General features: G+C 41.7%; 1 protein-coding gene across 6 annotated transcripts; it reads left to right on the forward strand.

The window, feature by feature from the left end:
* The first annotated feature begins 5539 nt into the window (after positions 1–5539).
* On the forward strand, positions 5540–26346 carry gata6 (GATA binding protein 6). Of its 6 annotated transcripts, none has more exons than XM_068032147.1 (7): positions 5540–5621; positions 8062–8971; positions 16590–16801; positions 21512–21637; positions 22166–22253; positions 22349–22470; positions 25277–26346. In XM_068032147.1, exons 2-7 carry the CDS (start codon positions 8098–8100, stop codon positions 25337–25339), a joined length of 1485 nt encoding a protein of 494 aa, XP_067888248.1. In that variant the 5' UTR covers positions 5540–5621; positions 8062–8097; the 3' UTR covers positions 25340–26346. The 6 variants fall into 6 exon arrangements, with proteins under 6 accessions (XP_067888248.1, XP_067888246.1, XP_067888249.1 ...); XM_068032145.1 differs by lacking the exon at positions 5540–5621 and adding an exon at positions 6202–6321; XM_068032148.1 differs by lacking the exon at positions 5540–5621 and adding an exon at positions 6373–6422.
* The last annotated feature ends 45743 nt before the right edge of the window (positions 26347–72089 follow it).

The following is a 72089-nucleotide window of genomic DNA, read 5'->3' on the forward strand; positions in this document are numbered from 1 at the left end:
TGATAAGTGGTTTTGTGACTGGAAGGCTGTTTCCAGTGGAGTTCTGCAGGGCTCAATAGTAGGTTCCTTGCTTTTTGTGGTCAATATCATTGATTTGGACTTGAATGTAGGACTATGATTAAGAAGTTTGCAAATCATACAAAAATTGACGGCATGGTTAATGATGAAGAACTAAACCATAGACTTCAGGAAGATGTCAGTGGACTAGTCAGGTGGGTGGAACAGTGGCATATGGAATTCAATCCAGAAAAGTGCGAGGAAATGCATTTGGGGAAGGCTAACAAGGCAAGGGAATACACAATAAAGGTAGGTTACTGAGACTTGTAGAGGAACAGAGGGACCTTGGAGTGCATGTCCACAGATCCCCGAAGCTGGCTGGACAGGTAGATGAGGTGGTCAAGAAGGCATATGGGATACCTGCCCTTACTAGCTGATGCATAGACTATAAGATCTGGGAGGTTATGCAGGAACTGTATAAAACACTAGTTAGGCCACAGCTGGAGTACTGCGTGCAGTTCTGGTCACCACACTGTAGGACAGATGTAATTGCACTACAGAGGGTACAGAGGAGATTCACCAGGATGTTGCCTGGACTGGAAAATTTTAGAAATGAGGAGAGATTGGATAGGCTAGGGTTGTTTTCTTTGGAACAGAGAAGGCTGAGGGGTGACCTAACTGAAGAGTATAAAATTATGAGGGGTCAAAATAAAATGGATAGAAAGGCCCCATTCCCCTTGGTTGAGCGGTCCATAACCAGGAGGCATAGTTTTAGGGCAAGCGATGAAAGGTTTAGAGGGGATTCAAGGGGAAATCTTTTCATCCAGAGGTGATGCAGATCTGGAACTCACTGCCTGAAAGGGTGGTAGAGACAGAAACACTCATGACATTTAGTACTTAGATATGCACTGAAGTGCCGTAACCTACAAGGCTACAGACCAAGAGCTGGAAAGTGGAATTGGACTGGATGGTTACTTTTCAGCCGGCATGGACTCAATGGACTGAATGGCCTCCTTCCATGCTGTAAATTTTTATGGTTCTATGATTCTACATATAACAGTCCTATGCTATAAGGATTAAAATGAAGAACCCACAAATGTGAATTGCATAAGACACTTACAAGGAAACCGTGTCAATAATTACATCTAACATGCAGTTTCATTAAATGCACTGCATGGAAAATAATTGTCCATTAATTGCTATTTGTTTAATTTGCCATTAATGACTCATTAAAGTTTCTTTCTTAAGCAACATCTGAATGATGGCAACAGACATATTATTTTACAGTAGAACTGTACAAAGTCAAATCTTCAACTGTTTAAGTTGAAATGTGGGTATTTTAAAAGTTGGGAAGGGCATTCACTACTCGGTGGACTAAGGAAAAATTATCTTCTGGAGATTTAGAACCTTTTCCATGATGAATTTTAAAAAGTATGAAGTATCACCAATCTGATCAACGCACCACTATTGTCTTCTGATATATTTAAAATAATATAGGAGCTGCTGATTCCAAATTCGTCAAGTTTCAGCCTGTAAAATTGGGGCATAATGCCCTAACTAATACGTTGAACAGCAAGAAATAAATAATTTTCACATTAAGGGCGTTAAATTTATGATAGGAGTGATACTTCAGACTGAGAGTCTAGTCCCAAATTAAATTACATAGATGCAACATCCTCCTTTCTTTGAATCATTTATGCTTCCAATTTTATTTGTTGATGCATAAATGACGAGCACTAAGCAATGTAAAGGCTCCTTAGAACAAATTCATATTGGAATTTCAAAAAATGGCCGTGGATTTGCTTTTTTAGTGTTCATACACCATATGATGTTCAACACCTAAAAGCTCTATTGCTAATTTTGCTTTATTACTTTGCATTCCTGATTAAGGAAAGTGATGCTTTCGTGAATTACAACAAACCGTGTACCTGAGCCAAAAAATCATTAAAAAGATAGTAACCTGCAGTTTATGCGTGTTTTTTTCTATTCAGTGCCAAATACATCATCACGCAGATTAATATTCACTGAAATTATAGCAGGATTGTTTACGCTTTCAGTACTTTTGGAAACCCCTACGATTTCAAGAGGAACTCGCCATTGCTTTATCTAAAAGTATATCAACTTTTTTTCACTTCTCTACTAGAGGGCATTGGTAGAATTGTTTTTTTTTAAGCAATACTTCTTGGATCCAGAAAAATCTCCGACATTTCTAAACAGATTGTGATACCTGTTGAAGTGCGGGGCAGTTTTTTTTTCCTATTTGCGAGCTTATATACTGTGATTGAGGTTTAAAGTCATATTCCGTTCACTTGGAGACCACTGCAACTTATCTATCACCAATTATGACTATAGACCACGCTGCCTACTGTTTATTTTAAATCAACCGGGGCTTTGATTTCATTTTCGGGGACCATTTTGAAAATAAATATATGCGTTCACTTGAACGCGATATCAACATCTTGTCACTGCATGTTCTATTAAACGTAGCAAACTCGAACGAGAAAAGAGAAACGCTCTGGAAATTCACTATTAGATTGTTTCAATATCACCCGCTCATCTACATACTGCATAAATGAAATTATGAGCAAGCCCGTTTCAACTTGGTCATACACACAAATTACTGATCTGGAATTCGCAAAAAATGTATTTTTCACCAGTTTTCATTACAACAACAGTTTCCCCCCCAAATTTAAGCTATCATTTTAATTTACTGTAACAATGTACGCAGTGTGCCTCAACTATTCAGCAATCTCCAGCTGAACCAATGTAGTGATTGAAGACAGAAAAAATTGTTGGTTTTCTGCTTCTTAAACGAAATTTTCATTTTTCAGTGTCGACTGCATTACAGAAAGCTGGGAAATTTAAGTAAGAAAAATGAATTATAGAAACACTGGATTTAAATCATATTTTACAGTAACCTGAAAACAGATTTACTAATTATGTTGCGAAATCCTAATGTACATTGTAAACGTTGTCAACTGGGAACAGTTCTAACTGTACGTGCCTCCAAATGAAGAAATAATACATAAAGAAACACAACGTACCATTATTGTTAGTCGTTTAATCATACTGGAACTAGAGCATAGTTCATTGGAAAACACATCAACACGTTTAATCTAATTTGTTACAGTACGAAACGTGGTTTAATGGGATATCTGAACACAAAATGAAACATCAAATAATATGTTGTGTATACATAAACAGCGCACTGACATACTAGATGGATTACATTGTGCTAAGATTCAACTGTAAATAATTGGCGAATGTGAATGTTTTAATGTTATTTTCCTTCCTTCTGTGCAGCCTGTTAAAATGTGAGAAGCTCTTGGATGGGGAGACAGTTCGGCGTCCAACGTTCATTCCTGTGTGCCATTCTTTAACACTGCTATCAGAGGAGAACACACACAGCTTGTTCTGTTTAGTCCAGTCACCTCATCACTCTTCTGCTGACCGCGGCAGCACAACAATCTCTACAGCTCCGTGGAATCAGCCGTCCTCCGCTGCAGGAAAGAGCCAGACACTAAACCCAATATGAAATTGTCAGCCTTCCTCTTCTGCGCAAAAAATAACCAGCCACCCTCCCCAGCTGGGCGACTCGTTTCAAGCCTCGGCAACACGAAACAGTCAGAATTAAATTGAGCAAGACTATATACACTGTCCGGCAAAAAAAAACTCAGTCACAGTCTCATTTTCCAAGGTAATACTCAATTCCTCTTTGTATATGATAGTTTATCACCCTTTACAATATCAAGCAGACTTCTTCAGCACTAAATATTCCGATTCCTCTTTAAAAAAAAAACACTCGGGCATATCTTAGAAACCATGAGGGCCACGAAAAAATCATTATCCTTTTTCTGCATGAACATTAGAAGTTACAAAGATATTTCATATAGCTGCTTATACTAAGGTGCACTCATACATTAACATTATTTTGCCATGCGTTACAGGGGCAATCACTGGGAACACAAACTGCGAAGTCACTTGCCATTTCACCAAATGAATACACAAAATACAGTTCTATACTTCAGTCAAGTACACTGTAAAGTCATTTAGCATTATCTGTCTGGCCGCAGTACAAGCTCCACACTGGTGTGCCAGTGTTATATGCACACATATAGACATATGTATGATGAGCTTTAAATGAACTAGATTCATGCAAATATTTCTATCTGGCACCTAAATATAGTATATTTATTTTAAAACTCCCGACAACGAAATCCTAGACCTTCTTCTGATCACCTTTACCGTTGAGCTTGTTTTTGATGCTGAAAAAAGTGGTCTAAATATTACTTCTTAAAAAACTCAAAAAAAAACAATCTAGTCACTGCTGATGACTGGTCCATTTATAAAACAACCAGACTGCTAATACACAAGATCTGACTTATTTTCACCAAGGAGACGCAAGTCAGCCATATATATATATACATATATATACGTCCCACAATTTCAATCAAAGCGGCTTAGCTACTGACGTAATTATTTGACGAGCTGTTTATTTCAATTTGCACTTTTTTCAATGTGCAGTTTGTGTAATGTATCCCGGCAGTAAATTATCACTTACTTTTAAGGTTCAAAGAAGGATCCCTGGTAAGGCAATGGAAGGTGTCAGGCCCCTGACGCCGAGATGGTTTAACTAAACCGACAGACCTTTACAAATGGTACGAGTGCAGTCGTAGACAAATTAACAGGACAGACTATTAATTAATAAGAGCTTCTTATGCAACAAACGCGATACAGAAAGATTTGTGACTCCCTCGCAGGACTGGACGTAAGGATTTTTCAAAACTGATAACGAAATCAAAGTAGGTCTCGAAAAACGACTATTGCAGGATGGCAGCCGCATTGCAAACCACTTAAGTGTCGGAATTAAATGCCCACATTACCCGTGATATAGTGGCGCTTGAATATCGATATGTCTGAAAGTGTAACGGCAGTATCGATCGAGCATTGTGTGAGATATAGCAGCGGGAAATTGAGATAGCTGCACTGTTGCTTTTTAATAAGTCAGGGTTACTCCGAGTAGGAAGTACAGAGACTGAAAACTCTTGCAGAAAGGATTTTGAAAGATCGAAATCAAACTGCAAACGGTTTGCGGATACGTATACTTTGCAAAGATGCATGCGTTGTTACAGTGTTATAATCCTGCTGGTTTATAGTGAGCGATCAAGCGATTGTCATTGACTGGAACAGGCGAGACTTCCCAAGTTAGTTCCCTTTTTTGATTTGAAAAATGTTTATTCACTATTCACAGCCACTGCTGACACTGGATCTACACAATTGTTTACAAAAGTAAAATAAATGGATAATCCAACCGAAACCTTGTCTTGTTCTCGTCTCTTGGGGCGTTTGCCTTTAAGTGAAGTTGTGCTTTTGTATAGGTCTTTTTATTTAACTCCGAATTTGCAGACTTTTTTGTACACAGTACAGCTCGTGGTCTCTCCGAAATGCGAGCAATTCTAGCGGCTTGGCGAAGATTGATGAAAGAAATCTGAATGTTGAACTACACACCTGACCTCAGGGCAACCAAGTTATTTTAACGTGCAACATTTTTTCGTCCCTGCGGTGGGGCCGCTTCATCTTTACAAGATAATGGAGACAAAGCTGTAGAGCAAGCTAGCGGCAAGGTTAGTGCCTAGGTAACGTTGCATAATATACCTGCAAATGCATCCATCCCAAGTTGTTCGCACTTAAAAGCTACTGAAATGGATCGAACCGGGCAGGTGCAGTATTTACCAGCTCTCTTGAGTTTCTTCAACCAAAACTCTATAAATGTATTTTTTTTATTGAACACACGTTTATAAAATGTGTACACGGGTTTTAGGTCGGTGTCACATTCTTCACCCGGAGTGTAGTCGAAAATGTGTTACTTTTAGTTAGCGTGTAAATGATCGGAGTTCAAAGAGTCTGCTGGCTCTTTCTTCACTCAATCATTTTCACATTCTCTCCCTATTTATCTCTTTCTATCTGGCACTCTGTCTCTGATTCCTTCAGTCTTCCCGTCTCTACCTATCTATGGGACTGAAGATATAAACGAGACGCGTCGAGAACTTCAGAGTCTCACTGTGGGCCAGTTTTGCTGGGGTCATGGTGTATGTTAGGGCTGGCACCGCTGTGGAGGCGCTGCAGAGTCTGTGTTTAGTCAGCACTGTGTGAATCCAATCAGGATCTCCAGTTTTCCAGTGAATTGTGTTCAAGGCGCTGCCTCCTCTCAAATAGCCCAGCAGAGAGCAGAGAGACGCACTCTACCACCCAGCACCTAGACACACTGGTCTTAAGACACACTGGACTTCTACAAACACCTAACTGATGGCAAACCACTATTAGGTCGGCACGTTCTTTCCACACTCTTTTCAGATGTTGAACTGCCAGGTTCAAGTGTAGAATGACGGTTGTGACAGTACTTGGATGTTTTGTGGTTATTTATCGTGCGTTTAGTTCTTATCTATTATAGTTCTTATCTCGGAGTTATCTTACTCTAGTCTGGCGTAACCTAAGACATATTACTTACTGTTCGTTTTGGGCCTATCTCTATCGATGTGTGGTTTCTGTAATTTCTGACGAACTTATCTTTAGAAGCCTCAGTGCTTTCGCTACTATGGAAATCTAATTACTTTCGAGTTTGCGAGTTGCAGATTTGTCTCGATCAGTTCCGTCGAGGTATCTAGTCATTAACAGGGGCTTCGAAGGACAGGTCAAGCCGTATTTAATGTAGTGCCTACGTTAATATCATTTTATAAATTTATATAGTCAAATGACGTTGTGTTGGGGCAACGGCGTTAAACGCCAGAGACAAGGTCGCAGCATGTTTCGTCACACGCTTGTTTTGTGGACTCGGTTAGGAAGGAAAGCGTATGATTTTTTAAACCTAAAACTTAAACGCAGAGTTTGCGATGGTTCAGATTGGTGTCGTGTAAAAATCAATGTCTGTGAACCAGGTGGGTAAAGCGTACAACGATGAATGGAAAAGTTTGTGTTGCATTATGTTGCTATATCGTACATTCTCTCGGTCTCCCTTAGTCTTATGGGGATTTCCACTTTCCACTGCTTCATGTTCAAGCCGTCTAACCTCCGATTAAAAATATGGGGGGGCGGGGGTGGGGGTGATTTTTCGGCCTATAACGAATCGACGGTCGCCGGCTGTTTTACGATCACTGTACAGTTTGTTAAAGAACAACAAAAGGATTATATTAGCTATCTAATGTAAAGTTAATAAATGTAGAGTCCCACGCTGTATCAGAGAGTCAATACAGTCAGAGCCAAATTTTACACGTAAAATGGCACTGTCTGGTTGACTTGATGTTTGTGGAGAAGTACGACTGGCTTCTGGCTGACTTCGTGCCCAGCTGTTATATGCCACCAACTTCTGCATTTCTTAAGGACACTTTAAAGTAGTCGATTTAAACCAGGTGTGATAGCCAAGATAATTTGTTATTTCTGACATTAAACTGGGCATTTTCACTTTCCAGTAACCATGTATCTTGTTTTAGTTTTTATTTTATTCCTATTTTGAACACCAGTAATCTCTTCATACCGGGACTAATTTAAAAGGCCATGACTAACTAGTTCATGGTCACAATCCATTCTGCAATTTTGAGAGAAAATTAATCCCATTGAAAAGTGGTTGAAAGTGAAGCACTTTTGGGACTGTAGATTTCATCATTCGGCGCAACTGCATAAAGTAACTGCCCAAAGGAGGTACGCTGTAAGTTACCTAGAATGCATTTTAGAAATCAGTAGGTCAATGATTCTTCGACTCTAACCGTTTTATCAAATGACATTGTGTTGAAAAAGAACAGACACGCCAAATTGCCCGACCGTTTGTTTTTAAAAGATTTTTAAGTGTCTGATACTATTGTTCCTTTTGTCTGGCGGGCGACAGCACGATAATAGGAGACTTGAGTTAATTTAATTAACAACTAACTCGAGAATGGCTGTCTTGCTCTGTGTGTTTTTCTTTCCCCCCCCCCCCCCCTCTCTGTATTGATGCCCCCCACCCCCTCCCTCTCTCTCTCTCTGTATTGATTCTTTACACTGACTGTGTATTTCTTTTGGGCTGATCTCCAGGACCGCATTTTGGCGTTTGGATTTCTCAGAACCTGGATGGACGTGAATGAATCCGACTGGTCAAACGTGGCAAAACACCTAACGTCAAACGGGTTAAGCTCGCCGGCTGGCCAGCCTTACCTAAAGTTTGCTGGTCGCCACCACAGTGGAGAGGGAAGCTTGGGATCAGAAGAAAGCTTGAGATTAGCGGGATCCTCGGTTACCAATCTGGACACTGAAAGGAGCCACCTTCTGCAGGGGAGGTCAGTAGACGCCTACGTCCCCTTTGGCCACAGCTCGGAAGAGCTCGCAACATTTATTACGGATCTGGATCAAACAGGCAAACTGTTTCTGTCCAGAGGAATAAAGAGGGAATTTGTGACACATCCATCTATTGAAATGTACCAAAGTTTGCCTGTGGCAGCTGCCCAGGGTCCGAGTACCTACCCTCACGATGTTGCTAACAACTTCATGCACTCCAGTACAAGTTCTCCGGTCTATGTTCCTACCACCAGGGTTAGCTCCATGATCCAGAGCATCCCCTATCTCCAGGGCAGCGGATCGAGCCAACAGAGTCACCCCGTTACTAACCACTCGGCCTGGACTCAGCCTGCAACAGAAAGCTCAACCTATAGCTCTAGCAGCCCGCACCATATGGTTTCCAGCAGATTCTCCTTCTCCCCGAGCCCACCAATTTCAAACGGAGCTGCTCGAGATTCCGGCTACAGTAACAGTCTGAATATCAATGGCAGAGATCAGTACACTAGCCCTTTGGCCAGGCCTCTTAATGGATCTTATCCCAGCCCTTACACTTCTTACGTTGGGCCACAGTTGACTTCGGCTTGGACAGCAGCAGGGTCTTTTGAAAACTCAATGCTGCATAGCTTGCAGAGCAGACCTACAACTATACCTGTCCGGGGACCCAATGGAGGTAAGTCAACCCTCTCAGTGTTTCAAAACCACCCGTGTGTAACTTTAGTATTGAAGCTTGCGGTCATTTACGTGTCAAATCACCTTTGATCTACGGTCGTGGGCTTGTTTACAGCCTGAAATTGTGTTCTAGTTCTTTGACTTCAAAAATCTTGCAAACTTTATAATTGGTTGTGTTACGCTTGTCTGTAAAATCAGTTCCTAATGCGAATACAAGCCTCTCACTGCATTCTCGGGTTTGTCAGGAATTTTTGCTTTGCGTTTAATAGTAATCCACAATATTATGAACGAAAGTCTTTCGTTTTATTATTATTTTAACACTTGGTGTAGTCTGAGGGAAAAGCTAGAAATCTCAGGCGTTCTACAATATGTGATTGTTAATTAGCCAATGTTCTCGGGCAACAAATATCCTTTAATCAACAGTAAACAGTGGTATGAAAGTACAAGCCAAAATCAAGAAGAATCAATATGTAGCGGATATAATCAGAACAAAATGGGAGCTTTAGAACTTGGGAGATCAGTTCACTTATTGTGTATTCGTTCAGTACGAATGACCTGATTAGCATCTAGTAGTATAAATTGAGCAGTTATAAATTATTACGTATCAAACTTTGTTAACATTTAAGTACATTCAGGACAAAAAGTAGAAGATAAAACATTTTGTTATTCAGGTGCGATTAAATCTAACTCATAGACTATCAAAGGCAATAGGACAGAAAAAGAAACATCATCAGGTGACATATCCGTTGACATCCAATAATATTGAAATACGCAACTGGTAAACGTACAGAAACTAAAGCACTTCCCAGTCAGTACATTAAAATGAATTGGTGAAATTACATGCCAAGCAACCAGATGCTGTCAATTCACGTTAGGTAAATACACCAGGTACCAGCCTATTGCATGTATGTAGCAGGATTGTTTCCTTTCTGATAAATTCACAATGACATTGCCTCACAACTCTCATTCCAGTATATTTGTAAGGGAAGATTTTCGCTCTTTAACTCTGTAGTAATTCTATTTTGGTGGATAACATGCGTAAGTAATAAAAGTCATGTAACACCATTTAAAAATGTAACGGTTTGCGAACGCTCAAAATGCATATTCTGGTAAGCGAAATAAAACGGTAAACATAAGAACTTTAGATTTTGACTTAGTGAAGAGCTATCTTCTTGTATCTGGTAACCACTGAATTGCCTGTGCAATGATACTTCATTCAGTCTTCAATCATCGTCAGTGTATCGTATGCTGGAATTATTACTAAATTAGACTGCAGTATCTTTTATATTATTCAACAGTTTTGGAAATGTGGATGTATTGATGGTCGAAAACTCAGCAAATGCATACATGGGTGAAGTAAATTGTATCTGGCATACACATGTGTACAATACGCACACATAAATTCTAAATCTGTTTTCTAGTCCACCAAATAGTAGCGAAATAATCCGAAAATTATGTTGCAGCTCTGGTTATTATCTTTTTGTGCTTTTAAAACCATCTTATTTCTTTGCATGATCATGTGGGATTCTAAACTCAAAACAAGTTGGACCTGCAGATCCCCTTGTTTTAATTTGCCAAATGATTGTAAAGTGGTATGAGCATCGGGCAATCTTGGTAAACGAAATCCTAAACGCTGTGTAATTTCTCAGTCATATTCTAGTGAGATCGGCACACTTTTGACAATGGGAAACAATAAGATTTGGATCGGAAAATGAGGTCTCAAGGGAGACAAAAGTAAATAGTCAGCGACGTCTAACCTTGGTAATCTTAAAGCAAATGCCAATTTATTGGGAATAAAAACAGAAAGTGCTGGAAATACTCAGCAGGTCTGGCAGCATCTGTGGAAAGAGAAGCAGAGTTAACATTTCAGGTCTGATACCTTCCATCAGAACGGGAATTTATCGGGAATGGTTCTAAAATTGCTCTTATTTATTAGTAACATAACTATGTCATTATATTAAAACGAATAAAAATTCCACCCCTTTGCCAAAGATAACAACCAGTAGATAAAGGTACATAAACGTAAGAACTTCGACGTATATTAGATAACAAATGCTTTCATTTTCCTCATGTAATCTTATATGATAATTTCATTGAATTCATAATTTCTTCATCTCTAAATATTAAAGAGCAAGTCCCAACGGATCACATGTTTTTTCCCCTGAGGATTGTTTACTGAAAGTAGCAATTTCCTTTTCCTGATCCCTTCATTGGCCAACATTGAAAAGTGATCTAATACTATAACTAGCCCCTCTTGAGTCTGTGTAACCCTTTCTCTCCGAACATATTTTGTTCACTGTTTTTAATTTAATATGAATAGTGACAAAAATCGAGGTAAGATGTAGAATACTCAACCATTCGTCTAGTAATTTGCGAAATTGAGAAACTAAGCTTTAGAGATGGAAATATCGCCGTTTGAAGTAACTTATTGAAATAATGGGCACGTTTTAGTGGTCAAAGGAGAACGGTTCAGCTTTGAGTTCAGTTGCTAATTTTTAGAATCATTTTGGTTGATCTCATTACGATGTTCCTTTTTGCACTTAAGATGCAAAACTTTTTTTTAACATCAAGAGTCCATCGATCCAAATTCAAAAATCAAATAGCCTGCAATCCGGAACCCCTTGCGCTCAATAGGATTTTGGAGAACAAGTCGCAGCAACAAAATATAAGTATTTCTTAAACAAATAGGAATGGATAGAACGAAATTATGTCACATTCCTGGCGAGCGGTCAATTACACATTTTTTGTGTTGCAATATCGACCTCATAGGCCAAAGGAATGGCATGCAGAGGGATGCAAAGAGCAGAGGTGCTTTTATGGAAATCGTTTTTTTTAATTCCCATTTAGCGAAAAATTGCATAGAACGGACCTACTGCTTAGGTCAAACCGCAAATCCAAGAATAACGTTTAATTTAATCCACACGCCCCTATTAGTGCCATTAGTCATTCTTATCTTGTCTGACCAGATTTAAATGGATAAAATGACTTTTAGAAGGCAATGACATAGTGGTTTGCAGTAAAGACAATTTTTTAAACATCAATCGCAATGGCTAAATATGAACTCAGAAGTGATAGATTTAAACATTTGTAAAGATCTAAAGTACATCAGACAGATATTACCCTTTTGATATTCCTCAATGGATATTCTACAGTTCATTTACAAGTGCTCTCTGTATATTGGAATTGTACTGCATTCACTAAAGATTATTGTTTCGGCTTCCTTTCTGATTTTATTGATATCTGTGAGCAAGTCTCCCTTCTGTTTGCACAGAGTCACAGGAGAAAACCAGTTGAACTCAAATATGTGCAGATCAAAAATCTGTTTAGGGCGTAAATCGGAGTCTGAGCTGAATCCGAATCAAGCCAAATAAATGTCAATCCCTACTCGTTCAAACAGTTCACAATTGAAACTGTTTAAAAGAACAGTAATTAGATTGGCAATCTTACTTTCAGAAGTTACCCGTTACCACTTAAATTACAAGTTTGAACTTTAAAGTTAAAGATTCGTAATTTTTCGCAAAGAAAGCGAATGTTGCCAAAAATCCAATTTTATCTGTAACTGATCGTCATTAGCCCAGCTAAATTAACAAAAAAAAAGACAGATCTTTTTTGCAGCTTAAATTACAGTTTGTGGTAACATCCCGCGATAGGTCTCTGGTCATTTTTACAGAATACGACATTGTATGTTTACATGATTTATACGGGGATAGCGTTTTACAAATTCATATTGCAGATCGAGGAGCACGTTATGTTACTAAAAGTTTTAAACACTATATTCAATGACCCTTTTAAAGCATGGGAGCACAAAATGGTTCCATTTAGCAAAATTCTCTCCAATAAGGGAGCTGCATTTTTGGATTAATTGTGAGTAATTTTAAGAGATGGAGGTATACAAGTTGTGACCTAGTTTACTCCAATTTTTAATTTACTAATTATGAACACCATCAATGGATGTGTAATCGAACAATTTGGAATGACAACGAATTTTTACCCCGGCCTGTGTGTCGCTTTGTAGCGACGTGGCAAGTGGGTTCGGAAAGGTGTCGCCTGGGTTGGTTTATTTTTTTTTAGCGAAATCGGAAGCGTCTTTCTTCCCAGGCTTTCGTGGAATTATGACTTGCTGCATACAGTTTTTTTTAAAGTCTGCAAAAATGAAACCAAATCATACGTTTCTACAAAATGCGATCCAAAATGCGCGCTGTGTGTGCTCATGTGACCTATTTTGCTTTTGAAATATAAATGCCGTCGAAAGGTCCAATAACACTAACTAATCTCTAAAATCGCTTATTACAACACAAGCGACACACTTGCAATTTTCTGGTCGCGTATTTGAATGTTGAGCTAACAATGAATTCTTAATATTTCATCGTCAGATTGGAATAATGTGACTTTTCTGTGCAGTGAGGCAGGTTGATGCTGCCTGACCTGTTGAGCATTTCAGCACTTTCTGTTTATTTCAGATTTCCAGCATCCGCGGTATTTTACCGTTTCTATTTATCTAATAATCTTCACTATTGTGTCACATACAGCCGAAAGGGCGAGAATAAGGGCTTCAATGTCAACTCGCAGCATTTGCTAATGCATGTGGACGTTAATTTAATAGCTCACTTTGGAGACACATTTTCGTTGTTACATCTCTTCACTTAATTACAACCGCAGGGTAAATGGTGCTAAATCAATTAACTTTTTAACAACCCGCAAAGTAAACCGTTCTGCTGTAGACACTACATTGCAACTTGTTAGCAGGCAGCGTTTATGTAGCAACTGCTGAGAAATATAAAAATGGGTTAATTCTCTCCTCTGGCTGCTTTGATGTTTGTTGCTGCAGTGATCAGGCCTGGAGACATAGTCTGAAGTAATTCCTTGTGTATACTTGAAGGCTACATCTAAAACTTCTCAACATTTTTGCAGCGCCCCTTTTCCAAGACCTGACGTCTCTCCGTGTTTCCATTGGTCAATTTCAAGAGAGACATGATTAAAAGATATTGAAGGAAGATAAAAAAAAAGGCGTGCTTCTAAATATTTTATCATAATTTTGAAATGCACGGATAATTAGCAAGTGATTTTAATCAAACGATTTCAAAGGCACAGTGTTATTAGGTAACACACTTGTTTTGAAAAGGTTACTTCGTTTATGAATCCCACGAGGATTCCCTGTAGCATCCATCATCATTATTAACTGGGACAATTGTAGGAAGGTCCAGCCGTCTTATTTGATGGCATTATAGCGTTATTGATTTATAACCCGAGGCTGTAGGTCGTGCTCTTCTATATGGACGGAGAAAAGTGCGGAAAATGCGCGTTCTTTCATTTGAAAACAACCAGACAAGAGATGGCCTAGGTGTAGCTTCCCAATAGGGTGCGGAATGAGGGGCAGGGGCGCTAATGTTTTATTTCATTTCGTACAGAACAGCTATATTTTTAATTTGGCACACAGTATACTGGTCATGTGAACGATTCTAGCTCTCTTACATTGACAACAAAAACAGAAATTGTTAGAAATACAGGTTAACGGTTCAGATGTAAACCTTGGTCCGAATCCAAATATCTACACCGTATATACAAGGAGGAAAAAGTGAAACTACTTTCTGGAAATGTGCCAATCTCTGTTACCTCAAAAGGCTGCACAGAATAACAGTTTAAAATAGAAACCCTCCAACAAGTGCAAACAATGCGCTGCTACTGAACAAAATGGTCACGCTATAGGCTTGTATTTTATCAGAACTCTTTGTGGCGTCTAGTCCTCTCTCTTTGATGTATCTAAGTAGTAATCAATGAAATAATAACAGAAAATGCTGCAAACACTCAGCAGGCCAGGCAGCAGTGGAGAGGGAAACAAAACTTTTATTTAAGAATTCCAGCATCTGCAGTATTTTATCTTTCTAGTGGTCTGTATATAGATGTACATCATAGGGTTTTATTATTGGACCATTTTTCATTCAAAAGTTTTTGTCCCTAATTATTTATGCAAATATATTTTCTCAAACATCGTGTTACCTATTTCTGAATATTAAAAAAAACTGGTAAAAACCCAACCTCCAGCTAACAACGGACGAAAAGTTTTAATTAAGCAACACGTCTTATGTTCTCTTGGAATGCGTTTTTGGGATTAGATTTTTTTTACTGACTAGTAGAGGGGCACATGTTTTCCGGAAAAAGGGGAAAAATGCTTCAACAAGAATGAGATTAATTTTAGGTTTCCAAAGAGATATTATTGAGTCTAGCCACTATCCTTAACAACCTTATTGGGGCTGGATGTTTATCCAACTTTGAAAGCTTCACTATAGTATACATTTAGAGAAACACAACTTTGTGTGTCCATCTGATAGATATAGTTTACAGTTCCATCACCCTGTTTCCAGTGACTGCATTAACATAAAGGAAGTTTTTAGTCAGCATTGAACCTCTGGTTTTACTACAAATCATGGGGTAATACCGGAAGAGCAAATTGATAACAAATTATGAGTAGCCACTAATATAACAAGAAACTCTCCCGTTTGCTTAAAATGATTCGGATAAACCGAAGACACTAAACAGCGGAATGAGTCAATCCGGTAGAGAGAACATGAAATGTTTATCTTTTTGGGGTTACTTATTTTAAACATGCCTATATTTTGATAACTGCTCAGATAACTCGCCTAGATGTCAAGCGTTTTCTTTGAGTGTGCAGGGTGACAAAAATAACAGCATAACTGTGGAGTCAGGTATTCCGCAGTTCACCCGAGCAAGCGTTGAGAAATCACCACTCGTAGGCATTCGGAAACTGTTTGGAATTCGCACTCGGTGTGGTATAACTCCAGTCAGGTGCCAGGCCACGTTTTAAAAATGTCCAAGCAGTCTTTTTTCAGTAAGCATGGGCATTCATTAGGGAAATTTAAGATATATATCCCCCCCTGCAATTAGGCTATCGGATATTTATAGTGGGTTCCTCTGAAATTCCTCTAGGCGATTTTACTGGAGAAAAGAATCCATTAATTTTAAGGGGGCTGTCACCTTCACTAAAACAGTGGAGTGAGGAACTTCAGACGAATGTGTTCACCATCTATTCAGTGTTTGTCAATTAACAGAATTTTAACCCTAGAACACGATTCTTTTTGTTACTCTAAGCAAGGCTGCTGTTTTCGATAATCATATTAAGGCAAATCCAACCTTTACTCTTCAGTGTGCTGGTCAATTCTTCAAAAATAAACACCTCACTTTTTGGGAAGGACCCTGATACATTGAGGCAATTTGAACAAATATACTGAAAATAGAATTAATGTTGAAACTCAAGAATTAGACATTAAAATAGCGATTTTATTTTCCATTTAAACGGATAACAAATATAAATCTTGGAAATGCATTTCCTTAGGTAGTTTTCATTTATTAAAATTAAAACGTATACAAAAATTATATATATATATATATGATCCAACATTACATATTCTCTCTACCTGATTATAGTAATAACCTTTTACGGATCACTCAAAATGCGAACTTCACAAGATCTAGTAAACTATGAGGAGGGCATGGATATTGATTCAGTCGAACCTTGCTGTACTCTTCTTTGATAAATTATTTCTGCGCGGTTATTTCTTTAAATAACTTGGATTTTTTATTTTTGTGTGTCTGGATGACAGAACTGTTGGAAGAGCTGTCCGAAGCCCGGGAGTGTGTCAACTGTGGCTCCATGTCCACTCCCCTGTGGCGGCGCGACGGCACTGGTCATTACCTGTGCAACGCCTGCGGTTTGTACCATAAGATGAACGGACTCAGCCGACCTCTTATCAAACCTCAGAAGAGAATGGTAAGCGGCTTATGTAACCCCGCCAGTTCAATCCAGATACAGCAGGTACTACTGATAAGTATGCATGATAACTTGTTTCTGCAAGGCAACAATGCCTCCACCAATATGGTGGACGGCTTAAGTAACTGTTAATCAGAAAAAATGGCATTTTTCTCCTTTAGTTTTCGGGATTTGTTGTTGAATGACGCACTAGACTCTCTCGCGATCCAATCAGTATTTTCACAGGATGATTTAAAAGATCCTGTTGTGATTGTGAAGTACAGCATCTACTGTATTACTCAAACACATAAACATGATCCAGCCCTGACGTTTATTTATCAACTGGGCCTTTTCTCTAACACAGGGTTTTCCCTGTGTCGAATATGTAGTCATAATCCCAGTACTCATTACCGTGCCATTATTAGTATTATAGTTTAATAATAATAAATAAAATGAAATGTATCAAATGTATTAATCCAATTAATGTTTTCCATGATTTGTTTGTTTTCTTCTTGTTGATGTTTTCTAAAATTCCAGTTTGTTCACACAAAAACTCAGCGCTGAAAGAATGTTTTAGGGATATTATAAAATTGTTCCCTATGTGGATAAATGGGGAAAACTTCAAATGCTACCAGTCTAAAATAAAAACAGTATTTGCTGGAAATATACAACAGGCCTGCTAGTACCTTTGAAACTTCTCTTGTTAGAACAGAATTGTGTGTGGGACCTCGCTCCCTTGAATTCTCCTTCTAATTCTAATTTTAGATGCAGCCGGGCAATATAATTGTGCATTTCAACGCTTCTCTTTAATCAACGAGGCCAATCAGCCTTCAAATAACCCGAAACCAATAGACATTTAACTTGAAATTGAATTAATTTCAATTATACTGTAACCAGGAAGAAATAAAAATAGAAAGATGTGATTTGCTCAATAGAAGTCCAGCACGGATTGATGTACATTGTTCTGTTGCTGATGCTATTAAATATGTATGCCACAATGTGACATTTGTGCGCGGCCTACTGTACCAAGGGAGTGTAGTGGGAAATAAAGCAAAGCGCAGAAGATGAAACAAAAACTATTGTGCATCTGGCAAGTGCAAACAAGGCGCCAAGTTTTTATCTGATCATCACCTTTATTGCATCTTTTCTCCCCCGTTAACAGCGAGAAACTTTTTAAAGAGTGTTAATTAGTTTTTTTTCCCCCTGGACTGACGGTACCCCTTTTAAACTGCTGTGTTAAAAAAAAACAGCGTTAAAGTCTTTTAAATCTGGGGGAGTACTGTTGGTGAGATAAATGGACACGGTGGGGCTTAGATAAAGCGACAGAGAATACTCTTGTGTCTGAATTAATAAGGGACGACAGCCTTTGTTAAGTCAAAAATGGGGACCGAAGACAGGAATAAGGCACAACACAGCAGTGAATTCCAACCATCTTGCCCAGGGAGTGAATGGGTAGTGGTCATTTTCCATGATTAGGGTTAGGGGTTGCAGTGAGACTTCAGAGAACATTTTGCTCCGATACATTACTGCAACACGATGACATTTTATTTTAGGTTTATTGTAAGATAAATCACAGTATGTATCTAAATGGCAACGTCGATATTTTTAAAAAAACAATGCAATTTAAAATGTTGAAACTTTATGTACAATTAAGCGTCGACCCACCCCATTCTTCATAACTAAACTTTGAACTTCCACCCAACACTGTTGAACTATGGATTTTCCAGTTAATGATGCTCTTGATATGATGCAATTCAGAAGGTGGGGTGGGGCGGGGGTGGAGGGGAACGGAGGCTTAACTCTGGAACTCAAACCAGTTTAATAATTTACTCTAGTCTGCAGCCAGCAAATCGAGATAAAAGATACCTGGGCTGCAATTGCAAACTGTAAGTGTATGAATTATTCTAGTCTTCCTGGCTGCTAAAGGGTGAGATTATTAGTCCACTTGGGCACTAGTCTTTTAATATGATCTCTCATTAGATTGAATAATATCCAAATTGATATATTGTCAGGTTTCAGAAACCACCGTTTACTATGGCCGTTAATACTCCCCTGGCCTTTCATTGCATTTATTTACTTTCATTTCCCCATCAGACGGGGTCACTGAGTGGGGAGATTTATAGCAGTTGGGTATTTTAACAAGAAGGCCACTAAAAAGAAGGAAGTAACCAGCAAGGTGTCCAAATAAAAGGAATAAAGCTCTTACTTCATCTATTCAACGAAGCTTAATCTGCTGATCTTTTAAAAATTGTTCTAACTGCTTCAAATATTGCACAGTAAGATTAAGCTATATCTGAATACCTTTGTTGTATGTACCCTGCATAGACTAATCTGAGGTTGCATAAAATAAACTACTTGTTATTTACTTTCACCTCAATCTGTTTCATCTCTTCCACACCATGCACTGAAGAATTAGTTTTTCTCTGCAATGGCCAGTGGGTGCACATCTTCTGCTGTCAGCTGCAGTCCTACAGTAGTACTCTTAAAGCAGTACGAGCTAACAGAACTAAATTAAAGTATTATTATGGAGCACCAGGAAAATTATCTCGGGCCAGCATCTGAACAGTACGATCTGAGTTTTGCCATGTTCAATTTACACTCAGGCCATACCTCAAATAAAAATCAGCCATAAAGGGAGCTGGTTTACAAGCACATGTGCAGTGATCTGCTCCCAGATAAGATGTGCATCTGCATGTAGTCCTGCTACAGGAAATATGACCACTGTGAAGAAAATCTAATTGCAGGGCATGGACACTTTTTCAACTTGGTTTTGTACTGGACTGGTCTGAAGTCCAGGAAGTGTGAGGCTATCTCCCAGAGATGGTCTCATGCCTCTTTGCTAAATGAGCTTGGGAGTCAGATTGAAAATAGTTTCTGTTGTTTTTGTAGTGGTAGTACAATAGCATCTCTTTACTGCTGACTTCAAACCACTCTCAACTCAGGGGAAAACATTGAATTCAGCATGTGTTGTTAAACACGTTGATCGAGTTCCACTAACAGCTGTCTGTCCTGTTGATGGCTTAACACTGGCCCAACTGGAGCAGTGCATTCTTACAACAAGCACAATGAATTTGATTTTTTTTACCTCACCTTTCCAATTGCATTGTTTTTGCACTGCAAATTCTTAGAAATGCAAATTGATAATGGTGTGGCAATGCTAACAGGGCTTTGGGACCTTGTGAACATTGGGTCTAATGATTTATCTTCTTAACCAATGAAATTTAAGGATAGGGAAAGAAACTGAGTGAATGACAGGGAAAGAAATAGGGTGAATTTGAGTCAAATACAGAGTACAGATACAGAAAAAGAAATAAAGAGAGGGGAGGAAAAAGATTAAAAAGAGGAGGAAAGGAGAAGTAAGATAAAAAAAAATTGAGCGTTAAAAAAAAAACTAAGAACAATTTACTACCTGAGGAAGTCGTGTAGTTTTATTATTCCTTTTCTGGGCCTTCAAGGTGGAGTGGCATGTCAGGACCATAAATCATATCATTAACCGGGTACTATGACATGAATTACTCTCTCTGAATGTCTGCGGTGACATTTGTATTTACAGCACACATCTAGTAATTTCATGATACCCAATGGGGAAGCTCATGACGAGATGGTTATTTTCAGGAGCTGGCAAGGTTAATGGTGAAGCAGTACAAATTGTCCGGCAATTTGTAGTGAATGGGAACTGATGATTTATCTCTTCCTCACCCAAAATTGCTGTGCTTTTTACGCACTAATAATGGCATGTGTTGTGAACCAGCCATCACTTTTCCAGCAATTTCTGGGCCACCAAAACATAAATGTGATCTATTTAGCCACCTAGGAGTATTTCAACTTTTACTCTAAAGTACAATATGCTGACATGCCTGTTGGTTGAGTTTTACTGTAGCCAGTGTGAAGATGAAATAGGGTGAGATTGCCTGTTGGGGGGGGACTACCATCTGCAGCCAAAGCCTGAACTTGAACCATTTTGGCTATATTGTGCATTCTGTGTTGCTGCAATGCCAAAACAATACAACTACTCTATAATACAGTCATAAAATTCATCAATGGAAATTGAGTTGAAGTTAACTTTTGATAATAATCCAAGGAGCAAAGCTTTCCTTCCTTTCTATATTCTCTGTGCATTTCATTGATGTAGATATTTTCTTATACATAGCTGTGGTGAAAAATTGCCCTATGACCAATTTGGGTCTGGCATAAATACTTGATAGCATTTTTAAAATATGCCTCAGATTAATTATCTGTCACCAGCAGTATTCACTGGTAATCTGGAACATGCAGCAAAAGTGTCCCATACTGAAGTGTAACTCAGATTTAAAAACTAATAATAATGTAAGCATGGTCCTAAATTATGAAGTGTTTGATACATTGTAATTCCAGTGCAAGGAATGGAAACAAACGCTTGGTATAACTTGCCTATGGTTTGTCTTCAACCTTACTAGTGGAATAAAAAGCTTATGAAATATTTCCACATGTAGTGCCTATTATGTTAGTGTTGCACAATGTATGGATACATTTAGAAAAGTTTGCATCAGCCTTGTTGTTACCCCACCTCCTTCTTCTGGATATACATAAATTGTCTAAATTAGAAAATATTTCTAAGTTTTGGTTTTGCTTCACTAGATTGCATTTTGTAGCCAATTTCTGAGCAATTTTGTAAGTCCAAAGCGATAATATTAACTATAAGCAATTATCACTATATTACAATTATAATTATAACCTTCAATTATTTATGCATAATGATTATGATTGTCTGTTTATTTGTGCATCATTCTTTTACAGTCTTCATCCAGACGGATTGGCCTGGCTTGTGCCAACTGTCACACAACCACCACCACTTTATGGCGCAGGAATGCAGAAGGCGAGCCAGTTTGCAATGCTTGTGGGCTTTACATGAAACTTCATGGGGTACGTTATCTTGTTCCTTCCACTGGTGACCAATTTACTATAGATACCAAGAGTCCTCCACCTTGGAAGAATTTTTAGGAACTCACTCTAGATAGAATCAAGTTTTTGCTGTTCACCACCAGACATGTAAACTGTGTAATGATCGTGTCTCATCTGTTGAAAATACAAATAAATTAATTTGTTTTGAAATAGTTAACCATATACCTCAGATACTAATAACATCAAGGGAAAAAGAAAATCTTTTTTATTGACTTGTTTGGCTCCTGTTGGAGACATCCATGCTCTAGATTCTATTATTTTATATCGCATCTAATTGTTGAAAATTAAACAGATAATATTACTTTATATGTAACAATGAAATATAGTTAATTTATTAACATAAATCTATGTAATTATTTAAGCATTATACATATTATAGACTGCTAAAATGAAAATCTTTCAGTTTAAAATGGTTGATTATTTTATTTCTTAGTTGGTTATTACACAATCCGTTGCAGTTTAAAAACATATTTTCATTTATACCAATAGGTACCACGGCCTCTGGCAATGAAGAAAGAAGGAATCCAGACTCGAAAAAGAAAACCTAAGAATTTAAACAAGTCCAAGAACACTTCAAGTGAGTCTGAGATTACTAGTTGAAAGGATCTTGAAAATAAGTATAGAATACCACCTTCAACAAGATGACTGACTGGCTGACAAAATATTTTGCAGGCACAAGCAATACAGTCACAATGACTCCAACGTCCTCATCGTCTTCGACATCCAATCAGGAGGAGATACCCAGAGTGAAAAGCGGCTCACCCCCTAGCCAGAGCACAGTCGCAGCTTCAGGGGTGAGTTTCTCACAGCTAACCATTTTTGTTTCTATGCCGCATCATTAGCACTGAATACCTTTTCAGAAGTTCTCCAAACTGCCAGAAATTTTTGGTCATGTAAACAAAAAGGTGGATTTCTGAGACCTTAATAATACATGCAAGCAAAAGAAAATTATTTTGAAATGTTTTTTCCATGGGCAGAAGGCTTTGTGCAAAAGATCCTTGGGGTTGCTTTGATAACTTTTTGGGGGAGTAACCATTTCAAATTTATAAAGCCACAATAAACTGCTCAAATTTGGAGAGTGTACTAAGTTGTTGAGGCAGTCAAGGACCTACAAAATGAGATAGATAAAAATCTGTAAGTGGCCAGAAAGTGACTGATTAAATTTAATATAATAAATGTAACGTACAGCACATTGTAAACAAAAATGGCATGAAGAATTAATGGTGTTTCAAGTAGCTAAGGTAAATTGGAAAAATTGGCTTTGGCAGAAGCAGCTTTAAGCATTACATAGAATTTACAGCACAGAAACAGGACATTGAGCTCAATGAATCTATGCTGGTATTTATTCTCCATATTAGTCTCTTCCCATCTTACTTCATCTCACCCTTTCAACATATCTCAACCTATAACATGTCTAGTCAATGCCACGCAGCAATCAGAAAAATAGTAGAATGGCCAACTATATTGCTAAACTAGTTGAGTATAAATTGACAGATGCCATGCTCAAACTGTAGTTTTGCAATCTGAAATCCTGAGAGAAAATTAGTTAAGAGTAAAAGATGGTGCAGGCAGTCTTGATTTTGACATAGTGATGATGCAGGGAGGAGGTGGAAGTATGTGTAGGGTGGTGGATTTGAAATTTTGGGGGAACAAGCAACAAAAGTTCAGAGCAGCAAGGTCTGTAATAGCTTAGTGTGTATAGTGAGATAGAAATGAGAAATGTTATGATGAGGAGGGAATCATAGAAAGTTTACAGCACAGAAAGAGGCCACTTGGCCCATCGTGTTTGCGCCGGCCCCCCAAAAAAGAACCATCCAGCCTAATCCCACCTTACAGCACTTTCAGGTAGTAAATTCACCCTTTGGGTGAATTATTTTTCCTCATCTCCCCTCTAATCCTTCTACCAATCACTTTAAATATGTATCCCCTAGTCACTGGCCTCTCTGCTAAGGTAAATAGGCCCTTCACATCCACTCTATCCAGACCCCTCACAATTTTGTACATTTCAATCAAATCTCCCTCAGTCTTCTTTGTTCCAAGGAGAACAACCCCAGCCTATCCAATCTTTCCTCATAGCTGCAATTTTCCAGTTCTGGCAACATCCTCGTAAATTTCCTCTGTACCCTCTTAGTGCAATTACATCCTTTCTGTAATGAGGTGACCAGAATTGCACACAGTACTCAAGTTGTGACCTAACTAATGTTTTATATAGTTCCAGCATAACCTTCCGACTCTTATATTCTATAGCTCGGCAAATAAAGGAAAGGGTTCCATATGTCTTCTTAACCACCTTATCGACCTGTCCGGCTACCTTCAGACATCTATGGACACTCACTCCAAGGTCCCTCACTTTCTGTACATCTGTCTGTGTCCCAATTCCCCAAAAGCACCATGTGCATTATCTTCAGTTTTGGTCAGGAAAGCATAGAGAGAGTAAAGGCAAAAGTCTTGGAATCATTTAAGAGACAACTGGATGTTGTGATTGGCAGATATTAGGTTTTTCTAGATGCTTTGGCTGATGGCCTCCCTCATCTGTATTTATCTTGTGATCTTTTGTTCTTCTGATTCCTTTCAGTAGCAAGGATAAGAAATCAACTTTTCAGGAAACCACATGGTTTTATAATGTGGCCAAATAGTTTAGCGCAAGTTTTGGGACATGTTTGATCTATAGGGATAAGTATAGAAAGACATCAGATTAATTGTTCGACTTTATTAGCTAATTTTCGTGTTCTGTTAGTTCACATGGGCAGAACAGTTAATCACCATTTTCAGAAAGGGCAAGGTTCAGATCGTCTCTGTCCTGCACGCTTGCAAAATTTCTTTTTGGGGGAATGTTTGAAAAAGGAAGAGACTTCTTACTTCTTAAGTAATTTCATGTACAACTAAATTTATGACTTGTAAGAGAGTTTGCTGCTACTGAGTGATCTTACACCTGAGAAGAACTAATGAAATTTTTTCTGTTATTTTTTCCATCGAATACTAGTTAAGTGATGTAACTATTTAATCTTTAGGTGTACTCATATACCCTGGTCTTCAAAAAAGAAATGAAGCTTTGACTGAACAGTATAAGTCCTGCCCCTCACTAACTGATTTTGTATTTCTCTTTGAAGCCAAGCATATTTGTCTGGTTATTTGTCATAGCATGACAAGCCACTGAGCTTTGATGTAATCTAATGCTTTTGCTAATCTTTGTTGACTAGTCTGTCTTAGCAATGTGAGGCCAAGGAGAAAGCAGCAGCCCAAAAAGCAGTGCACTTAAGTTTTCAGAATAAGAGTTGGGCTATGCAGGAGTAAAACTAAGCTCTGTATCTGAGATTTATGATTTTGTCAGATAGGAGTGGTGTGGCACTATGATACTGAAAGACTTAACATCCCTCCCTTGAGTGTATATACAACATATATATTATATATATTAAGTTATCATGCCCTCAACATTTTTAAAATTTTCAGATGTTTTGCCAATTAAAGAAGAAAAATAATCACAAGCGTTAAAAATGACAGAGTGGACAAAATATTCCTAGTTTTTACAAGCTTTGATTGAAGAGGCAATTTGCCAACCTTTTTCTTACTCCTTTCTCTCTACTGACTCCAACTTTGCAGGATTATCAACCCTTCCAGCAGCCAATGTGGACTGATGATGAACAGCTCCATGGAGTCAGATAACAGCACATCTCTGAACATAATTTCTTCCCTATCTCCAAGGAAAGGCACATCCTCCAGCAGCCATTAAAGCTGCCTGTTTATTTTGGATCCATTTAGTTTTATTTAACAAAAAGCTGTAATGAGTACTTTCAGAATACAGATGATCCAGATGCCAAAATGCATGTGAAGAAATAGCTGAGGCATGTTCGACACTGTAGTCAAGAGTAATCTGACATTACCTAATTTCGCCAATGTGACCAATGGAAACGAGCGTCCCACATTACTGTTCCAATTTGTTCTTACAACGATTCTGAAGGAACCAAATTATGTTTGAAATGAGACTCTGATGTTGAAGGTTAGTCAATACAATGCAAATTCTGAAAGTTCCCATTGTAGTCATTGACTTCATACTGGTCAATGTTTTTGAAACAGGGTAACAAGCGGATGTATTCTTCCACATTTTAACAACTTCATTGTACAAAACGAAATGCAAATAGCATTGCAACAATCAGTATTACATCAAAATGGTTCAAAATTAAACAACCTTCTAGCAATGAATGTAAACCTTCTAAGTTAATGGTACTTACGTAATTTAAAAATGATAGCTAAGTCAGTATCTGCAACAGGATATTTTATTCATTTTCTGTGTTTTAAGAATCATCCGTATAGTCTTTTTGGTAGTTTGGGAAAAGAAACATTATGTTAAGAACAAATTTCCTCTCAGGTAAATTCGTTATTGCATTACATTTTGTAAGTTTTGTAAAAAAAAACCCCACAAAAATATCACCTCGCTATAGGTTAAATATATGCAAGACGAAATGAAATGCAAACTTTACTACCTATGTGATGAAATGTAAATATTTTTCTGAAACAATTGTCCGAGGATTGTTTGGCTTTGATAATGCAAAGTGTATAAAAAAGACAAACTGGTGTTTAGGCCAGTTCATGCATTTTTAAAGGTGTATGTCATTGCTTGTATTGTTATTTGTTTCTTGAAAACAGATTAAAAGGTGTCTTTTTCGAAAATATTATTGGTGGTTTACTTTGTAATTCATTGTTTAATAACCAGTTATAAACAGTTTTCCATAAAATGTGTAATGATCCTATCAGATTTTTGACAAAGGCCTATAAGAACAATTGTGTTTTTTGTGTTTGTGTTTTATTAAGAAATATCATAGGTAGATGAAGGAGTCATGCTATATTCAAATGCATGTATTTTCGAGGCAATCACGGTTCATCAACTCTAATTTGTGTTATTATTTGAATCTGATGAAGGTTGACACAAAGAGGGAACATCTTATCATTTACCTCACAATTCTTCTGCCAGTAAATGAGGGGATATTGCTGTTCACAAGGCACTGGAGAAGCATCCCAAGAGTTAGTTTTACACTGTCTTGAGGCAACAGAGCTCGTGCGGCAATGCAAACATTTTTATTGATCATGACATGATCATTTTTTTGGGTTATTAATGCACACAGTCCAACAATACTACCACATTCTGAGGCATCAATGAAAGTCCAGTGGACAGAAATTGCTTCAAAACAGCTGTATGCACTTTTTCCTGCATTAATCCCAGTGCTGTGGAATACACCGCCCGATATGCAAGGCAAATAGAACTGATTATATTTGATTAAGTATTTGGTTCTTTATTTGCTTGTTATTAAGGAATAAGAGAACACCTTGGAAAAGTTATGCATCAAGGTAGTAATGATATTTCCAAACCAAATAGTGCAATCACATTGTATGTTTTTTGACAGGAGCAAAAAACCTTCCAAACAACTTAAGAGGGACGAGTGTTAGCAAAACTGATGATATAGAAACTAATCGCACAGAGAAATATGAAGAACAAATTTTAGACTTGTAGGGGTGGTGGATTTGAAACTTTGGGGGAACGCGCAGGGGCTCATTTAAAGGGAGGGGGTGGAGCAGCCGCCCCAATGACGTAGAGGGGCCGGCCACTCCATTCCTGGCAATGGCGTCTGGCGCCACTGCGCAGGCGCGGCGCCATATTAAAAGGGCTTCAAGCCCTTAGCAAAAATTTGAATTTTTAAAGTAACATTACTCTTGAATTTGTTAAAAAAAAATTAAAAGCCAGAGGCCCTTTCCCAACTACCGCAATGTGTTTTTTAATTGGCCTATATGACGATCATTAACTTTATTCCCACCCCGAACATCCCCCTCCAACCTCGTCTCATTTGCCTTTCAACCAGTTCCCACAATCCCCACAGCCAATAAAAAAGGCTTTCCCCACTCCCCCCCCGCCCTGATAATTTCACCCCTCCCCACTCCCCACCAGTGTCTCGCCTCAGAACTCTGAACGGAGTTCCAAATGTGCGCGAGCTGTGGCTGGCGGCCGTAAAATTGGCTTGGGATGGCCATCGTGACAAGTTAAGTTGATTTGCATGTTTTTAAAATTCATTTTAATATTTAAATGAAAGGGCCCGCACCGAGGCCTCGCTGCTGCTGGTGAAATGTGGCGGGGTCTTCTCGGCATTGGGGGTCGTGGCAGGTCGCTCCCGCAAATATTTTACAGGTCCCCCGGCCACGACCCCCGACGTCGAGGGGCTGGTAAAATGCAGCCCGACTGTCAGGCAGCATCTGTGTCGAGAGGAAGAACTAAAGGGGATGCTTTTATCCCTCAAAAACGGGCAGGTTGAGGTTAAGTTTGAGATTTTTAACATTTTAACATTCTACCTGACCCCAACCCACCATTACCCACCCACTTCCAGTTTTAACGGAGGTGGGTGGCTTTGAGGGAGTGCGGCCAACCAACCCACTCCCAGGCAGTGGGTTGTCCATTTAAATATCATAATGAGGCTGTGTGCTTCATATGTAGCCCAGGTTGGTTGGGTTTCCTGGGCCTTGGGTTCCCGACAAAGGGAGGTGAAGACTGTTGCATGGAAAAGCTAAGTGGCTTTATAGCACTGCTTGTGGGTGAAGAGAGACAGGAGTGCTTCCTCCCAGCCAATGAAGCTTACTTGATTTCCTGCCCATTATTAGACTAGCCCCCACACCCCTCCCATTACCCCGATTCAAAGAACCCTCTGAAACTCGACTCCTGCTTTGAAGATGGTACCCACTTCACGGGATTGGATATTGGACCCCCACGTCCCCCCTCCTACAAAGATAAGCGACCAGCCCCAAGATCAGACCCTTCCCCCCACAGCATGCCAGTATTTCCTGCTCAAAAGAACTGTGCCAGCCAGTGTAAACTTATGTCATAGAGTCATTTATGGCATAGAAGGAGGCTATTCAGATGATCGAGTCCATGCCAGCTCTCTGTGGAGCAATCCGTTCAGTCCCCCCCATCCCCGCTGCTTGATCCCGGTAGCCCTGCAAGTCTATTTCCTTCGGGTGCCCATCCAATTTCCTTTTGAAATCACTTATTGTCTCCGCTTCTACCACCCTCGTGGGCAGCAAGATCCTGGTCATTATCACCCGCTGTGTAAACAAGTTCATCCTCACATTTTGGCCCATCATGTCTGCACCAGCTTTCTGAAAGAGCAGTTTACTTAATGCCACCCCTACCTTCTCCTCGTAGCCCTGCACATTCTTACTGTTCAGATAACAATCCAATTCCCTCTTGAATGCTTCGATTGAACCTGCCTCCACCACACTCTCAGGCAGTGCATTCCAAATCCTAATCACTCCCTGCAAGAAAAAGTTTTTCTTCATGTCGCCATTGTTTCTTTTGCCAATTACCTTAAACCTATGCCCTCTTGTTCTCGATCCCTCCACCAATGGGAACAGTTTTTCCCTATCAACCCTGTCCAGACCCCTCATAATTTTGAATACCTTTATCAAATCTCCTCTCTACCTTCGCTTCTCCAAAGAAAACAGTCCCAACTTTTCCAATCTAGCCACGTAACCAAAGTTTCTCACCTCTGGAACCATTCTTGTGAACCATTTCTGCACTCTCTCCAAGCCTTTACATCTTTCCTAAGTGTGATGCCCAGAACTGGCACAATACTCCAGTTGAGGCCACACCAGTGTTCTATCATAATTTAACATAACTTCCTTGCTTTTGTACTCTATGCCCCTATTAATGAAGCTTAGGATACTGTATGCTGTATTAATTGCGCTCTCAACCTGTCCTGTCACCTTCAATGAATTATGCACATATACACCCAGGCCTCTCTGCTCCTGCACCCCCTTTAGAATTGCACCCTTTATTTTATATTGTCTCTCCACGTTCTTCCTACCAAAATGATTCACTTCACACTGCTCTGCATTAACTTTCATCTGCCACTTGTCTGCCTATTCCACCAACCTGTCTATATCCTTTTGAAGTTCTATGCTACTCTCCTCACAGTTCACAATGTTTCCAAGTTTTGTATCATTCGCCAATTTTGAAATTGTGCCCTGTACACCAAGGTCTTGGTCATTAATATATATCAGGAAGAGTAAGTGTCCCAACACTGCCCGTTGAGGAACTCCACTACAAACCTTTCTCCAGTCTGAAAAGCATCTATTAGCCACTACTCTCTGTTTCTTGTCACTCAGCCAATTTTGTATCCATGTTGCTACTGTCCCTTTTATTCCATGAGCTATAACTTTGCTCACAAGTATGACACTTTATTAAATGCTTTGTGGAAGTCCGTGTACACCACAACAACAGCATTTCCCTGATCAACCTTCTCTGTTACCTCATCAAAAAATGCCAGCAAGTTAGTTAAACATGATTTGCCCTTCACAAATCTGAGCTGGCTTTCCCTAATTAACACGCATTTGCCCAAGTGACTATTTATTTTGTCTCAAATTATCGTTTCTAGAAACTTCCCCACCACTGAGGTTAAACTGACTGGCCTGTAGTTGCTCAGCTTATCTTTATACCCTTTTTGAACAAAGGTGTAACATTTGCAATTTTCTAGTCCTCTGACACCACTCCTAAATCTAAGACTGAAAAACTATGGTCAGTGCCTCTGCAATTTCCAATCTCACTTCCCTCAGTATCCTTGAATGCATCTCATCTGGTCCTGGTGCCTTATCAACTTTAAGTACAGCTAGCCTATCCAATACCTCTTCCATATCAATTTTAAATCCATCAAGTGTCTGAATTACGTCCTCTTTCAACATGACCTGCGCAACATCTACTTCCTGACAAAATTAGCCTGAAAAAGTTTCTGAACTCTGCCAATAAAAAAAAATTAAACTGGAAAATTGTGAAGAATCACTATGCTTCAATATATGCTCAAAGTATAGGGTATTTTGAAATACAAGAAGGTATAGGGGATACTTCCCTTCATTGGTCATGGCCTACAGTATAAGAGCAGGGAGATTATGTATAAAACTGTATAAAACACTGGTTAGACCGCAGCTAGAGTAATGGATACAGTTCTGGTCACTGCTTTATAGGAAGGATGTGATCGCATTAGATAGGGTACAGAGGGCATTTACAGGGATGTTGCCAGGACTGAAGAATTTTAGCTGTGAGGAAAGACTGGATAGTTTGAGGTTATTTTCTTTGGAACAGAGGCGGCTGTGAGAGGAAACTTAATTGAGGCGTATAAAGTTATGAGTGACCTAGATAGAATGGATGGGAAAGACCTATTTTTGTTAGCAGAGAGGTCAACAATCAGGGGCATAGATTTAACATAATTGGTAGAAAGATTGGTGGGGGTCTGGAACCCACTGCTTAAAAGGGTTGGTAGAGGCAGAAACCCATTTTCGAACAAACTGTTACATATGCACTTGCGGTGACATCTATCTAATAAATCTTTCTATGTTTCTATGTGTTCCAAAGGAATTACATATCTCTGGGTTGTGATGACATTAATAAACTATTCTGGGTTGACTGTTGTGGGATATGATGTCAGCCAGCCTTTTGTGCCTTGCAGTGCAGCAGAGACTGTTTTAGTGGAGTATTTGGTCGCAGGACAAAGGAGAAGAGTCAAATCATATGAATGAAGTGATGTTATTCACTATTATGAGGACAGAAAGACTGAAGCTTTGCCATTTTAACAGACTGAAAAACACAGGATAGACCAAGATTGTATCCATTGCTTAGTAAAGAATTAAGTGGTAGGAAACATCATACATTCACAGACAGCGAACATGCGTTCACAATGTTAGGTCAGACACCTGTTCTAGGCTGGGATGAGATACATTTTATTTTGTTTCAAGGGAAGTCAGGTCAGAAAATATAAGACAGACCATTGGACACAAAGTGCAACACACAGCTTAACAAGTAAAACAGATGAATTACCTCCTAAACCATGAAATTACTGATGATTTATTCAATATTTATTTCAATATTCATGAGTGGAGTAACTTGTGGAGTAAAAATGTGTTGATTTCTATTGAAAGTGTTATGTGGGCCATTTTATCATGAGAGGTGATTTTCAGCTCTAATCTTGAGCTGAGAAATACCATACATTATTTGTTGTCACAATGAAGTTGCAAACAAGGGGCTGAATTCAGTGTGGACATTTGGAATGGGAATGGAGGCGTTGGGGGCCAGAGAATCGTGTTGGAAGTGTCCGGCTGGAAATCCGACATCGTGATGAAGGTTCCAGATTTAGTTGGTGGTGGGAAAGTATCGATGTGGCATCGCTGCCCTGACACAACAGGATAGTAATTTAAATTGTAGAAAACTTACTTTTAATACATTAGAATCTAATTCATCGGATTCACTGGGGGATTGGGAATATGTAGACGACGTGCCTTTGAATTCCCGACCATTAAAAGCTGGTGGCACCAAGCGAGGTCTCAGTGCCGCAATGGGTAGGCACCCATGATCAGCACTGCATAGGGGAAGAGTGGGGTGCGGTGGCCATTGTGGACATATAGTACGGTGTACTCTGCAAGGGGGGGATCAGTGTCTCAGGTGCCCTGCCGGGGGATCGGGTCTCAGGTGGGTGTGCCGGCTGAGCAGGGTCTGCAAAGGGGAGAGCTTGGGCTTGAGTGGCTGTATCAGGTGACCAACTGTTGAGTGAGATGTTTGATTGCCCATACTGCTGAATGAGAGGGTTGGCTATCAGCAAGGGTGGGCACTGATGGCCATCAGGGAGGCTGCCAGGAGAAGTAGCAAAGGTTCAGCAGTCAAGGCAAGGTTGTCTCCCCATCAACAGTGCTCTGGAGACCCACTGGTCACCTGGAATGGGTCTCAGACCCCCTGTCCTTTTGGATCCCTATGGTGTGATGTGGCGCCTCTGACAGAGGGAGGCCCAAGAGGGGCCTGCCTGTGAAGCTCTATGTCGACAGCAGCAGCAGCTGGCCATGCCAAGAAGGGCCCACCTGCACCAGAGTGTACCAGACTTAGATCAGCATACTCCAAATGTCCGAGCAGCATTGACAGTGAAGACTACGCCTCACCAGGGTGGCAGTCACCAACTTAAGTGCCCTGCTCTGCTGCAGGACGAGTTGGAACCTATAGGATTTGGGAGTCACCCTATGTCCATGACCCTGAAGATCACAGTGGCACTAAACTTTTACATGTGTGCATCATTCCAAGGATCCATTGGGGACATGTATGGGATCTCCCAGGCAGCGATGGTGTAGTTCTAATGTCACTGGACTAATAATCCAGAGGTCCAGGCTAATGCCCTGGGGACATGGGTTCAAATCCCTCCACGGCAGTTGGTGGAATTCAAACTCAATTAATTAATAATAATAAAAACATTCAATTTATAAAAAAATTTGGAATTAAAAGCAAGTCTCAGTAAAGGTGCCATGAAACAATCATCGACTGTTGTAAAAACCCATTTGGTTCACTAATGTCCTTTAGGGAAAGAAATCTGCTGGCCTACATGTGACTCCAGACCCACAGTAATGTCGTTGACTCTTAGCTGCTCTCTGAAATGGCCTAGTAAGCCACTCAGCTACCTTCTCAAGGGCAATCAAGGATGGGCAACAAATGCTGGCCTTGCCAGTGACGCCCATATCCCATGAAAGAATAAAAAAAGCAGCCCACTATTGGACAAGGAGCTGACCAATGCCCTGTTCAAGAGGGCCTAGGACTATGTGCGCTACTGGACAAATCTTGCCAGTCAGTCTGAGAGGGCCATCGGATTCGGGACCATCACTGGATTCCCCCAAGTGCAAGGTGTGATAGATTGAAGAGGTGGTAGAGGCAGGAACCCTCACACCATTTAAGAAGTATTTAGATGAGCACTTGAAATGCCATAGCATACAAGGCTACAGGCCAAGTGCTGGAAAATGGGATTAGAATAGATAGATGCTTGATGGCCAGCGCAGACACAATGAGCCGAAGGGCCTGCTTCTGTGCTGTATAACTCTATGACTCTATATGGCCATCAAGGCTCCAACTGACCAGCCAGCCACCTTCACCGACAGAATGGCTTCCCTTCAATCAATGATCAACTGGTCTGAGACCACCGAAAGTCTTTCCTGCGTGTGTGTGCCCGCCTCCCTAGAAGCAGCCACAATGATGATATACTTTGACAGTCCCAAGTGCCACAGCTTTTTACGCCCCCTGCTCACCTTCCGGGGTTGATTCTTTGGGATAAAAGCTACCCATTGAAGACTTGGCTACTAATGCCTATGAAGAAGCCTCGCAATGCAGTGAAGGAGAGGTACAACACTTGCCGCAGATCCAGCCGAGTGACCACTGAGCAGGCCATTGGGCTGCTGAAAATGAGATTCAGTTGCCTAGATTGATCCAATGGAGCCCCGCAGTAAGCCCTATTGTGTTCTTCTTTCTCAGCAATAAAGTACCAAACAATCTTAGGCTGAATGGTAAATTGAATGAAGAGGTCTTCAATGCAAAGTAACAGATTTACCGGAGAGCTGTGTAATACACCTGTTGACTATAGACTAACACTACTCCAACTGCTATATCACATGTTGGTTGACATCACTTCCTGTGATGATGCATACTATTGCCAAGGAGTTAAACTGATATCTCAACATACCCCAGAGAAGCTTTTACAGATTGTTGTAGTCTGCTGTGCTCTGCATAATCTAGCACTACAGAGTCTTGCATGACGATGACGTGACTGAACAACACTCCTCCACCAAGGAGGAGGACGCAGAGGAGGGAGATGAGCCAGCAGCATTGGATGTTGAAGCTCTTGCACCAGAGGCCAGGCTGATTGAGCGACAGGCCAAGGAGGCAAGAGACAGTCTCATATTTACCCGCTTCCAGCCACCCTGATGGCCACTTAGAGTGAAATCATAATGACTCACCTCAATGCATCCTTTCTATTTGTGTTCCATGCCTAACGCCCAGCTGAACCACGTGCCATGGCCCATGGGATACCCTATTCAAATGAGAGCTGTGTCTACATTGGCATCTGCTAAGGGGAAAATGCAGGATAGAACAATCACTTTTACACAATGAAGGCTAATTGCTAGAACAAAAGAATTTTATATGATGCAGCACATGTCAAATTTCAAACACCTGTGAACCAATAAATGTCTCTAGATGGTTTTCTTTATACGTTTACGAATGTTTCAACAAGGTGTAACCCCAGCATTAGCTTCTGGGCTGGAGGCAAGCTGCTGATTGGGCTGCTTCTCAGCCTGTAATGACTTCGGCGGCTGTCCTCTGACTGTCTGAGGCCTGGCGGGTCCCAGCTGCCCTGAGGGTTTCCTGCACTGGTGTAGCAGGGCGTCGTGACTGCTGGAGCTCGGCTCACTGGCAGAGGGGCTGAGGAGCTGATTTCCCACTTGGAGCACCCTGAGGGGAGCCCCAAGCTGTGGAGGTCAGCCTCTCCTCCTCTCCTTCAAGGCTCACTTGAACCTCCCTGCTCACCAGAGAAGGACGAGGAGCTAGAGAAGACTTTGTTTTATTCATTTGTGGGATATAGGCATCGCTGGCTAGGACAGCACATTTTGCCCATCCCTAATTGCCCTTGAGAAGGTGGTGGTGAGCTGCCTTCTTGAACCGCTGCAGTCCATGCAGTGTAGGTACACCCACAGTGCTGTTAGGAAGGGAGTTCCAGGAATTTGACCCAGCGACAGTGAAGGAATGGCATTTTTGTTCCAAGTCAGGATGGTGTGTGGCTTGGAGGGGAACTTGCAGGTGGTGGTGTTCCCATGCATCTGCTGCCCTTGTTCTTCTAGGTGGTAGAGGTCGCGGGTTTGGAAGGTGTTGACAAAGGAGTCTTGGTGAGTTGTTGCAGTGCATCTTGTATATGATACACATTGCTGCCACTGTGTGTCGGTGGTGGAAGGAGTGAATATTGAAGATGATGGATGGGGTACCAAACAGGCGGGCTGCTTTGTCCTGGACCGTATCGAGCTTCTTGAGTGTTGTTGGAGCTGCATCCATCCAGGGCAAGTGAAGAGTATTCCATCATACTCCTGCATTCTGCCTTGTAGATGCTGGGCAGGCATTGGGGAGGCAGGAGGTGAGTAACTTGCTGCAGAATTCCTAGCTTCTGACCTACTCTTGTCGCCACAGCATTTATGTGGCTGGTCCAGTTCAGTTTCTGGTCAATGGTGATTCCCAGGATGCTGATAGTGGGGAATTCAGCAATGGTAATGCCATTGAACAGCAAGGGGACATGGTTAGATTCTCTCTTGTTTGAGATGATCATTGCATGGCACTTGTGTGGTGCAAATGTTACTTGCCACTTATCAGCCAAGCCTGAATGTTATCCAGGTCTTGTTGCATAGGGACACGGGCTGCTTCACTATCTGTGGAGTCGCGAATGGTGCTGAACATTGTGTAATCATCAGTGAACATCACCACTTCTGACCATATAATGGAGGGAAGGTCATTGATGAAGCAGCTGAAGTTGGTTGGGCCTAGGACACTATCCTGAGGAACTCCTGCAGTGATGTCCTACAGCTGAGATGATTGACCTGCAACAACCACAACCAACTTCCTTTGCGCTAGGTACAACTCTAACCAGCGGAGAATTTTCCCCCTGATTCCTGTTGACTCCAGTTTTGCTAGGGTTCCTTGATGCCATACGTGGTCAAATTCTGCCTTGATGTCAAGGGCAGTCACTCTCACCTCACTTCTGGAGTTCAGCTCTTTTGTCCATGTTTGAACCATGGCTGTAATGAGGTCAGGAGCTGAGTGGCCATGGCAGAACCCAAATTGAGCATCACTGAGCAGGCTATTGCTGAGCAAGTGCCACCTGATAGCACCGTTGATGACTCCTTCATTGAGGATGGGGATATTCGTGGAGCCTCCTCCTCCTGTCAGTTGTTTAGTTGTCCTCCAACATTCACGACTAGATGTGGCAGGACTGCAGAGCTTTGATCTGATTCGTTTGCTTTGGAATCGCTTAGCCCTGTCTATTGCATGCTGCTTCCACTGTTTGGCATGCAAGTAGTCCTCTGTTGTAGTTTCACCAGGCTGACACCTCATTTTTAGGTACACCTCGCGCTGCTTCTGGCATGCCCTCCTGCACTCTTCATTGAACCAGGCTTGGTCTCCTGGCTTGATGGTAACGGTAGAATGGAGGATATGCCAGGCCATGAGGTTACAGATTGTGCTTGAATACAATGCTGTTGCTGCTAATGGCCCAAAGCACCTCATGGATGCCCAGTTTTGAGTTGCTAGATATGTTCAAAATCTATTGCATTTAGCACGGTGGTAGTGCCACACAACACGATGATGGGTACCGTCAATGTGAAGATGGGACTTTTTCTCCACAAGGACTGTGTGGTGGTTACTCTTACCAATACTGTTACGGACAGATGCATCTGCGACAGGTAGTTAGTGAGGATGAGATCAAGTAGGTTTTTCCCTCTTGCTGTTTTTCTCACCACATGCTGCAGCTATGTTCGTTAGGACTCGGCCAGCTCGGTCAGCTGTGATGCTACTGAGCCACTCTTGGTGATGGACATTGAAGTCCCCCATCCAGGGTACATTCTGTGCCCTTGGCACCCTCAGTGCTTCTTCCAATTGGTGTTCAACATGGAGAAACACTGATTCATCAGCTGAGGGGGGATGGTAGGTGGTAATCAGCAGGAGGTTTACTTGCCCGTATTTAAGCTGATGCCATGAGACTTCATGGGGTCCAGAGCCAATATTGAGGACTCCCAGGGCAACTCGCTCCCGACTGTATACCACTGTGCTGCCACCTCTGCTGGGTCTGTCCTGCTGGTGGGACAGGATATACCCAGGGATGGTGATTGTGGTGTCTGGGACATTGTCTGTAAGGTATGATTCAATGAGTATGACTGTGTTAGGCTTTTGCTTGACTAGTCTGTGGGACAGCTCTCCCAATTTTGGCACAAGCCCCCAGATGTTAGTAAGGAGGACTTTGCAGGGTCAACAGGGCTGGGTTTGCCATTGTCATTTCCGATGCCTAGGTCGATGCTGGGTGTTCTGTCCAGTTTCATTCCTTTTCATAGACCTTTTAGCTTTTTTGATACACCTGAGTGGCTAGCTAGGCCATTTCAGAGGGCATTAAAGACCAGGTAAGGATGGCAGATTTCCTTCCCTAAAGGACATTAGCAAACCAGATGAGTTTTTACAACAATCGACAATGGTTTCATGGTCACCATTAGACTAGTTTTTAATTCCAGCTTTATTAATTGAATTCAAATTCTACCATGGTGGGATTCGAACCCATGTCCCCAGAGCATTGGCCTGGGACTCTGGGTTACTAGTTGAGTGGCATTACCACTACGTCACTGCCTCCAGGTGGCTTGTCCCTGTCTTGCCTTGCCACTGCTGCATTGAGCTCATGGCCAAGCGATGGCATGCAGGTCTGCGCACATTTGTGGGATCTGGCTCTCCATTAAGGTCGCCAGCCTCTCGATGGAGGAAGCCATGTGCTCACATGCCTGAGACATGACTGCACTCATGGCATGGATGGGCTCCTCCATTGTTTGCTCATAGAGTCATCGAGTCATAGCGTCATTGGTTGCGCATTGCCTCTGGCATCTCTGCTTCTGTTGCCTTACCTATCTCTGCAACCCCTGCATGCCCTGTGCTGTCAACATCAAAGGCTCGTCATGAGCCTAGGGCTTAGCATGGGTCTGGCCACCCACAGTCCTCCGACTGTCAGAGACTTCAGCCTCAGCCAGTTGCTCAGACGCTTTCACCAGTTTGTGACCCTGATTCTACAACCAAGTGAAACCCAGCGAGGTGAAAATATCTGCACTGGTGCAGGAGAGTCATGTGATAGTGTTTCCTTTGAGTGATCCCCCTCTTCAGATGGGGATGGCTGTCCTCACTTTTGCTTAGTCTCCTGCGAATGCTGACCTACATGAGAGAACACAAACATGTGTGGGTTAGGATGTGCAGATCTCGTCATGCCGATCACACGTGATGTGGGTCTCCAGAGGTGAACTGTATGTCAATGGAAAACATTCCTCACATTTTTGCGCACAGACTCCAGTCTCTCCATCGGATATGGAGCAGCCGCCCCTATTCCTGCCAGTTCTAATGCCTCCTCCTCTGCTGTGGAGAGAAGCTGTAGATCTGGGATGCCTCCATCAGACTGGGCTGTCTTCCTCCTGTTTTGGGGCCTGTTGTCCTGCAAGTGGAAAGAGGGAGATAGTCATACTTCACATAGAGATCAACATGAACATTCTGCTAGTGTCAGCCCCTTGTCCCCTACTGGGATTTCCTCTATAGCTCATGGTCCCGTCTGCTGTCAGGGAAATTAATGGGGGTGAGCTGTGAAAGAAGGTGGCCTGTGGCCGCGATGCAGCTATGCATCTGTCAGGGTGAGGTGATGCCTAACCTCCTCTGCCATCACCGTTGTTGTGCCTCCATCCCCATGTCCCACTTCCTCCTGCGTAGCCACTTGTAATCACTAAAAAGGAGAGCGGGTTGGAGCAATCACCTTGGCAGAATGTATGATGTCATTGACCCTCTTGCAGTACTGTGCCCATGTCCAGGTGATGATCCCACAGCTACTAACCTGTTCAGAGATTTCCATCCAGGCTTGCTTTGTGAGGCAGGAAGACCTCTTGTTATTGCTGGGCAAGAGGACCTCCCGCCATTCCCTTGCAAGCTGGAGGAGAATCTGGAGGGAGGCATCACTAAACTGTGGGGCCTCCCTGTGTCTTGCCTCTGCCATCCTGTGGGGCTCATCTCCGAGGGGTGAGGGTCCAGAGTGACTCCAGCACTGGTCTCAGTTGTGAAGACCGAGTAGCAAATGGGTCCATGGCTACAATGCAAACAGGGCTGGCAGAGCTTTAAATATGACCCCAGCACCTGCTTCGCAGTCGTCTGATGTCATATTCGGTGTCTCGCATCCTGACCCAACCACATGATTGGCTGGGCCCCATGCCTTCATTATGTAAAGTAGCCTCCCACTATGTGATCATAGTGGGCCAGCCGCCCATGTGACTAGAGGGAATGGTACCTACTTCTGGGTCCGCTGCTAGGACCCATGACAGGCTCACTAAATCCAGCACAAGTGGTGCATTAATATGTTCTGACATGATTTAACTTTGTCACATCATTGTCACTGAGGGCTAATCAAATGATTTTCATGAAGAAAGAAAATATTTAAAAATAGTTTGTCAAATTTTAGTTGAGATTTAAAAGAACGTATCATATATAGATCGCATCATAACAAGCTACAGTGAATCAGAAGTACTAGGGAAGCAGAGAAAGGGGAGACAGAGGGAAAATCACAGCAAGACGACTAAACACCATTGAGTTGATTTACTTTTCAGCTCATTCAAGATGGCAAATAACTCAGGCCAGCTAGGAAGTAGAATTCTATATTGCTGAACAGAACATTGATTTCTCTGAGTGACATACCATGTTTTGATCAATGGACTTTCATCATAAACATAGGAAGTGATAAGTGAGGCATCAAATGTGGATCATACTCTGGTGTTTGATAACACTACTTATTGAGCATTCTAAGACATGGAGACTTCTGCCCCATATTAACTGGGTCAGGTTTTTGCCCAGGAATTAAAATTCTCCCGACAGCAGAGTGGCTACACCCAGCACCCGCTTAATTGTCAGTTAAAATGCTATTTGATTTGCATAAATGCCTGATTCAGGCAGGTGCCTTGGCTGCTTGATAAACAGTAGTGTTGATATTTCTGCAGGGTGAGAGTGGAGTGGGAAATTGCCACACTCAATTTTAACTCCTCCTTCATCAGGTTTCCCCAGGCTGGGGGTGGGGTGAGGTGGGGGGGGGGGGGGGCGGGGGGGGGGTGGGTTGGGGAGGGTAGTTAAAATCTCTGCTAAATTGTTTGGATTGAGAGAATAGGGTAACTCAATTAGAAATGTGGCCAGAAGTGCCCAAAGAAACACTCTGCTGTGGCCTGCCCCTGAAAGCCTGCTGACCAAAGAGTTAGGGGTGATTCTGGGGCAAGCTGAGAGTGAAAGGTGAGAATTAAAAAAATTAGTTAACCCTTCCCCGCCCCCTGCCCCAAGAATGTTTAGGGGTAATTATGGTCTTCTGGCCGCTGATCACCATCTGCAATCTCTGAGGCCCAGGCCACAGGCCTGAGATACCTTCAACTATGCTTCAATTTCCTGCCCAATGTGTCAGTGATAAGCTTTGCCAGGGTAGCCTAGGCTAAAAGTGACCCTGGGATATATTAATACCTTGGCCAAGGAATCGTGGTTCTCCTGACCTGGATGACAGTATGCACTTTGGGTTTGCTTCTCAGCACTGCCAGGGTTGGGGAAGCAGGAAAATTTATCATCTTGTGTTCTCACCACATCACAATCCATCTGGTTCCAATTTGAATCCAGGATCGAGAGCTGAAAATTCAGTTCACTAATCTATTGTACTACCCTGCTTACCCCTTCCGAGTCCTTCACCAAATTAATACTATAGCCAGAAGAAATGTATTATCAGTAAAGGTATGTTGGGTTTGACAGCTAAAGAAATGTCTAGGTGCGTCATCACCTGGCTGACTCATTTGTTACACTACCACATCATGCTAAGAGTCACTGTATATGCTTAGTCATCTTACAACAAGAACAACTTGTACATATAGTGCCTTTATTGTAGTAAAATGTCACAATTCACTTCACAGGATGGTAATCAGACAAAAATTGACACCAAGCCAAAGAAGGAGAAAAGTTTAGACAAATAGGTAGATTTTAAATGGCATCCTAAAGGAGGAGAAAGAAGTGGAGAGGGTGAGAAGTTTAGGGAAGGAATTCCACAGTTTAGTGCCTAGACAGTTGAAGGCACAGTCACCAATGGTGGGGCAAAGGAAGTCATGGATGGACAAGAGGCCAGAGTTGGAGAAATGCCGAGTTTTTGTAAGGTTATAGGGCTGGAGGAGATTACCGAGATAGGGTGGGGCAAGGCCATGAGGTATTTGAAAACAAGGATGAGAATTTTCAAATCGTGTCATATGTGGATCGGAAGCTAATGTAGTTTACTGAGTGTAGGTGCGATGAGTAAACGAGACTTAGACAATGCCATTCTTGACCTAGCTTTCCAATTGTTCACCAACGCGAAATCATTTACATTGCAAAACTATCATAATATAGTATATGGGTAATATCATGACCATTAAAATGAAACAGATTTTTCAGGTTCTTTTCATCTTCCTCTTTTAAAATAACTGATGTTTTTCTCTTTTGTCGATTCCCGTGTTCTGGATTTTGGAGTTAATGTTTCTAAAACAAAACTCGAGAATTATTTTTCCTGCCATGCAAGTTCCTTCACATTGAAAATGTTAACATGTCTTATGAGAAGATATCCTCAGAAATGCCTTTTTATAAATGAAGAAATAAAACAAGAAGCAAACCTCATGGGCACGTCTGAAGCAGCTTTTTTTCAGTTGAAATAAACTGGTCATAAATTGTGCAACGGTGAGTGATTTGTCGAGGGGCAAAGGGCATGAGTATAGATGTGTTTACCACACTGCAGTGATGATAAAAATGAACTTTGGCCTGTGCACAGTTCTAACATGAGGCATGCATAAACAGGCACATAGAAGTAAGAAATCAATTTTTCAGAGCCACTTTTTTTACAGTCTTTGCTCAGCAAACATCATGGATACATGTTGTAAACATAATTCCACTAAATATTTGTCTTTGTTAATTGCTTAGTTCTTTAAAAAAATGTAGAGTGAAAAATCAATTAGTACTATTATTGAGAACCAAAAGCTGATAGTTTGCATTGAATTCTGGATCTGCCCTTGACCACTTGTCACTCTGCAAATCTGCATCAGTCATCATTCTTGCAAAATGACTGTTCGCTTAATGTCAGTGCTTGCAGATCACTTTTGTCCCCATGTAATATCTTAATGAATCATGCTATTCTTAGGTGCATAAATAAAATTCAGAATCCTGTTTGCCTTTTGTTTGCATTTCCACTTGTATCTGATTTGACTCTGATGACTTTGCCTCTATTTCTGGTCTATAACACAGTTGTAATGCTGGCGACATGAGGTGCTTTAGACTTTTAGCATTTTCCACAGTTCACAAAACAATATATAAACATTGACAAAACAGTGACATTAATCCCCCACAGAGGCAACTGTTACGCAATTCTGGAGATGCGCAGGGATACGAATGTTTAACTCTAGTTTGGGTTGCCATCTCTGGTTGGATATATTCCTCGAGGTTTCAGCACATGCCTGGATTTTGCAGTCGAGTCACAGGGCACCAGTTGTATTAAGCAGCCTAATAATTTTCAATGTGCATCACCTGGAAGGAAGAAGTGAGTCATCAATATAAAAATACTGGTAGGGAATCCATATAATGAAGTTTTAGTTTTAGTTTAGTGATACAGCACTGAAACAGGCCCTTCGTCCCACCGAGTCTGTGCCGAACATCAACCACCCATTTATACTAATCCTACACTAATCCCATATTCCTATCACATCCCCACCTGTCCCTATATATTTCCCTACCACCTACCTATACTAGGGGCAATTTATAATGGCCAATTAACCTATCAACCTGCAAGTCTTTGGCATGTGGGAGGAAACCGGAGCACCCGGAGGAAACCCACGCAGACACAGGGAGAACTTGCAAACTCCGCACAGGCAGTACCCAGAATCGAACCCGGGTCCCTGGAGCTGTGAGGCTGCGGTGCTAACCGGATGGTCTGGTCTCTGGAGAGTGCACTTGCATAAATGCCTGATTCAGGCAGGTGCCTTGGCTGCTTGATTAACAGTAGTGTTGATATTTCTGCAGGGTGAGAGTGGAGTGGGTTATTATGCCTTTTAAAAAGGGAGAGGAATAATGTGCACCATGTGGCACACAAGCCCAAAGACACCTTCACAAGGTGAGAGATGGGGCCTTCATCAATGGGGGAATCCCAGCAGAGGGTAAAAGGGGCAATAAATCCTTCAATTGGAGATGGGTTTCAGATTTGAATAGGTTGTCAGCTCAGGGGAGCATGCAGACATGGGTGGCAGAGTGGTTGGCACTGCAGTCTCACAGCTCCAGCGACCCGGGTTTGGCTCTGGGTACTGCCTGTGCAGAGTTTGCAAGTTCTCCCTGTGACCGCATGGGTTTCCTCCGGGTGCTCCGGTTTCCTCCCACATGCCAAAGACTTGATAGGTAAATTGGCCATTGTAAAAATTGCCCCTAGTGTTGATAGGTGGTCGGAGAATTGAGGGAAGGTGGGGGATGTGAGAGGGAAAAATGGGATTAATGTAGGATTAGTATAAATGGGTGGTTGATGGTTGGCATGGACTTGGTGGGCCAAAGGGCCTGTTTCGGTGCTGTATCTCTCTATGACATGGTGCTCGTATAAGGCACGAGTCTTCCAGTGGTCAAGAGAGCAGTATCGACGACACCCAGTGACCGATGTGGCTGATGAAAGGTCACAGACCTGAAACAGTAACTCTGCTTCTCTCTACGCAGATGCTGCTGGACCTGCTGAGTATTTCTGTTTTTATTTATGACCAATGTGGCTGGCTGGCAGGTGGAGGGACTACTGAGGTGTATAGCAGGAGAATAGCCAACGTCAACTGGAGGTCAGGGGAGTGTCTGAGCCCTTCAATATTCATATTAAGAATACCCTACGGTTTAACCCCACCCCACAGTCCCTCGCATCCAGATTGCTCGCAGCAGTGTTCAGAAGATCAATCTTCAATTCTTAGTGACTCCAGGATAATCCAGGGAGTTTGGTAGCCCTACTGTAGTGCCATGTAATGACATACTTATACTATGGCATGTCTGAAACTGACAAGCATGGGAGAGGGAGGGAGAGGTTAGGGAGAAGGGAGCAAATGTTTAGACTTATACCTCAACATTCACCATGGACTCAGATCCACCCCAAATTCTTTCCGGTTTGAACTTTGCAGTGTAAGAGAAATACCCACTCATATTTTGTTTTGTATCAGCCCAATTTAAACACATTCCTTTTGCCATTTGTATGAACTTGAGTTGGTGTATTTGAACTATGTGAGGTAAATATTTAAAGTAGACTAATCTTAAAAAATACAGGAAAAAACATTTCTTGTCATTATCATCACAGGCTTCATAATTAGTTTCAACTCAAGATGACTTAGATTCAGTGCAGTGTCTTTTAGCTTGTACTCATGCCTGTCTTGATTCAGTTAGCAATTCAATTTTCTGACCAAATGGTCACTGCAATAATTTTCTTTTCTCTTAGGAAAAAGAAGGAAATTTGTATCAGACCTTGTCCAAGATGAGGTGTCTCACATATTTTGCAGCTTGGGCTGACTCTGAGTACAAAAGGTAGGAGTTTTAGTTCTGAACATAGTCTAAATAACTCGATGACATTTATCCTTGCCCAACTTCTCCAATTCAGTATCAAATCAAAATTAATACCAATGTTCTGCTCCAGTATTATGTGGAGTCTTTAGTATAAAATTAGAAAAGCTTATTTTATATGGTAAATTCAAGTTTCTTATGATTTCATAGCAATCTCCCAGGTTCAAATGGTATTGACTATAGTTGAAAGTAAAAACTTCCAGCTCTGGATAACAGATTTATGCTGAGCTGTAAAGCAAAAGATTTGCATTAGGCTGGTGTAAACATCTAATGTAAATTTGTAATGTTTGTAGCTGTCATGCAGGCCCCCACCTTCCAAGAATGAGGCACATTAATTTTGCCACATGAACATTGGTTTTTAAACTGTTACTGGAGTAAAGAAAGAACTTGCTTTAAAAAAAAACAGACCCTTGACTGGAAAGACATTTGCATATTTACAGACAGTGTTTAAAATGGGCAAAAGACCATTTCCTGACAAATTGAATTCACAATGGACTTTAGATTACCAGATGTTGAAGGTGGAGGAGCTCGCATTCCAGGTTAACTGCTAAGTTTTTTGAATTTGAATTTGCCACAGAGTTTTAAACTGGCGGAATGCTCCTGACTCCTGGACTGAGAACACCTCTCTCCTGTCTGCTCTCATCTCTCTTACCAGCTTCAGAAATAACTGAAGACATATGAACCCCAAGAGAGAAAAGTCTCCTTCAGTGAACAAGTTTTAAGAAGAATACTAGGCCCCAACAAAAAGCAAGATCTACCTACAAGCAAGGACTACAGTGAGCTCTAAGCACAGTAACAAAAATCCCTCTTCAGAGATTGCCTCAAACGTCTCCACTACTTTTCTTCTGCTCTTTTCTGTCTCTATTTGCATGTGCATATCGCGTATGCATACTAGTGTGGGGCACGATGTGTATCCGTAGGCATTAACTGAATTAGAGATTAAGTTTAAGTTTAAGAAATTTCACTTTTCTTCTTTAAACCTAAGAAAGCCTGTTTGTGCTCATTTCTTTGCCTTAAAATTTGAAAGTGGTGAACAAGGATTCACCAAGGGGGAGCTAAAAACACAATGTGTTTAAAAAACAAAACTCTGTTACAGTAAGGCCAGGTGAAGGCTGAGAAAGACCCCTAGACACCTTTCTCACCTGGTCGTAACAGAAATTTGGTGCTAGTGTCTGGAATTTTACCCACAGACAAATGAGAAATCGGAAGTGAGAATAAATTGTTCCCAATCAAAAAAAAGAGCAAGATTAACGCAGGTTTTCTTGTGGTTGTGTATGATTGAGTACTAACATGCCTGCAACTAAAGTGAGTAGCTCTCCGAGCCAGGGTGAAGTAACTTGGGAGAAGTTAAAAGCACTGTCTATGGAGGAATTGAGGAAAATGGCTGAGCAGTGTAGGATTATTGTGGCAAAGTTAGGAGGTCTGAACTCCTAAGGCTAGTAGCCAACCAATTTTCCCTTGAATCTGAAGATGCAAAAGCAGTGTTAGAAGTAGACCCAACCAGGGTACTGCTAGCAAAGTTACAATTGGAACAAAGGAAATTTGAATTAGAGGAAAAAGAGAGAGAGAGGCAGAAGAGGGAGAAAGAGAGAGCCTTCCGGAAGGAACGTGAAGAAACAGAAAAAGAGGAGAAAGAAAGAGAGAAGCAGGAGAGAGAGCGAGGAAAGAATATTCCAGAAAGAATCCGAAGAAAGAGCGCTGAAGCGGCTTGAGTCAACTAGGGGGCGAAAGAGTAACCCCAGTAAAGGCATGAACAATATGGAGGAGCATAATTCAGGACTGGCTACAAGATTGCTAAAACTAGCTCAACTAATCCCACAATTCAATGAGGAAGATGTGGAAACGTTTTTTGTGTCATTTGAGAAACAGGCTAGGCAGCTAAAATGGCCAGCTGAGACCTGGTCTCTTTTAATACAAAGCAAACTAACTGGAAAAGCCCATGAGGTTTATTCCTTGTTGCCAGCAAAGAGTTCATCAAATTATGTACTGACCAAAATGCGATCCTTGGGGAATATGAATTAGTACCCGAAGACTACCGCCAAAAGTTTAGAACCCTCAAAAAGCAAGCTAATCAAACGTATCTGGAGTTTGAAAGAAGTAAGCAGCTGGCTTTTGACCAGTGGCTGAGGGCTCTTATAATACAGCTCAGCTATGATACTCTCAGAGAAGTAATCCTATTAGAGGAATTTAAAAACTCTCTCCCACTCTCAATAAAGACCTATGTAGAGGAGCAGCAGGTTCAGGGAGCCCGGCAAGCTGTCGTTTTGGCCGATGAGTTTGCTTTAATTTGTAAGCCGATTTCCCAGGGAAGAACCTTTCCTAATCACCTCTACAAATCCGAAAAGGACAAAGGGTGGGAAGGTGATCTCCGTCCAGGCGGTCCTGGGAGAGAAAGGAAAGCAGGAGACACAGGGAGCCCTCCTCCAGCCAAAAAGGAAGGTGCTATGAGCAAGAGTGAGACCCGGAGACTTGTGTGCTTCCATTGTAAAAAGGCAGGGCATTTAAAAGCTAACTGCTGGAAACTAAAGGGAAAACTGGTAGGGTTAATCAGGGCACACCCACTCAATGAAGACGGGACTCTGACAGGAAGTGGAGCAGAACAAGCTGTGGCTTTAACTGCATAAAGAGTGCAACCCAGGAAGCTTACTATGGCCAATGCAGGAAAGGTGAATAGGATTCCGGAAGATTATCACGGTTTTGTGTCTGAAGGGAAAGTAACTCAATACCCCTTGAGTGGGGCAAGCAAGCCCATTATGATTCTCAGAGGCACAGGGGCCATTAGATCACCTTTTACTGGGAAAAGGCCTGACCTTTCCCCCAGAGAGTGCAGTGAACACCAGAATGGTGGTGAATGGTATTGGAGGGCAGTGTATGCCTATACCTGTACCTGGAGTGCGACCTAGTTTCAGGACTGGCGACAGTAGGCATTGTCCCTACTTTGCCTGTGGACGGGGTTGACCTACTCCTAGGTAATGATCTGGCGGGGGCGAAGGTGGTAGCCCCCCAAGTAGTGAAAGAAAGACGGCAGGAGGTTAGAGAGACAGGGCCAAGGCAGGAGATGGTTTCCCTGCAGTTTCCCTGAATGTGTAATGATTCAGGCCATGATGAAACCAGCTCCCCCAGAGGAGACTGAATTGGCACTGCAGGCAAATGACCACAAGGCCTGCCTGTCCGAGACTTTCTTTGGAAAGTTAGGAGAGCCAGGGAATGAACTAAATAGACTTTCCCTAGCCAAGGCTCAGCAAGCCAACACAGTATTGTAAGAGCACAGGCTGCCCAGTCTGAAAGTGAAGCAGAGGGAGTCCCTGATTGTTACTACTTAAAGAATGAGGTACTGATGAGGAAATGGAGTTCTCCTCACAAACCTGAGAGCAAGGAGTGGACAGTAGTTCACCAGTTAGTGGTGCCACAGAGGTACCATAGAGAAATATTAAGAAGGACCCACAAGACTACAGTGGCTGTATATGCCAGTATATGAAAGACCAAAGCTGACTGGCCAAAACTCCACAAAGATGTGGTGGAGTACTGCAGGAGTTGCCACTTGTGTCAAGTTGAGGGGAAACCCCAACCTACAGTGAAACCTGCACCCCTAAGTCCTGTACTGGTGTTAGGAGGACCCTCCAGTTGAGGGTTGGTGAACTGTAAGGGATTCCCACTGAGAACAAAAGGGGACAGGCAGGCACACGGTTGGCAAAAGTTTAGAAAGAGAAGGGGAAAAAGTGACCAAGAGGGCAGGTTAAAAGAAGTCCGAGAGGAATCCCGGATGAAAACCCTTACTGTCCATTCAGCCAACCCCAAAAAATGTGAAAACGTAGACCCCACATCCTCCTATGTAAATGCAGGCCCTGGAAGCATCCCACCAGAGTTGCTAACAGTGTTTACAAGAACCTGCAGAGACAAAGAGAAACCTATAGAGGACAGAGAAACCGTGAGGGTGATGCCTCACCTAGTCAAAGTGCCAAAGTGCAGTAGAGTCTGGACAAATATCTGCAGGTAGGAGTGTCCCAGAAAAAAAAGAGGAGATTAACAAAGAATCCTCCCCCACAGTCAGAAAAAAAGGGAACCACCTATCCCCTGAAGTCAAAAGTCTTTGCATGACTCAGCAAAGCTCTGAAAGAGAATTCAGGATAGACCCGCCCACTACTACCTCCCTGGGAAAAAAAATACCTCAACAGGAACAAAATCCTAGGCAGTCATGGCAATGGGCAAACTGAAGAAAAGCTTCCCCAAAGAACCACATTGCTATTGGGATGCTAAAAAGAGGCAATTAAAGCAGCCCTGGCACCCAGAAAAGACAATTTTAATCAGCTTTGAGAGTTATGAATGAATGGAAATGAATGAGAAAATGCACGGTTTTTCTTTCTGTATCTTACATTTGCCTCATCTTTTTAATGAAATGCACCATTTTTTTTCAATTCGCATTTCATTCCCCTGGGTGTGGAGGTGCCATGCATGCTCCCACCTTCCAAGAATGAGGCACATTAATTTAGCCACATAAACATGATTTTTAAACTGTTACTGGTATAAAGAAAGAAATTGCTTTCCTTAACTGGAAAGACATTTGCATATTTACAGACTGTATTTAAAAGGGAAAGAACATTTCTTGACACATTCAATCCACAATGGACTTTTGATTACCAGACATTTAGGGTGGAGAGCTCGCATTCTAGGTTAACTGCTAAGATGGCCTAATACACAAACAGAAGTGGTCAGACCCGTTTAGTCCAATGACTACCTGGCTGTTGGAGTTTTTTGAATTTGAATTTGCCACAGAGTTTTAAACTGGCAGAAAGCTCCTGATTCCTGGACTGAGAACATTTCTCTTCTGTCTTCTCTCATCTCTCTCACCAGCTTTGGAAACCATTGAAAACATACGATCCCAAAGAGAGAAAAGTCTCCTTGTGAACACGGTTTAAGAAGAATACCGGGCCCCAACAAAAAGCAAGATCTACCTACAAGCAAGGATTACCACGAGCTCTAAGCACAGTAACAAAAAAACCCTCTTCAGGGATTGCCTCAAACCTCTCTACTTTATTTTTCTTCTGCTCTTTTCTGTCACCGTTTGCATGTGCGTATCGCATATGCATGCTCACACGGGGCGCGATGTGTATCCGTAGGCGTTAACCGAATTTAAGTTTAAGTTTTAATAAATTTCACTTTTCTTCTTTAAATGTAAGAAAACCTGTTTGTGCTCATTTGTTTTCCTTATAATTGGAAAGCAGTGAACAAGGATTCACCAAGGGGGAGCTAAAAACACGGTGTGTTTAAAAAACAAAACTCTGTTACATTAAGACCAGGTGAAGGCTGAGAAATACCCCTAGATACCTTTCTCACCTGGTCATAACATAGCTAATAAAAATGGAATTGTGCCAACATTTCTGGTAATTGGGGTGCAGGTAAAATCTTGTAATTAAGACTTCACTCAGTTCAGGCCAGGACAGCTCAGAACTGGCTATAATCCCCTGGGGTCCGTACAGAGGACTGGCCTGAGTGCTGTTCATATTAATGTACAAGGAGGTATCACCTATATTCTGTTTAATTGACAGGAATCTGCAGGAAGTTTGCACCAAGTTTTTTGACACTTGCCCAATGCAAATCTCTCTCGTTGCAGCCTCAATTTAAAAAATGGAGTGATTTCTTTAAAAAAAATCAGTCAATGCAAGTTATGAGTTGCTGCTGCAGGGCAGAATGTCACACGGTTATATATGCAGATTTGCAGTCATAATTTCAGTGCAGGTATGTCAAATCACCAATATTGGAGACTGTTATCAGAATCTCAGTGAAAAATCTATTTTTTTTGTTGCAATCCATGCGCCTTTTCTTTGTTTTGGAAGTTAAATTCTTATCTAAATATAAAAAGAATGGTTTTGTTACCATGAAAGTAACTCAATTAATGAGGTTGTCATGCTAGGCCCCCACCTGCCAAGCATAAGACACATTAATTTTGTCATGAATATTGATTTTAAACTGTGCTGGAGTGAGGAAATGACTTGCTAAACAGATCAGCTGTTGCTGGAAAATACATTTGCACATTAACAGACAGTGCTTGGAAGGACAAAGGACCAGTCCCTGACACATTCAACCCACAATGGACCTTGATCACCAGGTATTGTGTGTAAGAGGAGAATTCCAGAGACTGCTATGGTGATACAACCCAGGGCTGGTTGGACCACCTGGTCACATGACTAACTGCCTGTTCCAGGGTCTTTTGAACTAGCCACAGAGAGTTTGAACTGAGTAAGACTGTTGCTCCTGGACTGAGAAAATCTCTCCTGTCTGCTCCCATCTCTTTCTCACAAGCCTCTGAATCCACTGAAGACACCTGAACCCCTAGAGAGAAAATCTACAGTGAGCTCGAAGAACCTTAACGAAAACTCTTCAGATATTGCCTCAAACTTTTCACTTTATTTTTACTTCTGCTCTTTCATGTGTGTCTAGTGTATTCATGCTAGCGTGGGTGCATCGTTTATCCATAGGTGTCAACCGAATTAGAGTTTAAGTTTAATAAATTTCAATCTTTCTTCTTTAAACCTAAGAAAACCTGTTTGTGCTGGTTTCTTTGCCTTATAATTGGAAAGCGGTGAACAAGGATTCACTAAGGAGGAGCTAAAAACATGGTGTGTTTAAAATTAAACCCTATTACAGGAAGACCAGGTGAAGGCTGAAAGGGAACCCTGGACCTCTTTCTCACCTGGTCGTAACAGGGTAAACACCTGTATTAACATTCAGCATCTCAAAATATTTTGAGGAATAAGACGCCTTGGAATAGTTTAATTCTGACTAAAACTGGTAACCCAGGTATGTGGAGGATAAGCATAAATGGCAAATGCATTCAGTTCACATCATTATGATGATGCAAACCTGATGTATAAATTTAGTATAACCATTAACAACACTTAGACTTCATTTTAATGAAAGTACGAAACAGTTGGGTACATAGTCCAATCTGTTTCTGGAGCAGTATTTGTTCCATGTATCGTACACATACAATGAGCTATTAGCTTATTTGAAGCGTATTGTTCAGAAAATATTTCTTTCTTATAATCTCTTCGTAGCTTGTTTAACCTGAATTTATATTTAAAAGTAAGAAACTTGGGTACACAGTTTATGTCTGACCTGTTGTCCAAAATAGGATCATATACTTGAACTGTCCCACCAACCAGTTTAGCAGTATTGATATTTTAAAATCGGGTACTATTGATAAATGTGTAACTAGCTGAGTTTATCTGTGTTAGTGAGCAGAAAGTGAAACAAAAATCTGATCAATGCCATTATTAATTTTTTGGAAGAGGATTACTTTGTTAATGTGTAGTGGCACTCATAACCCAAGTAAGTTGTGTTTATGTTACAAAAATATGAAATTGACAGGCAGGAGATGACCAGCTGGCCAGTGGAGCAGTATAAAAAGAGAGGCCTGGGAATGCGGAGGAGCAGCACTGCAATGTGTGATCTGTGATCAGGCTGTGAGCCTGAACTGAACAGAAGGAAAATGATATTGCGAAGTGATGTCACAGGTCAAGGAGTCACGTGGGGTGAGTATACTGGTAATCTTTTAATTTAATTTAAATTAAACAACTATAAAGTAAGATTAGTATAAAATCTAAAGTGAATTTGATAATTTATCATATAATTACAATCAGGTTTCAATCAATTGAACAGATATAGGGGATTAAGTTTAAATTAAATAGCAAGAGATATTAACACTAAAGGGTTCTAAGTTTTTCAGTAAATTAAAATCTGAGGTATTTAGATAATAAGAGTTAAGTAAATCATCTAAGATAATTTCCCGACAAAATAAAGTGATGTCACCACAAGGGAAGCAGCTGATTTGTGAGTAGCTGGTGAGTCTTTATTTATTTAAATCTTAAGGTTACTTCTGTTAAGTCAATTAATAGGCTAATAACTAAAGGCATGGCAGGGCATCTCAATCCCATGGAGTGCACATCCATGCGGGAACTCCAGGATGCTTTTCATGTCCTGGGCAACCATATGTGCAGGAGGTGTCATCAGCTGAGGAGGTCAGAGCTTGAGCAGCAGCTGGCGTCACTGCAGTGCATCCGTGAGGCTGAGTGATTAGCGATACAGCACTGAAACAGGCCCTTCGGCCCACCGAGTCTGTGCCGAACATCAACCACCCATTTATACTAATCCTACACTAATCCCATATTTCTACCAAACATCCCCACCTGTCCCTATATTTCCCTACCACCAACTTATACTAGTGACAATTTATAATGGCCAATTTACCTATCAACCTGCAAGTCTTTTGGCTTGTGGGAGGAAACCGGAGCACCCGGAGAAAACCCACGCAGACACAGGGAGAACTTGCAAACTCCACACAGGCAGTACCCGGAATCGAACCCGGGTCCCTGGAGCTGGGAGGCTGCAGTGCTAACCACTGCGCCACTGTGCTGCCCCTGTGCTACGTGGATAGTACATTTCTGGATGTGGTCACCCCGCAGCTTAAAGGGGTGCAGGCAGAGAGGGAATGGGTGACCGCCAGGCAGTCAAGAGGACCAAGTAAGTAGTGCAGCTGTCCCTGGAGTGCATCTCACTCTCCAACTGGTACACAGGTGAGAGTGATGGTTCCTCTGGGGTGTGCAGCAGGGCAGGAGGCAGATTGGGAAAGAAATAGTGATGGGGTATTCTATAGTTAGGGTAACAGACCAACATTTTTGCAGCCGCAGATGTGAATCCAGGATGGTATGTTGTCTCCATGGTGCCAGACTCAAGAATGTAACTGAGTGGCTGCAGAGTACTTTGAGGGAGGAAGGTGACCAGCCAGCAATCTTAGTCCATATTGGTACCAACAACATAGGTAGAAATCTGCAGGCAGATTTTAGGGAGCTAGGAAAGGAACTAGCAAGCGATCTCTGGATTGCTTCCAGTGCCACATGCTAGTGAGGACAGGACAATAGTGCAGATGAATACATGGTGTCATGTCCAGTAAAGACACATAATATTCCTACTTTTAAGTATATGAACTTTACTCAATATAGTCTCTTTGAAATTAACTTCTCCTTTAAAAAAGTGGACAATGTGCTGCTGCAAGGTGGCCGATGAAGGTCAGATGAGCTGGCGATGTATTCAAAAACTGTCTCACTGTCTCGAAAGGACAAAAGGATACATTCCAGACTAAGAGGTGTTAAAAACCAGAATGCTTGTTATGGAAGGATAATGCTGGAGCCTATCTTTACTCAGTTTCACACTTATTATACAAAGTAAAAGGATTACAAACATGTAGCTCCTCACTCAAAACCCTTCACCAGTCTCCAGTAAGTGTCTGCTTATAAGTGCTCAAGTAAGACCCCAATTAACAACTCCACCTACATATAATCAATCAAACAATTGATATACAATTAACAGATTAACAACACCCATCCTGGAACCATCAAGAGACATTCCTGAATTGAATGGTTTTCTTCTCAGACAAAAAAGGTGTGATGTAGACACATCCACTGGGATTTTATTCAGGCAATGAAGGTCTCAACTCTGGCAAAAGTGCCACCAAGAACCCAGTATCATCCGTTCTGTGGGGGGGCTGCTGAATCAAGTGCCAATTAGGCACAACTGGACAGCAGCAGGCCTTCCATGGGCTCAAGGATCCTGGTAGAAGTCCTACCCTCGGAGGTCTGCCAGCCAATCAGAGGCCGGCAGCTCTCTAACTGAGCAGCACCACCATGGAGGTGGTAGCTGCTGCCAGTGGAGCACCCAGACTATGCTCAGGAGTGGCGCTATATCCAGGCCACAGGTAAGTTAGGGCGGGAGGTGTCTTGTGGGGTGGGTGTTGTGGGGGAGGGGTGTGTAGGTGTGTCAGCAGCAAGGGCGGGGGATGGCTCTCAGTGGGACCCCCTCCCCAATGCTAGGTACCTTGTTCAGTCAGTAAGTACCTTTTAATGAAGATCACCCCCACCCCAAGCTGACAAGCAACCCACATGGCTTTTCTTGGCGTGCTTCCCATGCGGCGTCAGGCCCACTCACTGTTCAGCTAATGTGGTGGCAGTGTGATGAGGCCCTTAATTGGGCATTAATTGCTCACTAGAGGGCCTCAACTGGCAGTGGTATGGGACAGCCGTTCACAGGCCTTCCCGCCCTGGACTTATTTTTGGTGGATGCGGGATGGAGGCAGGGTTCCCCCCATGCCACCATCCCCCCCGATTATATTCTCTCCCCACCTACAAACCCACTGTGTGGGAGAGCATAAAATACCCCCTATCATAACAGAATAGGACCCATTCAAACATGAATATATAGCCATGAATTCCACATCCTTGTCCATTGTGTGGTCACACCAGGGGAGAAGGCCATATGCCAACGAACAGAAACTCTAATTTGATGGATTTTGACCTTTCTCTGTCAATAAATAGTTAATCTTCTGTTTTAAACCCACAAGAAAACCTGTCACTGTCTGTTTATTTGGCAAGAAAAACACTTAGGGGTTAACTCTTCATTTTAAACAGAACATGATTGCGGTCAGTTGGGAGGTGAACAGTGGAAATGATCCATGCACCTTAGCAGCTGTCCGTAACAATGGCTGGACAGATGGCGCAGGAGGTAGGCCTTTACATTCCTGGACTGGTTCTGGGAGAGATGGGACCTATACATGCCAGATGGGGTGCACCTGTACAGAGTCGGGAGCAATGCCCTTGCAGGCAGTTTGCTAATGCTATTGGGGAGGGTTTAAACTAATTTGGCAGGGGGATGGGAACCAGGAGGTAGCATTAGAGAGAAAAACCAAGGTGCACAAAAATTTGGGAGTGACAGATAGCACTGCAGTAATAAATAGTAAGGTATTAGGTGGGGTCAGAATCACGGAAAAAATAATAAGGCCTAAATTAGGTTTACTGTGCATGTATGTGAATGCGTGAAGTGAGGTAAATAAGGTTTGGGAGCTGCAGGCACAGATAGCCATGTGGGAATATGATGTTGTGGCGATAAAGGAGACCTGGCTCAAAAATGGGCATAACTGGTTGGGAAGGAAAGAAAGGAGTAGGGGTGGCAGTGTTGATTAAGGAGCATAATAAAAACATAAGAATATAAGAAATAGGAGCATGAGTAGACCATATGGCCCCTCGAGCCCGCTCTGCTGTTCAATACAGTCATGGCTGTTCTTTTGTCTCAACTCCATTTTCTTGCCCACGACCCATATGCCTTGATTCTCTGAGTGACCAAAGATCTGTCTATCTCAGCCTTAAACATATTCAATGATGGAGCATCCATAACCCTCTGGGGTAGATAATTCCACAGATTCACAACCCTTTGAGAAAATAAATTTCTCCTCATCTGAGTCCTAAATGATCAGCTACTTGTCCTGAGACTGTCACAGAATCACAGAATCGTTACAGTGCAGAAGGAAGCCATTCGGCCCATCGTGTCTGCACTGGCTGTCCGAAAGAGCAATTCCCTCAGTTCTATTCCCCTGCCTTCTCCCAATAACCCTGCACATTCTTCATTTTCATATAATTATCCAATTCCCTTTTGAATGCTTCAGTTGAACCTGCCTCCATCACGTTCTCAGGCAGGGCGTTCCAAATCTTAACCACTCGCTGCGTGAAAAAGTTTTTCCTCATGTCACTTTTGCTTCTCTTACCAAGTACTTTAAATCTGTCCCCTCTCGTTCTCGATCCTTTCATGAGTGGGAATAGTTTCTCTCCATCTACTCTGTCCAGGCCCCTCATGATTATGAATACCTCTATAAAATCACCTCTCTGCCTTCTCTTCTCCAAAGAAAACAGTCCTAACTTCTCCAATCTATCTTCATAACTGAAATTCCTCATCCCTGGAACCATTCTCGTGAATTTTTTCTGTATTCTCTTCAATGCCTCTCATTTTTGCTAAAATGCAGCGCCCAGAACTGGACACAATACTCCAGCTGAGGCCGAACTAGTGTCTTATACAAGTTCAACATAAGTTCCTTGTTATTGTACTCTGTGCACCGATTAATAAAGCCCAGGATACTGTATGCTTTATTAACCGCTCTCTCAACCTGTCCTGTCACCTTCATTGATGTATGCACATATACACCCAGGTCCCTCTGCTCCTGCACCCCCTTTAGAATTGTAACCTTTATTCTATATAGTCTCTCCATGTTCTTCCTACCAAAATGAATCACTTCACATTTCTCTGCATTGAATTTCATCTGCCAACTGTCTGCCCATTCCACCAACTTGTCTATGTCCTTTTGAAGTTCTACACTATCCTCCTCACAGTTCACAATGCTTCCAAGTTTCGTATCATCTGCAAACTTTGAAATTGTGCCCTGTACACCAAGGTCCAGGTCATTAATATATCTCAGGAAAAGCAAGGGTCCCAACACTGACCCCTGGGGAACACCACTACAAACCTTCCTCCAGCTCAAAAAACATCCATTAACGACTACTCTTTATTTTCTGTCACTCAGCCAATTTCGTATCCATGTTGCTACTGCCCCTTTTATTCCATGAGCTACAAGTTTGCTCACAAGTCTGTTGTGTGGCACTGCATCAAATGCCTTTTGAAAGTTCCTGTACACCACATCAACAGCATTTCCCTCATCAACTCTCTCTGTTACCTTCTCAAAAAATTCCAGCAAGTTAGTTAAACAAGATTTTCGCTTAAGAAATCCATGCCAGCTTTCCTTAATTAACTCGCATTTGTCCATGTGACTATTGATTTTGTCCCAAATAATCTCTTTAGAAGTTTTCCCACCACTGAAGTTAAACTGACTGGCCTGTAATTGCTGTGCCTCCATGTTCTAGAGTCCCCAGCCAGGGGAAGCAATCTCTCAGTGTCCACCCTGTCAAGCCCCTTCAGAATCTTGTATGTTTCAATGAGATCACCGCTCATTCTTCCAACTCCAGAGAATATAGGCTGAATTTACTCAGCCTTTCATCAGAGGACAACCCCCTCAATCCCAGGGACCAATCAGGTGAATCTTCGCTGTACCGCCTTCAAGGCAAGTATATATTTCCTTCGATATGGAGACCAAAACTGCAGACCCCAGGTATGGTTCAACCAAAGCCCTGTACAATTGTAGCAAGACTTCCTTATTCTTGTACTCCAGTTCCCTTGCAATAAAGGCCAACATGCCATTTGCCTTCCCAATTGCTTGATGTACTTGCATGCTAACTTCATAGAACATAGAACAGTACAGCACAGTACAGGCCCTTCGGCTCACGATGTTGTGCCGAACCTTTAACCTACTCTAAGATCAAACTACCTACATACCCTTCATACTACTATCATCCATGTACCTATCCAAGAGTCGCTTAAATGTCCCTAATGTATCTGCTTCTACTACCACCGCTGGCAGTGCATTCCACACACCCACCACTCTCTGTGTAAAGAACCTACCTCTGACATCTCCCCAAAACCTTCCTCCAATCACCTTAAAATTATGCCCCCTGGTGATAGCCCTTTCCACCCTGGGAAAAAGTCTCTGGCTATCCACTCTACTTATGCCTCTCATCATCTTGTACCCCTCTATCAAGTCACCTCTCCTTCTTCGCTCCAATGAGAAAAGCCCGAGCTCCCTCAACCTTTCTTCGTAAAACATGCCCTCCAGTCCAGGCAGCATCCTGGTAAATCTCCTCTGCACCCTCTCTAAAGCTTCCACATCCTTCCTATAATGAGGCGACCAGAACTGAACACAATATTCCAAGTGTGGAGTAACCAGGGCTTTATAGAGCTGCAGCAGAACCTCGCGGCTCTTAAACTCAATCCCCCTGTTAATGAAAGCCAACACACCATACGCTTTCTTAACAACCCTATCAACTTGGGTGGCAACTTTGAGCGATCTATGGACATGGACCCCAAGATCCCTCTGTTCCTCCACACTACCAAGAATCCTGTCTTTAAGCCTGTGTTCTGCATTCAAATTCGACCTTCCAAAATGAATCACTTCACACTTTTCCAGGTTGAACTCCATCTGCCACTTCTCAGCCCAGTTCTGCATCCTGTCAATGTCCCGTTGCAACCTACAACAGCCTTCCACACTATCCACAACTCCAGCAACCTTCGTGTCATCGGCAAACTTGCTAACCCAGCCTTCCACTTCCTCATCCAAGTCATTTATAAAAATCACAAAGAGCAGAGGTCCCAGAACAGATCCCTGCGGAACACCACTGGTCACCGAGCTCCAGGCTGAATACTTTCCATCTACTACCACCCTCCGTCTGCTATGGGCCAGCCAATTCTGTATCCAGACAGCCAACTTTCCCTGTATCCCATGCCTCCTTACTTTCTGAATGAGCCTACCATGGGGAACCTTATCAAGCGCCTTGCTAAAATCCATATACACCACATCCACTGCTCTTCCTTCATCAACGTGTTTTGTCACATCTTCAAAGAATTCAATAAGGCTTGTGAGGCATGGCCTGCCCCTCACAAAGCCATGCTGACTGTCTCTAATCAAACCATGCTTTTCCAAATAATCATAAATCCTGTCTCTCAAAATCCTCTCCAATAATTTGCCCACTACCGACGTAAGACTGACTGGTCTATAATTCCCAGGGTTATCCCTATTCCCTTTCTTGAACAAGGGAATAACATTTGCCACCTTCCAATCATCTGGTACTACTCCAGTGGACAGTGAGGACACAAAGATCATCGCCAAAGGCGCGGCAATCACTTCCCTCGCTTCCCGTAATATCCTTGGGTATATCCCGTCTGGCCCCGGGGACTTATCTGTCCTCATGTCTTTCAAAATTTCCAGCACATCCTCCCTCTTAATATCAACCTGTTCGAGCATATCAGCCTGTTCCACGCTGTCCTCACAAACAACAAGGTCCCTCTCACTAGTGAATACTGAAGCAAAGTATTCATTTAGGACCTCCCCTACCTCCTCCGACTCCAGGCACAAGTTCCCTCCACTATCCCTAATCGGTCCTACCCTCACTCTGGCCATCCTCTTGTTTCTCACATAAGTGTAGAACGCCTTGGGATTTTCCTTAATCCTACCCGCCAAGACTTTTTCATGTCCCCTTCTAGCTCTCCTAAGTCCATTCTTCAGTTCCTTCCTGGCTACCTTGTAACCCTCTAGAGCCCTGTCTGATCCTTGCTTCCTCAACCTTAAGTAAGCTTCCTTCTTCCTCTTGACTAGCCTTTCCACATCTCTTGTCGTCCAAGGTTCCTTCACCCTACCATCCCTTCCTTGCCTCATCGGGACAAACCTATCCAGCAGTTGCAGCAAGTGCTCCCTAAACAACCTCCACATTTCTGTTGTGCATTTCCCTGAGAACATCTGTTCCCAATTTATGCTCCCCAGTTCCTGCCTAATCGCATTGTAATTTCCCCTCCCCCAATTAAATATTTTCCCATCCCGTCTGCTCCTGTCCCTCTCCATGACTATAGTAAAGGTCAGGGAGTTGTGATCACTATCACCGAAATGCTCTCCCACCGAGAGATCGGCCACCTGGCCTGGTTCGTTGCCAAGTTGTTCCTTGTACAAGTATACCCAAATTCTGCTGAACATCAATATTTACAAGTTTCACACTTTTTAAAAAATATTCTGCTTTTCTATTCTTACTACCAAAGGGAATAACCTCACACTTCTCCACATTATACTCCATCTGCCACCTTGTTGCCCACTCACATAACCTGTCAATATCTTTTTGCAGTCTCTGTGTGTCCTCCTCACACTTACATTCCCACCTAGCTTTGTATAGTCAGCAAACCTGGACACATTCCTCTCGGCCTCTTTGTCTAAGTCATTAACATAGATTGTAAATAGGTGAGGCTCCAGCACTGATCCTTGCCGCACTCAACTTGTCACAGCTTGCCAACTTGAAAATGTTCCATTTATCCCTACTCTGCTTCCTGTCTGTTAACCAATCTTCTATCTTTGCTAATAGATAACAACCAACTCTATGAGCCCTTAACTGGCATATTAACCTTTTGAGTGGCACCTATGATCAAACTTGTCCCACACGTTATGATTGCTAGAGTATCATGATTAACATTCCCCTCTACTGCAGCCATGTAATCACCTGGGAGATGCATGTAATGAATTGGCTTAACTCTGCTTTACTTGAGTTCAGGTTTCAGTTCTGAAATGGCTTGGCGTAGCAGAGTTTCAAGCACTTAATAGCATAATCATAGAGCCAGAATAGGGAAATGCTCCTCTACTCACTGTACATAGTAGCATTGTAATTATATTTGAGCTTGTTTGTTAATATACTAGAAATAATGAACAGGAAAACTTTAGAAACATGTTTACGTGTTGCAACTGGATGAATTCTTACCCATTGCCAGTGTATTACCATGATTATTTGGTGCTTTATCAGGAGCAGCCTAGTTCAAAGATAGCTAGTGCATTTTTCATACTTTGTTTATATGATGCTGACTTCTGAATTAAATTACCTCCAGGAGAAAAGTGTGTTCAGAGCTGCCTGCTCTGCTGATGAATCCACATAAAATATATTTCAAAATGAAAAGGTTTCTCGAAAACAGCTGTACCAGAGTCAAAATTAAATCTAATTTCACAGCCTACTTTGAAATGTCTGTACACCACTTACATGTGTCATGGGTTACAATAGAGGGAAAAGACAGTATAAACAGTAATTATTAACAAGATTTTTATACATTGTTAGTTTATCGTTAACTTGGATTTCTTTACTGAAGCAATGAATTTCTCGCTGATTATGATATCCAGAAAATGTATGCAATGAAAATATGCATTCACAACAAATTGTAACTATGAATTTTCAGTGCTTCATTTCTATATATTCAATGCTACCAAGCTAGATATGGGAGGTTGTTACGACCAGGTGAGAAAGGTGTCTAGGGGTCCCTCTCAGCCTTCACCTGGTCTTACCGTATCAGGGCTTAATTTCAAACACATTGTGTTTTTAGCTCCCCCTTGGTGAATCCTTGTTCACCGCTTCCCAATTATAAGGCAAAGAAAACAGCACAAACAGGCTTTCTTAGGATTAAAGAAGAAAAGCTGAAATTTCTTATACTCAAACTTAAACTCTAATTCGGTTAATGGCTATGGATACACGATGCGCCCATGCTAGCATGCATACGTGATACACACATGCAAATAGAGACAGAAAAGAGCAGAAGAAAAGTAAAGTGGAAAAGTTTGAGGCAATATCTGAAGAGTTTTTGTTACGGTTCTTCGAGCTCACTGTAGAGTCCTTGATTGTAGGTAGATCTTGCTTTTCGTTGGGGCCCAATATTCTTCTTAAACCTTGTTCACTGTAGGAGACTTTTCTCTCTTGGGGTTCATGTGTCTTCAGTGGATTCAGAGGCTTGTGAGAAAGAGATGGGAACAGACAGGAGAGAGATCTTCTCAGTCCAGGTGCAAACAGACACTCTGAGTTTAAACTCTCTGTAGCCAGTTCAAAAGAAAACTCTGGACCAGGTAGTCATGTGACCAGCTGGTCTAACCTGTCCTGGTCCTTGTGGATTGTATCCTCCTTAGCAGGCCCTGGAAGGTGCTTCCTTACCTTCGATATCTGTTAGTATGTAAATGTTTTTTCCAGCCACGGCTGATCTGTTTAATAAGTCATTTCCTCGCTCCGACAACAGTTAAAAATCAATGTTTAGGAAAAAATTGATGTGCCCAATTCTTGGCAGGTGGGGCCCTAGCATGACAAAGGTACTCACCACTTTCATTGCTCATTTACCTATACCTGATGATGTTAAGATACTGAAAGTGTTCTGAAACTAAAATTGTTCATTATAAAACGAAGTGCTGGAAATACTCAGCAGGACTAGCAGCATCCGTGGAGTGAGAAATAGAGTTAATGTTTCAGATCTGTGACCTTCCATCAGAACTGTTCTGGTGATGCTGTGAGGCATGCTGAGTATTTCCATCACTTTGTTTTTATTTCAGATTTTCAGCATCCACAGTATTTTGCTTTTATTTTAATCATTTGTTAACTCTGCATTACTGTGTAATCAGAAAGTGTGGTTACTCAATCTAAAATACATCTAAGGCTACCATAGACTTTCTTAATAATTAACCTTTGCTCTTCACAAATTTTACATTTGAGTATTGCTGAAAATAAAGACATTTTCTCGAAGCATTTTGTCTTGCACTCATCAGCACAATTCGCAAGAATACTGTGACGGAAACCACACATGCCAAAATGCGACATATTAATTTCGTCATATGGAACATTATTTTTGAACTGTTATTGGATTTGAAATAACTTGTTTTAAAAAGAGCACAACAGTGGCTGAAAACATGGCTGCACATTTGCATTCTAAAAGACAGTTGCCTGAAGAAGATAATGGGAGTGCATCCCTGATTCAATTAGCCAGATAGATTTTTGTCAATAGTGATGGTCAAGAGACATTGAATGTGTAACAGCCAGCATTCCACTCACCCCCACCACCACCCCCCAACTGAGAGTGTCTGCTAAGCTTGAGGAATCCACAAACCTTGCAGGAGAGACTGTTCTAAATAAGGAGCTAGTCACATTACTAACCTGCTGACCAACCTGGGGGTTGTTTGAATTGTGCCACACAGAAAGGAACAGACTGAAATTTGAAGACAAAAGAGAAGAAAGGTCTCTCCATGTCTCTCTCTTTCTCACACAAAGTTCCAGGGACCCACAGAAGTAACTTAAGCCTCAAGACAGAAGACCAGCGAAACAAGTTGAAAGTGTGCAGTGGGCCCGAAAGAGAACAGCAAAACTTACCTTCAATAAAAGACTTTACATCCAATCCAGAACCAGTAACTGAACTCCAGCTAATACTTCAAACCTTTCCCCTTCTTTCTCCTCCTCTGTCTCTGTTTGCATGTGTGTTTACCGGGTATGCATGCTCATGTGGTCGCATTGTGCATTCTTAGTAGTTTTAGCTGAGTTAGAGTTTAAATCTGAGAAAATCTCTCTGTTGATTTCTTTGCAATCACAGTTAGAGAGCAGTGAGCAATGATTCACTGAGGGGAGGCTAAAAACATGGTGTTTCAAAAATTAAACCCTGTTATGGCCAAACCAGGAAGAGGTTGAGAGGGGGAGCCCTAGACCCCTTTCTCACCTGGTTGTAACAATACCAATGAAAGGGAAGCAACAAATTTATACTGTTTGAGAAGAGAGTGCCGATTGGCTGACAAGCATGGGCTGGTTGGGTACAGCCTGTACCTTGCTCATTGTGAACTGCGGAAGGGATATATTGTCTGATATGATCCACCAGTCTTTGGGATATATGACCTATATACCTAGGATCACACTCGCATTGAAATTCATATATCACATTACTCATTTGTGTGATAGGCAGAATGTCTTTTTGGGTTGACGGCAGCTTCCTGTTAGTGGCGAACACCACACGTGTTGCTACTGCATAGTAGCAGCATGAAAGAGCTAGCTTCACTGGTTGCTCAAATTTTTGGGATAGATACATTACCCTTCCAGGGTAATCTGAGGCAGACTGAGCACTTTTCATGGCCAAAAATGACAGCCTTAGGCCCATTCATAAGCTTGCAAAAGTCAAACCACAGTGTCCAACAATAGATGTGATTCCGTGATTGGACTACATTTGCTAAATAATCCTCAGTGTGCTAAGAATTACGCTGGCAACCATTTTAAGATCGTCAGTTGGGCTCGCAGTGTGGCGCATTTGCATGTATTGGACCATACATATATATGAATATATGTATGTATGCTCCAGTCCGCACAAATGCGCCACACTGGGAGCCCATCTAACAGTCTTAAACTGGGGTTGTCTGGAAGCTACATATATTAATACACAAGGCCCTGTTTTTTGCATATAGAAAGAACATGTACACACATTGCTCCTGTTTCAGCTAAACAAAATAAGAGCCATTTGCTGGTTCATTCCTCAGGGCAATGCCTGGACCAATCGGAGTCAAGCTGCCTGGTTTAAATTTCAAACAAAGCTTGGCAGTTAACTGTCAGTCACCACAAACTGATGCATTCTCCATGGCAATGCCTCTACAAATCAGAGTCCACTTGCCAGGCAATCAGCACTCTCTTCTCATACAGCATAAATTTGTTGCTTCCCTTACATTGGTATTCTTGAGAATTGTTCTGATGAGTGCAAGACAAAAGGCTTTGACAAAGTGCCTCTATTTTCAGCAATTCTCAAGTTCTGTACTACCAAATGACAATTTTACATTTGTAAAATATGACAAAATTATGCAATGGAAAGTAATGCTAAATGTTGAAAGCTGCACCCACATTGTGAGTGAACTCCATGGGTTAGAAATTGGACCTTGTTGCACCCATTTTCCAGGTGAAAAATGGGGAAAAGTGGTCAGCCTCGCATGCCTGAACAGTGTTGGAAACATATCTGATGCCATATTCATTTGGGCACTGTAGGCTGCCTAAAACAGATATTTGGCCCCTTGAATACGCTAGAGGCTTAACACCTGTTTAATGATCCAAACCAGGAATTGGTTTGCTCTGAATGCTGCTCATAGGAGGCCATACCCAGCACACAAGATGTACAGGCCAAGAATTACTTTCTTGGATCGACCTGAGGTGCAGTGCATCAAGTGGTTGTGCTTCCCCAGAAGGCTGTTGCACACCTCTGCAATCTACTACAACAGGACCTGCTGCCTGCTGAACCATGGTGTCAGACTATCCCAGCGGCTGTCAAAGTTATTATAGTCCTTAACTGGATCTTTCCCGTCTGCTACAAATGTCATCAGCTGCATCTCCCATTCTGCAGTACATAGCTGCATTAAGGATTTCAACTGATGCCCTGTTCGCCACGGCTGAACAGGAAGTCACCTTCCCTATTGACCTTAACAGTCAACAGGATCTATCTCAGGGATGTGCAGCTGTGGCTGGCTACCACATCCTACAGGGAATCATTTATTGCCATTAAAGTACCAGACAGCAGCCAACAACAGTTGTAAATCGAAAAGGCTGCCATTCCATTAACGTGTGGCTGATCACACAGACAGTTGCATGCAAGTTTCTGCAAGGTACCCAGGCAGCTCTCATGATGCAGTTAGCCTGTGCCAGTCTATCAAGTATTTGACAGTGCCAGGAGACCACCAGGATCATTACTGAGTGCAACATTGGGATGCTGAAGCAGAGGTTCTCTATCGCCACAGACTTTGGGCTCCTTACAATATATCCCACAAGGAGTCACTCACATCATAGTAGTGTGCTGCATACTTCACAACGTTATCATATCGAGGTCTATATGTGGAGGCAGCGTGCAGCAGCAGTAACCTTCATCAGATAAGGAAGACTAGGGGAAAGGTAAGGAGGCAGTAGAGGAAGGGGGTCCACCTCAACACCTTACAGCAAGAGATATGAGGGATCAGCTAGTTGCTCTGTGATTCTACTAACATGCTCATTCCCCTGCCCTGACAAGTTACACAGAGCACTTTTGCTTAACAGTCCTTGGTATAAACGTTGTTTGAAGGTTTTCATGGTGAGAGCAGTAAGGTTGAGTAAGATAATTTAAGGTTACACCATGTGAAATGCTCTGAAAAGAGCGTTGTTTTCATGAAAGAAGAGATCTTAGAAGAAATGTTAGGATTCGATGTTTTGGACTGAGGACTCCTTCACACTTTCAACCATAGGTGTGAAACCCCTTGTCAGATCTTTCAATACCTCATACACCTCTCTGTGTGGTGTCAGAATTTTTATTTTCAGAGCTGAGAAAGAATCTGGTCTTCTGGCAAGCTGTGCCCTTTACTGTCCTTGCCACCAGTATCTATTGCTGCTGGTTCTGAGTATTTTACCATGTACACTCTTCAGGTTCACTATCTAACCCAAGTGGAATGCCAAAGTCTGAGATGGTGCCTGGGAGCCTGGCATGCATGACAGGGCATCTGCAGGAGAATCAACCTCCTCCAAGGTGTCTTCTTGTGCAGGAACCTCATGTTGCTGAGAAGGACTGAGAAGAATGAGAAAAGTGAGTTGAGTTAAGATGGTTGATAGAAGCTGAACATTTGCTGGTGATAGTCTTGAGGATACAGCTTGACGTTGTAGAGCTTGGTACATATTTGCTGAGGTGAACAATGCAAGTACAATACATACACCCTGCTGAGGTAAACTGCCAGCCTTTATTTCCTTAATGCTGATGGCTCATCCTAGGCTACTGATCTCCAGGATGCCCTGCTCGGGGTGGGGGAAAATGGATGTTAAATGGAGAGAGTGATTCTTGTCCATTTGGTGGATGTGTTGCGAGGTGGAGAAGAAGCAAGATACAAGGAGAATGGAGAGATGAATGTAAAGCCAAGTGTATGCAATGTGAAGTGAAGAAGACATGTTGGTAAGAGTTGCTGATAGTGCAAATGCTAGGATGTGAGAAGAGAATGGTGTTAATGTACTGCGTGGAGAGGAAACCAAGATGTGTGTGTGTTTCGAAATAAAAAGGAAGGTGTTGCAGTGTGCCCTTATGATTGTACGGTGAAGGATGTGATATAGAGGAGGAAATTGCTAAGTGTGGTGTGGGAGGGGCTGAGAGGTTTCTCATCAAAGAGGTTAAGAGGCGTACACATCCTTGCTCCTCCTGTAAAATCATTGAACCTCTTTCTTCACTGAAATAAGGTGCTGTGGGTTATACTGCTGGCACTAACCCCACCAGACATCCCTGCTCAGCCCTGCATGATGGTGGCCTTGAGGATGCTCCTGCGGATGTTAATGAAGAGTATTTTGCTCCATGTCATGACTTCATCCACTAAGACCTTCAGGTATGAATCAGGAAAGCAGGGGTCCAGATCTGCTATTCATCTCAGTAATCAGAAGATTGTCTAGTGTTCTTCAATGAAAAATAAAGCAGATGATGTAACTTCATTTTCAAGGTGCATCCCCTCCTTTAATTAGCCTTGGAATTTGTGCCAGAAATTGCGTGCAGCAGGTGGGTGGGATGCCTGACTCCTGATACAATCGGGAAGGCAATCCATCAGTCAAATGAAAAGTTAGAGCTAGGCTGTTCAGGAAGCATTATTCACACAAAGGGTATTGAAAATCTGAGACTCTCTCCCCCTAAAAGCTGTTGAGGCTCGATCAATTGAAAATTCAAAACTGAGATTGATAGAGTTTTGTTAGTTAAGGACATTAGGGCATATGGAACCAAGGTGGGTAAATGGAGTGTAGCTCAGTTATGATCTAAACGAATGGTAGAACAGGCTCGAGGGGCTGAATGGTCTGCTTCCATTCCTATATTCCTACATGAGGCCTGGCTGTTAAAATCATGTGGGCCCCACCCCAATGATACCATAGGAGTTTCCTGCACACTGTACTACCTCCCCGATCCACACACCAAGCTAAAATCTGCCCTTTAATGCTTATTGATGAAATTCTTCTGTCCGCTAGCTTAACAGAATGGCCAACAAAATGGCCTTCTTAAAATAACAGACAAAGGAATTTCCGACCAATACCGTAAAGATTTGCATGCAAATATGCACACAATATAATTTCGTCATTGCCTTCAATTTTTGAACCTTTTTAATGTTAGTATAAATCTTAGCTCAGAGCCAATTGTACTGTTGGTTGTCAACTTTAAAATCTAACTGCCATTGTGACACAGTTAAGCATAACTCTGTCTGTACTCACTTGCTTTGGCCAGACAGCAATATATAGCTGACGGCGTATCTTGCTTGGGTCTACCAGCTTGGTATTACCCTGAGCAGGTACAGGTCTCAAACTGCTACTTGTATCAAGTCCTGTGGCAGCACTTTTGCACAAATCCAGACGTTAGCAAAGTAACAGTTATACCATCTTATTTGTTTGTATAATACTCCAATGATAAATGCATTGCACACGCTGACTTCAGTTACTCTTGAAAATTTTACTTTACATTCATGATATGACAGATAGCATACTTTCCATGTGCTGAAACTCCAAAAGAATATTTAGTTCCAAAATAGTTACCATTAAACCCTTTTCATTGTAGAAGTCAGTTATTATTTGTCATAATGTTTCAAGCCAATCAATGTTTCACATTGTTGGAATGTTCAACAGAGCAGGATAAATAGACATTACTTTTAAAGCTTGCAGCACTTAATGAACAGCAGTAACAATAATTCATCACAGTTATTAAAAGGATCTTTTTAGGACTTTATGAAAAAAATTTCTGTGCTTGTTTTACCCAAAAAGAAACAAAAGTTTATGAACGAGTCCATCGACAGCAAGAGTGATATGCTGCAGATTCCAAGTAATGTGTAGGAGAGGAGTCAGTCTGCACAGAGCATGCAGTAAAACAATTTTACTGCTATATGGGTGTAAATCATAGAAGGCTGCAAGGAGCCAGGTTTAACTTTGTTCTCAAGTTTAGAACTCAAGCTGTCATGTTTATTAGGATTACTTTTTGTGCACTATAAACACTTATTTGCTTCAAACCTTATTAATTCACGGACTTTAGAGTGGTCTAATTTTGTATGTAGTATATGTTTGTGATAACATCATTCATTATTATTTAGAGTACATTAGTTACATTGAGACAAAGGCTGTACTTCAGGTCAGTATAACTTCTTGAGGAGGAATTGCTCATGTTAAATCAGATAAATAATGACCGTATACATGAGTAATGGTAATGTAATATGTCCTCTCCCCACATTTCCTTGAAAATAGGGTATCAGATTGGAATGTATAGAAATAATAATTCAGGAGCAAATTCATCAGAACTTGGTAACAGCACCAACAAATCGTTTAAACGTAATTAGCTGACAGGTATGCATTGCTAAGCAACATATGTACATGTATCAGCAAAAAAAGAAGTTGGCTTGTTTGAACTATTGCAAATGAAAAAAACATATGATCTATGGAGGATAAGTTATTCAAGTAAAATATAATCATTATTTCAATAAGAAAAGATGTCACTAACTCTTGTTGGCGTGAGTTATTATGGTCGCCTGGAACTCCCAGCCTCTGAGAGGATATACAAGCTATTATTAAAGTGCAGCTCTTGCTGGAACCTTAAGTGAGACTTTAAATTAATTCTGAAACAATGCACTCTGCTTGTGAGCGTCAGGTGTTATTTTATTACTTGTGAACACTTTTCCACTTAGCATTTATCATACTAAATAATAACTGAACAAAAGATAAGGGAAAATGTAACCATGCAGGGCCAAGACTAAAAATAGTGAAATAATAATCTTTAGGGACTGAGAACCAGCAAATTTGCATCAGTTAATCTGTAAATTTAGTGCCTGGTTTGGAGTCATATCTTTTCAAAAGGAAATTTATGAATTGTGAGCTTTATATTTAATCTGTTGATTACTATGGCTATTGCAATTCATGATTGAGATTTAACTTGGGGGATGGTAGTGTAGTGGTAACATTACTGGGCTAGTAATCCAGAGTCCCAGTCTAATGCTCCAGAGACACGAATTCAAATCCGACTACGGCAGCTGGTGGAATTTAAATTCAATTAATTAATAAATCTGTAATAAAAAGCTAGTCCCAATAATGGTGACCATGAATCTATTGGACTGTCATTAAAAACCCATCTGGTTAACTAATGTTCTTCAGGAGGAAATCTGCTGTCCTTACCTTGTCTGGCCTACAAGTGAATGTGACTCCAGATCCACAGCAATGTGGTTGACTCTTAACTGCCCTCTGAAATGGCCTAGCAAGTCATTCAATTCCATCAAACCACTACAGAAAATTTCAAAACAAATAAAACTGGACAGACCACCTTGTATCAGCCCAGGCACTGAAAATGACAAAGGCACAACCTGCCCAGCTGACCCTGCAAAGTCCTTCTCACTAACATCTGAGATTTGTGTGAAAACTGGGATAGCTGTCCGACAGTCTAACCAAGCAGCAGCCTGACATAGTTACTCTTACAGAATCATATCTTACAGCCAATGTCCCAGAATCTTCCATCACCATCCTCGGTTATGTCTTATCCCACTGGCCCTGGGAGTCCTCAACATTCACCAGCCCCCATGAAGTGTCATGGCATCAGGTCAAACATGGGCAAAGAAACCTCCTGCTGATTACCACCTATAGCCCTATGTCAACTGATGAAACAGTGCTCCTCCATGTTGAACTCGACTTGGAAGAAGCACTGAGGGTAGTAAGGACACAGAATGGACTCTGTGTGGGGGACATCAATATCCATCATTAAGAGTGGCTCGATAGCACCACTACTGACCAAGCAGTCCATGATAGTATTGGTAGGAGTGACCACTGCATAATCCTCGTAAAAATGAAGTCCCGTCTTCACACTGAGGATACCCTCCATCATGTTGTGTGGCACAACCACTGTGCTAAACGGGATAGATTCAGAACAGATTTGGCAGCTCAAAACTGGGCACATGAGGTGCTGTGGACCATCATCAGCAGCAAAATTGTATTCAAACAGAATCTGTAACCTGTTACAGAGGGCTAGGGTTCCCTTTCAGCCGTCACCTGGTCTTACCGTAACAGGGTTTAATTTTAAACACATTGTGTTTTTAGCTTCCCCTGGATGAATCCTTGTTCACTGCTTTCCAATTGTAAGGCAAAGAAAATAGCACAAACAGGCTTTCTTAGGTTTAAAGAAGAAAAGTTAAAATTTATTAAACTTAAACTCGAATTCGGTTGACACCTACAGATACACGATGCGCCCAGCTAACATGCATACGTGATACACACATGCAAATAGAGACAGAAAAGAGCAGGAGAAAAATAAATTGGAAAAGTTTGAGGGAACATCTGAAGAGTTTTTGTTAAGGTTCTTCGAGCTCACTGTAGAGGCCTTGATTGTAGGTAGATCTTGCTTTTCATTGGGGCCCAGTATTCTTCTTAAACTTTGTTCACTGTAGGAGACTTTTCTCTCTTGGAATTCATGTGTCTTCAGTGGATTCAGGGGATTGTGAGAAAGAGATGGGAACAGACAAGTCCTTTCTTCATTGCAGTAACAGTTTAAAATCAATGTTCATGACAAAATTAATGTGCCTCAATCTTGGAAGGTGGGGGCCTAGCATGACACCTCCACACCAAGCAGAATGAAATGTGATTTGAGAAAAGGCACATTTTATTGAAAGGATTGAGAGAAAATATAAGGTACAGAAAAAAAACATGCATTTCTCTCATTCATTCACAAATCCTAAAACTTACTAAAACTGCCCCTCCCCCCCCCCCCCCCCTTTGGCATCCCAGTAAACATGTGGTTCTTTTTTTGGGATCCTCTAGGGGGAGGGGGAGCAGCCCCAAGTCGTGGTACACATAGGCACCAACGACATAGGTAGGAAGACAGATGGGGATTTAAGGCAAAAATTCAGGGAGCTAGGGTGGAAGCTTAGAGCGAGAACAGAGTTGTTATCTCTGGGTTGTTGCCCGTGCCACGTGCTAGCGAAGTGAGGAA

The sequence above is a fragment of the Heterodontus francisci genome, chromosome 5 (genome assembly GCF_036365525.1).
Source record: "Heterodontus francisci isolate sHetFra1 chromosome 5, sHetFra1.hap1, whole genome shotgun sequence".
NCBI lineage: Eukaryota > Metazoa > Chordata > Chondrichthyes > Heterodontiformes > Heterodontidae > Heterodontus > Heterodontus francisci.

Bases quoted from the DNA above. Each gene is read 5' to 3' on its own strand.
- gata6 (XM_068032143.1), top strand. The intron at 16,802-21,511 runs GTACTACTGATA...ATTCTTTTACAG, and splicing joins GTTCAATCCAGATACAGCAG to TCTTCATCCAGACGGATTGG. The intron at 22,254-22,348 runs GTGAGTCTGAGA...AATATTTTGCAG, and splicing joins CAAGTCCAAGAACACTTCAA to GCACAAGCAATACAGTCACA.